The 65867-nt window shown below is 45.5% G+C and overlaps 2 protein-coding genes and 2 pseudogenes across 2 annotated transcripts; 2 read left to right on the forward strand and 2 right to left on the reverse strand.

Moving 5' to 3' along the window:
- Positions 1–6830: 6830 nt before the first annotated feature.
- On the reverse strand, positions 6831–9298 carry LOC136498382 (cytochrome P450 87A3-like). The gene is made up of 9 exons (XM_066494318.1): positions 9075–9298; positions 8634–8961; positions 8403–8549; positions 8007–8297; positions 7847–7933; positions 7541–7619; positions 7244–7350; positions 7023–7153; positions 6831–6921 (listed from the first exon to the last, which is right to left on the reverse strand). Exons 1-9 carry the CDS (start codon positions 9296–9298, stop codon positions 6831–6833), a joined length of 1485 nt encoding a protein of 494 aa, XP_066350415.1.
- Positions 9299–32101: 22803 nt separating this feature from the next.
- Positions 32102–35622, reverse strand: LOC136497075 (probable methyltransferase PMT15). The gene is made up of 6 exons (XM_066492860.1): positions 34725–35622; positions 33790–34000; positions 33404–33701; positions 32923–33315; positions 32753–32830; positions 32102–32457 (listed from the first exon to the last, which is right to left on the reverse strand). Exons 1-6 carry the CDS (start codon positions 35442–35444, stop codon positions 32235–32237), a joined length of 1923 nt encoding a protein of 640 aa, XP_066348957.1. The 5' UTR covers positions 35445–35622; the 3' UTR covers positions 32102–32234.
- Positions 35623–47883: 12261 nt separating this feature from the next.
- On the forward strand, positions 47884–50293 carry LOC136496026 (protein FAR1-RELATED SEQUENCE 5-like; annotated as a pseudogene).
- Positions 50294–55264: 4971 nt separating this feature from the next.
- LOC136497473 (E3 ubiquitin ligase BIG BROTHER-related-like) lies at positions 55265–60554 on the forward strand (annotated as a pseudogene).
- Positions 60555–65867: the final 5313 nt, after the last annotated feature.

The raw sequence follows: 65867 nt of genomic DNA on the forward strand, positions 1-65867 counted from the left end.
AAACAAAGTATATATCCGATCATGAACCAGACCACTAATCGATAATTTCTAATCTAAATTTTTACCAGTGAGGTTCGATCGGATCGATGTAGCTACGATAGTATCATTAGATTAGATCTCATTAACAAGTAAGTTTATTCAAGATTGAAACATATCTTTGAATGCATACTACGTTCGATTGGAATAGAAATAGAACATCCGATCTAGTGGAATTAAGCCATCAATCATAAAATTTAAAGCGTGACCAAACTAGAAGACGACCAATTAAGATGATATGATGTCGATCTATCTCTATCTCAATCAGGTGTTTTATTATAATTAATAAAACATTAATTATAACAAGATCGATAACTGATGAATCAAAAAAAAGTAGCAAGGAAAATCTAACTAATCTCAGTAGATACGATAACTGATGATATTGTGTTAAACAACAAAATATCTAACACAAAATCGATAACTTTGATCTATATTATGATTCATAAGAGATCAATCAACTGATGCAGCCTTACAAACTACGATACAGATCGATAACTAACTTATATTATGGCTCATAAAAGGTCAATCAGCTGATACAGCTTTACAAGCACAATACAAGTCATGACGGTACTCACAAGCAAGCTGGAGGTCGATCAGTCGATGCAGCCCTCTTTGCCAAAGAACTCGCCGAGATCTACAGTACTCCTACTCCTAATACGATGGCAAAAGCCAAAAACATTGTATTGATTGTGTGTTCATCCATTTTATAATAACCAGGGTCTAATATTTATACCCGGAACCTAAACATGAATCCTACTCAAATACGACTTATTACAATTCTTAGAATTAAAGAAAACTTCCTAACTTAATAATAACTTGGACCCTAATTTTCCTTACTCATGAAGTCCGACACGTCTCCCTAGGCGCCACTCAAGTATAGCCCATTGACGCCGTCTGCTGACGTCATCCATAAAATAGTCGATTCTGACATTACATCTAAATCAGCTGATATCGATTCTCATCCAATCGATTCCCTTGATAACACAATCCTAGAAGCTTCGAGTCCCCGCGTTCTTCTTCCTAAATTTTGGTGTAAACACCTCTTCATCTTCTGCATGTCCGGATAGCTTGTTTTCCATTTGATCCTAGTAGTGCAAGTAAAAACACATGGTTCATGAGATACAACAACAGATATTAAGGCTGAGCTTTTTTTGAAAATTAACTTACAATAGCAAGCCAGACATCTGGTGTGTAGCCTTTTTTTACTATAGTGGCACTCCTTGAACATATCCCTGTAGAATGGTCACTATTAACTAACATGTATGCAACACTTAATTCAATGTGAAAAAACAAGCAACTTGCATGAGCATGTGATCATCAATAACATGTAATACAATAAAGATCATATAGAAGCAAAGAGCCATCACATGTGGTCATCAATAACATGTAATACAGTAAAGATCATATAGAAGCAAAGATCATATAGAAGCAAAGTGCCATCACATTAACTAGGCATAATTACACATCCCATTAGTCAACAATCCAATTTGTATCCTACATTTATGCCTTTTTGTTGCAACTTACATGTGCTTCTGAAATCTTTAATACAAACCAAGTAGCATAATTCTCAAAACATATGTGCAAGATGCAGTAACTTATCAAATTTTCCAAATGCACCATGTAGTTGCGTGAGCCAGTTGTTTGATGGTACTTGACCATGCTTCGGTTGGTTTTGTTCAGTTCAGAGTTCTCCTACACCATGAACAGGATCCATGTTAAATAGGCATCTAAGTTAGCATATAGGAGGCAAACTTTTAGCACAAAACATACCATTTTTTGTAGTTGCCCATGATTCGACAAGTTCATTCCACTGTGTATCAGTCATACTTTTGAGAGGAGAAGTATTTCTTATCAAATGGAGCGGAAAAGGATTAAAGTACATCCTCTTCAGATGATAGAGATGTTGGCAAACTGCTTTCTTCATCATTTGGGCACAAGCAAATTTAACATGAGCAGAATGTATGTCGATATCAAACTTTGCCTATTTAAATCAAAGAACACAAGAGTATTAGCAAGGGAGCAGCTCTAGCTATTAATGTTAAGGGAGCAGCTCTAGCAAAGATATTTTTGGAGTAGGCTAATAGTCCATAAAAATAGGGTAGGTGTCCCCTTAGGCATTGTACATGGTGTTTCTAAAACAATTAAATGAGCTTGCTACAAAATTTGGTGGACAGATAACTATTAGTAATGTTGCAGCTATTGTAATCTTCATAGATAACTATTCAAATCAAATAACAGAATTAAATGAACTTGATCTACCAAACCTAATTTTAAATCTTCATAGATAAGTATTCAAATCAAAGAACAGATTGGTAAGGGAACATAAGAGTATTAGTAAGGTTGCAGCTATTGTAGAAGTACTTAGCTAGATAACAGTAAACAAGGAATACTATAACAATGAATCTGAATGTCTATAAATTAACAGATTAGTAGGCATTAAAGCTACAATGGCATTGGATAGGGACTTACAGCTACTTTCCCCCTAAACATTTTGTGGATCACGGTCTGATTCTTGCAGTCCTTCCATTTGGGAAACACAGGCACATGGTTCCTCACTATTATGTTGCATAAAGTTGCAAACTTTGCAGGAACAATAGGATGTACTGGCCTTATGTCCCCTTCTTTGATGACCACTGGCAGTTTCCCACGTCGAGATCGGGACATCCTTTGCAGAGCTGCTCCTTTATTATTCCCCCTGATCCATGGTTCCTCTTCTGGGTGTACATGTACAAATAATTATAACTAGTGAGCTAAAAATAAACTTGATTTGACAGTTAATAATACAATAAACTATTGAACTGAAACAATAGGGCTAAGAGGATTAGGGTGCAATAACATGCCTTCACAGTCTATGTCCATTTCAGTTTCACCTTCAAGCTGGGCATTACCATCATCTTCACTGGCCACCAGGTTGTCCCCATGAGTTTGGGCTATACCATCACCTTCGCTGGCCACCTGATTTTCCCCATGACCCTAGGCTATACCATCACCTCCACTAGCCACCTAATTGTCCCCATGACCCTAGGCTATACCATCACCTCCGCTGGCCACATGGCTGTTTTGTTCCTCCAAGCCATCACCTAGAAATAGTGATATAGTCAGAATGTGCTATCATTTAACATGAGCAAACATACAGATGGTAAGTAACAATTGAGTTGTCATAAAAACTTGCCTTCATGAAGTGGATGAGTGTGCTCGTCACAGTTGCCAACACTTTCATCAGCTGGGCCAGCACAAGGGACTTCATTTGGTGGCAAACTTTTTCTTGCCCTTGTAACGACTATACTCACTGGCGGAATTGTAGGCGCACTCTTTTTTACGTGCCTTGAACCCATCAGGAGCCATGCCAGCATGTCTTTTCTTGCTACTAAATGCTTCCTAAACGCAAATGCAAACATAGATCAATCAATAAGGCTTGGCTTGTATTATATTGCGTTAGCAAGACAATACAAGCATCATAGGATTGGTGGAATTAGCACCTTAGCATTGTTAGTAGCACACAGATCTCCATCACTGGTATCATCAAGCTCAGGATGGTAGTTAGGATCATAATTTCTGTCATTTCTATGGTCAACTGTAGCATCATGTTGCGGGAGCACTCTTTTGTTTCCAAGCGCTACGACTAATGCAGGAATTCCTAGCTCTTGCATCCTTGCACTGTTTTGCATACATTTTCTTAGCTGCAGAAGCTCACATGGATGCAATTGGGTTTCTAAAAAAAGAAGTGAAATCATTAGCTGTGTGAAACAAAAAGGGATTAAAGCAGCACATGCATAGAACCAGAACAAGGAATTATATCACAGCCGCCCTCTCCTACATAAATATACAAAACCATCACCTCATCAAGTAACAAATTTTTTCTTCTATTCATGTGAAACACGGAGGAATGGATTAAAGCACAATGACCAAAGGACAAATCCTATCAATCTAGAGTCTCGTGTCAGCATAAATCTAGAGTCTCTTGTCCGCATTCACGACACAAAAAGGGATTGAAGCCCAAGGACAAATCCTATCAATCTTGATACCCATCAACATGATCTATTTTACCTAGAAAAACTACCAAAATATGGGCGCTAATAAGAGTCGAGTGCTGGGAAGAACCCAAGTACCTGTTGTGTTGCGTTTGTTTCTTCCCTTCGTTCCACCGCCCGACGCCATCTAATCGGTGGCCGGCTTTGTTGTGTACTGCTCATCGACGATGTGTTGTAGCGGCATGGATGATAGTAGGGGACTGATGGCGGAGGCAGGGATGGCAGCAGCAGGGAGGTGGACGACGGCGATGGAGGAAAGGCCTAGGGTTTGGATGGAGTTGGTGAAGCAGATGGCGGAGGCAGGGATGGCGGAAGGGTTCAGATGGCGGCGGCAAGGAGGTGGACGATGGTGGTGGAAGGGGAGGTGGACGACTAGTGGTTGAATGGTGGCAGCAGGGAGGTGGATGACGGCGGCGGAGGAAAGGCCTAGGGTTTGGATGGAGTTGAGGAAGTGCGGCGCCAGGAGGGGAGGGGATGGGAGGGTTTGGATGGATATGGGTCCTGGCATGCGAAATTACTATGTACCCATCAGGATGTCCCTCTGTGGTACATTGTTTGGGTCATGGCAAGCGAGGGTAGAAGCGTCTTTTGCAACCGTGAAATCCTGTTGGAGGCGCGCCACCGTGCGAAACAGGCGAAATTTTGCCACCTAAACAGTACAATTGGAGTTGGGCCGGCCTCATTTTCAGGCCCAGCTAAGGATATATGTTTTTCTTTTTTCTTTTACTAGCATAAATACATTTCATTTTAAAATTTAAATCATAATAAATATGCTGTTTATGAAAAAGTCAACAACACAAAAGTTGTATGACTCGTCGAGATCTAGAACTTTTGTATTGGTCCTTTCTCCATAGGAGTTCGTTTGATGAATCAAAATTTGAATTTCACAATATGAGAACTTTCAAAATTAATTTTAGGGACAATAACTGATTTCAAATGAAAAATTCATCAACAAGGAAGTTGTAGAACTCATCGATATGTACAACTTTTTTTTGATCATTACTCTATGTGACAAAGTTTGAACAATTCAAATTTTGAATTTCAACAAATGACAACTTCAAGCAAGATTTTGTAACACTAAATGATTTCAGCTGAAAAGGTCATGAATACCAAAGTTGAATAGCTCATCAAGATCTACAACTTTTATTTTGATAATTTCTTCATTCGATAAAGTGGTAGTATACATTGTTCATGAATCATCGAATCTCTCCATCATAAATTATAAGTCATTCTAACTTTCTTAGAGAGTTAAAGCAAAGTTTGATCAAATTTATATAATAAAATAATAATATTTATGATACCAACTAAGTATCATTGGATTCTTTATTAATTATATTTTCATAGTATACTTGTTTGATGTTGTAAATCTTTGTGATTTTTAAATTTTGGTCAAACTTAAGATATTTTAACTCTCTAAGAAAATTGAAATGACTTATAATTTGGAATGGATGGAGTAGCAATTATCTATGTTACTCGTGCTTAGTGCTCATCATTTATTTAATGTCTAGGTTGTCTTATTTGGGTCTGCAAAATAAAAAATATAAAGATGCGGACGCTTAAACATTCTCCCGTATGTTAAGTACAGATCTGACCGGGCATCTTGTCACCATCCCTACCATTCATGGCGTTAATTTACATTAAGAAAATAGCGTAATAGCTCCCTACTGTAATACTAGCGTCTATAAGCTTTATATATAACTATAACTAAGAGCTATGCTATGTATTGTCTTCTTGCGCCTATGCGGAGTGTTTTTTTTTTTTTTTTTTTTTTTTTTTTTTTTTTTTTTTTTTTTTTTGCGGCGGTAAGATTAGCTCCAGAGCTTTGTCACCAGCGTAGCACCATGTCCTTCATTCATACTTGATCCCTCCGATGTCCAGCAATGTCCGGTTCCTACGATTATTGAAGACTTTGTCGTTTCGTTCTCTCCAAATTTCTAAAACTCCTCATTCTTCAATCTGAGGAACTAATCTTCATTCTTCAACGCCTCTTGCATATTTAATGTCAATGGGCAACCCACTGGACGTGGTTCAGGTCCATACATCAAAAGGAGACCGACACCAGTCCAAAACATATCTGAATCAATGAAATAATATTAGCAGTTGCATCGTTGGATACAACGTAGGATGCAGATTCATTACCTCCGATCCTTGATTTTCTCTCGCAATCATCAACAACAAGGTCGATGACCTTGAGAAACTGTCCTGGTTGGGAGTGCGCAAGAGCACCCCCTTGTAGATAATGGCCACAAATTGACTGCCTGCCGATGACGCTTGCAATGGCAATCTCGTCGTGCAATCACCGAAGTCATCGCAGGTAACAAGATCCCGACAAAAAAATATCTGATTTCGTCCGGTGGATTTATTTGGGCTAAACCCTAAACAAACTGGATGCAAAAACAACGAAAAAAAGAGATGGGTTCCCTCTCCTTACCCGGCAGGTGCACCGGAGAGGAAGGAGAGGAGCCCTAGGTAGAGGTGTGGCGACGGTGAGGACCTAGGAGCAAGGGCGGCGTTGGCGTCTTCCTATTCACCCTAGGCGCGCGGTTGCTAGGCATGGTTAGCCCCAGGCAACAATATTGCTTGTTCAACTGGATAGACATATAAGCGTTATAGTAGGGACATTTTAACCTTCACATGTTACAATAATATTGTAGTTTGACACTAGCAGTAATTGTTTCCTCCGTCCATTTCGTGGCTTGAATGCGCAACGAGATTGACTTTTTTTTTTTTGATAATTAGTAGTAGCAGAAGGTAACGCCTTGACTAATTCCAGTGTCGTATTTGAATGTGGTAGCCATCAGGGAATTCTAGCCCCGGATTTCGGACTGTCTTGCCACCTCCAAGACTTTTCCACCTGAAATATGTGAAAGAAATTAAAGGGCGCTGGGAAATGAATTTAGATTATTTTCTAACTAAATTCTGACTCCCGGAGAACTAAGCTTGTGAAAATTCTACCTGTATCTAGTGACAAGGAAATGGAGGAAAATAGACATTTGCAGCTTGCTGAAGTCTGCTCCAACGCAGGATCTGAGGCCTCCTCCGAATGCCATGAAGTGTCTTGACCCACGGTCTATCTCCGGTTTATCCTGTATGTGGACATGTCCAAAAAACAATTTTACCGGATATCACTACATGCATGTGTGTTTCCGCATACATGGACTACTGAATCCACAAACCTTGAATCTTGTAGGGTTAAAGATGAGGGGATCTGGGTAAATGACTGGGTTCAAGTGCACTGCTGGAGGACAGACCATCACTCCCCATCCTGCTGGAATTGTGAACCCTGCCAAGCAAGGGGATTAGAAAAGTATTCAGTTATTGCTCCTCAGTTTGAGCACGCATAATTTTCCAGCCGATAAGATTAGTCGTCGAAAGCACTTTAAAGTAACATCGAATAAAGCTATTGTGTTTGGTTTTAGAGTGCGATCAGTTTGCTGAAACAGATAGGACGACATGTGTAATGACAGCTTCACCTTTGAACCGTATATCTTTCAGTGCCTTTCTGAAGATGCCAGGCGCAATATTGGCTAATCGGACAGTCTCGTTGATAACCTATAAAAATAGTGTGGATCTTCCTGTTATTGTTGTATCTTAAATAATATTTTTGTACCATGTATGAAATGTTTGAGAGCAAACATATGCATGCACGCTCATAGAGTTCATAGTGCACGCAGTAGTATATAACTGAAGCCAATTGTTCCAGTTATACATGTTCTTAACACTAGCAGGTGCAGGTCAGGTGATTATTGACCAATTTTTGTCCGTAGCCGATCGACAACCTGGGACGTGAACGTCATAGACTTGTACTCCATCCATGTGATTCCATCAGATCCATGGCGCGCCTTACGAATCGTTTCATGCTCCACCTGCATGCATCAAAGCCAAAATTAAATCGTAGAGGCATCAGTGCCGATCAAAGGTTGTTTGTATGTTCCTGACCGTGAGCTCTTCCAGGACTCGAGGATGGTCTGCGAGCAGCTTGACGGCCAGAGTGAGCGCCAGCGACGTCGTGTGGAAGCTGGCGAACAGGAGCACGAACATCAGGTCGAGTGCCATTCTGTCCGTCACGACCGGCTTCTCCTTCGTGATCTCCTGGATGACGAGGTCCAAGAAGTCGCCGCCATGGCGACGTGCCGTTTCCATGGCGCCTTCTCCTGCTTCGAGCACCTGTACCGATCTCTTCCTCTCCTCTAGCACTTCCTGCAGCACCTCCATTGCGCTCTGCCGGCCCTGAAAGTGACATGACAGATAAAAAAAAGGCCAAGCTTGTGCAGAGTTAATTAATTCGATCGTGATACGGACACCATAGTGCAGCGAGTAGCAGCATGTACTCACCTTCATGCAAGAGTAGTATGCTGTTCCTGGCAAATACAGAGGGAACGAGATGAGCCCTCGAACGAAGTCGAAGAAGCTCTTCCTCAGAATCTTGGACCTCGACGGCTCCAAGTCGAGCAGCTTGTTCGCTGAAAGATCGAACACCATCTACGCGCACAGACGACACAGACATGCAGCAATCACAATTCACAACAATGGCAGCCTGGCACACAGAAACTGTTACTTGCGTACCGTGGAGACGGCCTCTTTCAGTTCGACGGCCGGCAGGGTCGACCAGGTGCAGAGGGAGCTGCTTACGGCGTGCTCGACGTCGCGGAGCATGGACGACTCCCTGAGGCTCTCCGGGCCGAAGTAGCGGAGCACCATGTTCTTGAGGTACTTGAACATGGCGCCCTGCTGCTCCCCGACGTTGTCCCTGCCGAGGATCTCCACGAAGGAGTCCGGGTACCAGCTCTGGAACAGCTGCCCCTCCTGCTGGAACACCATGTAGTTGAGCTCCTCGTCCGCGGAGACCACGACCGGGTGGCCCACCAAGCTCGTCTTGAAGATCGGGCCGTACCTAGCTTGCACTCGAACGGGACAGGTTTCAGATTCAGAATCGCGACACGAGCCCGGCCCATCATGTTCCAGCTTAATCGGGCCTCGGCCCAAGCCCAAACCGAGGCGGCGTACCTTTCCAGCCTGTGCCGGACGAAACGCGGGACGTCCAAGGAAGCCTCAGGGGAGAAGAACTGCAGCGTCTCCCCGACGAGCGGCAGGCCCATGGAGCCCGGCGGGAGGCGGCCGCTGCATCGAGGGTTCCTCCACCTGTGCACCGCATACAGCAGCAGCAGCAGCAGCATGAGGAGGAGCACGAAGGCCGCCACGCCGGAGAGCCGCATGTGGTACGCGCACATCTGCGAGATCGGGGACGGGCGATATGGGAAAACTCACGTCACGCGCCTCTGCATGTTTCGTGCATTAGGAAGCTGCCACATAGACACGGCACTCGAAATTTAAAAGACCACGGGCTTCCTCAGCTAGCACAAGTTTAGTGTGTAAAGAATATGGCCCGGCCGGACTTTGACCGTGGTCTGGTGAATATGGCAACGTAAAGGGTGTGGAGACTAGTGGTTGCTGCATCTGTTACAGTTGGTAGGTAGATTCGAGTGGTTCTTTAATATACAGCATGTTCGCTTTGGTCGTATTTGGCTTATAAGCCATGGTTTATCAGCTAATGAATAATATTTTTCTCTCACACCAAACCAGTCAACAGTACTTTCAGTCATGGCTTATAAGCCAAATCAGCCCAAACGAACAGGACGATAGACATTCGGTGGTTCTTTTACAGTTTCGAATGTTCCATCATTCAGTGGTTGAGACTTGAGAGGTCGGTTCCACAATTCTGAAAATTTGTCAGCCATGAATTGGTCTTAAAATAAACTAATTTATTTATTGTAATTATTAAGGATTTTTTAGTGATTGTGGTGATTAGAGTCTATTTATTCAGTTGTGAGCTATGAAAAAGCTGTTACAAGCTGCTATGAGCTATAAACAGGTCTTCTGGAAAAGCAATTTTAGGTTCCAACCGTTTAATTGTTCGACCCTTTAGCAGCAGAAGCACTTTTTAAAAGTTGAATCAAAACATAGCCTTTAATCACCGTCATGTCACAAAACAAGTAGAACAGGGTCGATATAATGATACTTGTTATGCATCACAAATATTAGCATTTTTTAATATATATTTGGTTACATTTTTAAATAGATTGACTCTCTGGGAAATAAGATGTGCAATTATTTTTTGGCGGATAAAGTAACCTCATAGATTAAGTAGTACAAGGTTCCATAGAGAATACTGCCTTTCATAGTTTTAAATTATCATAAATGCAAGTTTTAAAATTATCCTAAACTAAACTTAACCTTTATGGTTAGCCATATTAGCAATAGAAATAACTTTTAGATAGTTTAAATGGGTTATACTAAAATGGTTGTCCTTTACAATGTTAATTAGCCATAAATATAAGTTTTAGATGGTACGTTGTTCTTCACATATATGGATAATATTGGATATTTCACATTTAAACATTGATATGAAATTAGGTAGAGAAGAATCATAAAAATAAATTTGAAAACATCTATTTAGCATCTATATTAAAACCGAATATGAATATAAGGATACAAATGTTTGATCTTCTAGATGTTTAGACATCCAGGTCCATCCCTGGCCTCTACACCGTCGGATCAAGTGGACATTATTATGCCATTCCTTAAGTACCTCCTCTATGCGCTAGACCTGCCCAAACATGCATTATTATTACTAGCAAATATACTCATGTGTTGCAGCATGGTGTGCAATTTGTTGTGTTGTGTGCATGCCATGATAATGAGCTAGTTGTTTCTATTGAATTAGACTGAGCTTGAATCAACCTTAAATCAAATAAATTCTAAGGTCCATAATAAATGTTAGTGCACTAAAGGATTAATCTTATATGGGAAATTAATAGGAGATTGACTCAACTTAAAGAGATGACTTATATTGTATGTATTAGTTGTGAGTTTAATAAAAGTGAAAGGCGAGCCACATGTCTGCACGTACATCACAAAGCGAATGGGCTCGGACGGCCAGACCATGATATAAGTGATATGACGTCAACTAATGTTACGTGGCTCGAAACATAAAACAAGAAAGGTAAGTGTGAGCGACAACTGACTAAAGAGTGGAAAAGATACGAGTGAGCGACAACCAACCAAAGAGTTGAAGAGAAGCGTGAGACGGAAGAAAGAAAATTTGCTCTTTAGTATAGGTACAGATTATTTTCTTATAGAATAACCTTAGGGCTCGTTCGTTTGCCGTGGATTGAATGCCTGGAATGATTCCAGCTGGAATTGCTTCACAATTTGTATAGTTTTCATAAGCTGGAATTGTTTCTGGGCCAAATCCAAGGTAACCGAACCTAGCCTTAGTCTTTGGATGTCGGGTACGCCGGGATTTAGGACTGGAGGAAAGAAGCAACCTCTAAACTCCGGCAAAGGTCGGTGCCGGCGTGGAGGTCATGTGGTTGCGCTATAGCCTATAGACCGTCACATTGCGTATATTATTGGCTCAAGAATAACTCCTTATTAAAATAATAGTGTATGGTAAATGGTGCGTGTGCGGTGTGCCCTCATCACCACCCGTTGTAACTGCACTGCACGGGAAGTTATGCTGGTAAGTGGTAACCAGAATCAACGAACCATCACCGGCTCCGGCTGGATGGCTGATCCGAATGTTGTTCCGTGGGATTCTCCTGTCCTGCCTCCAATCATACCCACACGGCTAGCCTGCACTGCGTCCTGGACTCCTTGTCTTATCGGCAACCTTTCTAGGGGTCGTTGGAACAGCAGCGCACCGCCGGATGTCCCTGGCAGAAAGCTATCCGTGGTACTGGCGTCGTTGCAAAAGCTGCGTTTTCTCATCATCCATCCCCACACGAGCTTGGCCAGGGCAGTGGGCAATGACTACTAGGACTGCAGGAGCATAGGACAATCAAGCAACTGAACTTTTGTTGTCAAAAAAAAAAAAAAAAAAAAAAAACCCTGAACTTTCTCCTGCAGTCCTGCTTCGTCTCAGTCTCAGGGTATGTTTAGTGGTATCTCCAGAAGGTGGAGTACTGTCGTATCATGGTGAGAGATGAGCTTACCATGGCTGCAAAACTACAAATGGCCCTAACACACTTGAGTAGCAGAATAGCCAGCTGCATGAAACATGATTATTTTTCATGTGTATCACTAATGACTTCCTCTCTTAGATCCTTTTGGACAGCTGTCTGACAGAGATTCTTAACCACTGCTAGTACCCTAGGTACTAGATTTTGGCAATTGTTCAACCACTAACCGGTAGCTACATGCTGATCTTAGAGAGGTCATCATTCCAATCCAAAACTCCATTATGCAGCGTTAGGTGAACTTAGCACCTCAGCTAGCTACAACTCGGTACATTTCAGTGCAGTCCAGAGGGGGGGAAATCATACTAGCGGCCCGGGCTGTGAGCCTCATGCCATGTTCATGTTCATGTTCTTCTGTGTCGTGTCTCTGTCAGTTTTGATTCCGGTACATAGCCCATTGGACCGTCTGTGTTTGTCCTTTTGCTCCCCGTGTCCGAGACCAATCCGCTCTTGGGCAGTTACACTGCTTCCCTAGTGTGCATGCCAGTTGCCAGTGGAGTGTAGAGACGATAGCCCCGTCGCTATTTTTGAAAGGGTACGTGTCCTATCTCCACCCCCCCACTCTATTATTTTTGAGTCAGTCTCAGGCCATCGGCAAATTACTGTGCCCGCATTATTCATTCTGCTGACTGAGACCATAATTCAGGCACCTACTGCACTCGAAACATGATGCCAGCTCTACTAAGGTATGTTCTGCCAGAAAACATTAATCACTTGGTGATAGCTATTGAGGCCAGTAGACAAAACATGCACGGCGTGACAGTGACAATTTTGTGCTATATTTGCGCAAAAATCGCTTTCTGATGCTGATGGAAGTCAAGTGGTTCGGACTGTTTCGGCATTTTTTTTCCCAGCATATCTGACGGTACAGTCAGAATTTGTGACATTTTCCTTGGTTTGTCTTCCTCTTGTACTTTCGGCACCGACACATACGCCGGCAGAAAATAATGGGGAGACGCAACCGTTTCACAATTGATGCGTTTGGTGTGAAGCGCCAAACTTGCAACCAAATTACTGGTCAAATCAGAACGTTTAGTGCCCGTTTGGTTACCCTACTAAAATTTAGCTACTAAATTTGAGTCACTTTAGCTACTAAAATATCAAACAAACTGATCAAAAAGAGACTAAAGTAGTTTAGTCACAGTTAGTCACCCAAGAGTAGCTAAAAGTGGGCTAAAGTGCCCAGTGAACAAGGGCTGCCCTCTCATTATTGCTGGTCCCCCACCCTGATTTAGGCATTCATTAGGGGTAGTTTGGTCTTTGTTGAACTGCTTTAATGGCCTTTAGTCACTTTTAGTCAATAGAACCAAACATGGGTGTGTTATGGTGGGGAAAGTGTACCAGCGTCGTAACAAGAAGAGTGGCTGAGCAAGTCATGCTGAGGCATGCACGAGAGTGCGGTCACCAGGGTTCAGGAGTGGGAGCCAGTTTGGCTTCGCCAATTCAGTAGGAGTCAGTTATCAGGATTGCTATTTTGGTTGGAGTTTGTTAAGTCAAGTTTGTTAGCCCTTAGATTCAGGAGAGATTTGTTATTGAGTTGGTATAAGTGTCAAACATTATGAAGTAATAGATTTTTAGCCTGGATTGAGTTTTTCTCCTCTTGAGCCCCCGGGCATTACTGTTCATGTCTTCCTGTTGTCGTCGAGTTCTCAGCCAGGCGCCGAGCACGGCGCCGCCAGTTCATCGCCGGGGTTTCAAGCCCAGGCCTCCCCTCTCGCACTCCTACTCCCTCAGATCCTTAAGCTCCAACAACCTGGTATCAGCCATGTCTGGTCCTAGTTCATCAGCCGCCTGCCGTCGTTCCAACCACCGCCGCTGCCACCGCCGCCGCCACCACCTCCGCGTTCCCTGTGCTCACCACCTCTGCGCCCATCGTTGCCACCACCGTGTCGCTGCTCAGTCCGCAGTCCAGTGACCCCAGCATCTCCCACCAAGGCCTTCAACGCCTTGACGACGATCATCTACGCGATGCAACGCCAGATGGGGGACATCTCCTTGCATCTCGCTGTTGTGGAGCGTCGGCCCTCGTCTTCGGTGCAGCCGTTCTTCCAGTACGAGCTGTCGGGTTACGGCGGCATTCTGGGGCTGCCTGTGTCGGCCCTGGCCATCTCGGAGTTGCCGCTATCCTGCGCCGCCTTTCTAGGCTACACCACCTGTGCCGACCATCGGAGTCACCATCACCTGGGGCCTTGTCCCTGCCTGCCGTCGTCGCCTTCCACGAGTGTTCCCATCACCCAGATTTCCTTCCCGCACTCGCCATCGTCAGTGCCTTTGAAAGTGCATTTGCCCCCTATGTGGGTTTTGGTGTATTGATGACATCCAAATTAGGGACTAATGTGATCTTAATGAGATATGTTGTAGCTATTAGTCCCATGAAAGATTCAAAGAGTTGATAAAGATGAAATGGTATCCCTCAATTCTTGAAGTTGTAAAGGCGGACGAACTCAAAACTATCTCCAAAGGTTTTAATTTTGTTTTTGAGTTTAGGATCCGCCGCACTATAAAGAGGGATGCAAGTTTAGTTGGTCTGAGGAAGATAGAGTGCTCAAGCATTTAAATAAAATCAAAAGAGAGTCACTCTAGCACTTCACGCGCACTTAGAATAATTTTCTAGTGACTTTCGGTGTCAGAAGTCCCGACGTAAGTCGGAACTCCCGACAGTCGGAACTCCCGACCTAAGCCAGGAGTCCTGGCACCTGTGCTTCTGACTACTCGCTGTCTGTGCTCGTCGGAAGTCCCGACGAACGTCGGGAGTTCCGACCGTCGGAAGTCCCGACGTTCGCTGGGAGTTCCGACACTGACCTGACCCTTGCTAGGAGTCCCAGCATCTGCGGTGCTGGCTGTTTGTTTAACTGAGCACGTCGGAAGTCCCGATGAACATCGGGAGTTCCGACTGTCAGAAGTCCCGACATGTGTCGGGAGTTCCGACACTGACTTTCACCCGTGGACTTCTGACTCGTTGTGAACAGTGTTTTCTGTTGTAGTCGGAACTCCCAGGATCTGCGTCGGGACTTCCGACGTAGATCTGAACTGGTTGGATTTTCACTTGGAGTATAAATACTCCTCTCTTCACTTCTAACCGTTACGGACTCATTTCATAGTTGACTCACTTCATGCTGAACTGCTCCCAAGCAACAAAAGCACCCCTCTCCTTCCTCCCCTGCTCTAATCTTTGATTCCCTTAGGTTTTGAGTGAAAGGAGAGTGGATTAAGTGAGAGCATCACTTTGGAAAGCTTGAGCACTTGATTTCTTCGTCAAGCCGGTTGATTTTGCGTCTATTACTCTTGGGGCTTTGCCCCTAGCCGGCTAGGCGTTGCCCTAGAGCTTCCATCTTGTGGAAGAGCCTTGGGAAGTTTGTATCACCCTTTGATTTCTTAGTGGAAAGCTCAAGTGACCTTTGTGGTCGCTTTGAGAGAGGCAAGGAGGTGGAAAAGACTCCGACCTTAGTGGTCACCTCAACAACGAGGACGTAGGAGCTCCTTTGTGGGGTTGCCGAACCTCAGGATAAATCCTTGTGTCCCGCGTGCTTGTTGTTGTTGTTGTGATTGCTTGAGATTACTTGTATGTGTTTGTCTCTTTGTCTCCAAAATCCCCATTTTAGGGTTTGGTCTCGATCTACCGTTTGGAGGCTTTACGGCGTCAAGGGAGTGACCCAACATCTTCATCAAACCATAGGGAAGTGAGGTTGTAAGATTATTTATTCCGCAAAGTTAAATTTGGCACTAGCTTTTCTAGTTCACGTAGGCGTCGGAACTGCTGACGTTTGCGTCGGAACTTCTGACAACGTCGGGAGTTCCGACCCAAACGTCGGGACTTCCGACAGTGGCTAACAGATTTGAACTTAGCATTTGCAGTAAATTTTTAGATACGCCTATTCACCCCCCCCCTCTAGGCATTGTTAGATCCTTTCAATTGGTATCAGAGCGAGGTCTTCTCTTTGCGTTTCACCACGTGAGAAGAAACAATGTCGGAGACCGACAAGATGCAAGCCGTTGCCGTCGAAATGGCCAAGAAAATAGCTGAAGAGTTGATGAGTACTCAAGTCAAGCTCTTTCAAGATGAAATGAAAAAGATGCAAGATGAGATGAGCAAGTTGAAGGAAGAATTGAGCAAGAAGGTTGATGATGCAATAAGTGGCAAGAATGATATTAGTGACAAGAATGAAGCAAACAAAGATGCCGCTAGTGATATTGGAGCCGGTGAGCATGCTCATGGAAAAGGAATATATTCACACATGAGTTTTGACTATGGACAAATCATGAAAGGTTCAACACTACATACTTCGTCCGTCAATATTGGCAAGCCACCTCACTTTGATGGAACAAGATACACCGATTGGTCTTACAAGATGAAGATGCATCTAATAGCTGCAAGACTTTGGGAAGTTGTGGATGTTGGTGTGATGATTCCTACCGATGAAGATAGAGAGATAACTCCGGAAGAAGTGCACAACCTCCATCAAAATGCACAAGCCGTAGCTTTGCTTGTGTCAAGCCTAGCTCCGGATGAGTTTAGAAAAGTGAATGGAATGGAAAGTGCAAAGCAAATTTGGGATACTTTGAAAGTATCATTTGAAGGAGATAAAAGTGTGAGAAAAGGCAACATAGAGTTACTTCATGGTGAATTGGAAGGATTTGTATTCTTGCAAAATGAAACAACACAATCCATGTTTGATAGGCTCATGGCATTGGTCAACCGCATAAGAGCTCTTGGTAGCAACGAATGGGATGACAACAAAGTTGCTAGAAAGATGTTGAGAACCTATAGAGCCAAGAACAACATGCTAGCGTCCGTGATCATGGAAAGGCCCGGCTATGATGAGATGACACCTCAAGAAGTTCTTTCAAAGCTCAAGCATCATGAGTGTCTAGATGAAGATGCAATCAATGCTCACAATCAAAATCCTAATGCAATGGGATTCAACAAGAGTGCCGCCCTTAAAGCAACTCAACAACATGAAGGTCAAGTTTCAAGTCAAGAAAAGAAGAAGAAAGTGAAGGATGATTCCTCAAGTGGAGAAGAAGATTCGATGCGGAGGTTGCATTTGTGATTAGAAATCTTAGAAAGTTTATGAAGAAGAAAAGCAATCGCAAGACCTATGGTGATGGTAAGAGAAGGTTCAAAAAGAGATTTTGCTATGGATGTGGTCAAGTTGGCCACTTCATAGCCGATTGTCCTAATGAGAAAAGGAAGCACAAGCATGACAAGGATGAAGATAAGAAGAACAAAGACAAGAAGAGAGGTGAAGCTCATCTTGGGGAAGAATGGGAGTCAAGTGATAGTAACTCAAGTGATGATGAGAAGAAGAAGAAGGGAGCCACAAACATCGCCATCCACCACTCTTCTTCACCGACCATGATCTTCCCTGACTCAACTTCATCACCAAAGCTCTTCTCCAACCTATCTTCATCACCGAGGCTCTTCTCCAACCTCATCGACAATGACTACTACACCCCAACTTGTCTCATGGCAAAAGGGGAGAAGGTACATACTACACCCGTTTCCTCTAGTGATGAGTATGATAGTTGTGATGATAACATAGAAGAAATTGAAGCAACCATGATAAAGAAATTTGGTAAAAAGGCCTTCACTAAAATAAAAATGCTAATGAAGAAACTAGAGAAGAGGGATAGATGCTTAGAGTTGCAAGGAGATATAATTACTCAAGAGAGAGAGAAAAACCTTGCACTTGAAGCATCTATCGCCGAGGAAAAGATGAAGGTTGAGAAGTTAACCATTGAATTGTCTTTAGCCAATGACTCAATTGGGAAATTGACTAAGGAACATTCCTCGGTTAATGATCAAATAGCTAGCCTTAAGAATGAAAAGAGTATAGCTCAAGAAAGCCTCACAAGCTTGAAAGAAAAATATCAAAATCTTGAGCTAAACTATAGTACTCTTTGGGCTAGCACTTCAACTTCTCCTAAGGCAACCGAAGTCTCTAATGTCTCCACTAGTGATGGTTGTAAAAGATGCTATAAAATTGATGTAAATGCATATGCAACTAACCTTGTTGAGTTAGAGAAGAAAAACAAGGAGATTCATAGGTTGGAGATGATATTGAAGAATGGGTGTAAGTGTCAAGAGCAATCTAACAAGACTATATACAAGTCATCAAGGCACCCATCAATCAAGGAAGGCATTGGCTACAATAGGTATGATGGAAAGGCAAATGGAAGGAATATAATAAATGGTGTGCCTTGTGTGAAGTTCAACAAGGGCGTTGCTCTTGATGAGCTTATATGCAAGGCCAACAACAAGGTATACATTCCAAAGATCCAACCTACAAATACCAAGACAATCAAGACAAAGCAATCCGATGTCCTCAAGCCACAAGCACCACTTCCACGGTGCTATGCTAGTGACTATATGTGTTGTTGGGGCAAGGATGGCAAGATTGTGGTTAAGTATGTTGGTGCCCAAAAGAGAAAGGAAATTATGAGGAGTGTTTGGGTGCCCAAGTTTTATGTGACTAACCCCTTAGGACCCAAATCTTTTTGGGTACCTAAAACAAAAGCATAATTTGTTTTTGTAGGAATATTCCTCCGGTGGAACAAGTTGGGTGTTGGATAGTGGATGCACCAATCATATGACCGGAGAGAAGGACATGTTCACATCATTTCAACCAAGTCATGATCAAAGTGGAAATATTGTGTTTGGTGACAATGGAAAAGGTGAAGTACTCGGTTTGGGTAAAATTGCAATATCAAATGATAATTCCATTTCCAATGTCTTACTTGTGAATTCGTTGAGATACAATTTGTTGTCCGTTTCACAACTTTGTGAGATGGGTTACAATTGTCTCTTTACGGATAAGGGTGTGGAAGTCTATAGAAGGGAGGATTCCTCTATTGCATTTACGGGTCATTTGAAGGGGAAACTCTATCTAGTTGATTTCACATCAAATAGAGTAAATCCCGAGACTTGTTTAATGGCAAAATCTAGCATGGGTTGGTTATGGCATCGCCGACTTGCCCATGTTGGGATGAGGAACTTGGCCAAACTTCAAAAAGGCGAACACATCCTTGGATTAACAAATGTTTCTTTTGAGAAAGATAGGATTTGTAGCGCATGCCAAGCGGGAAAACAAGTTGGAGCTAAACATCCCGTCAAGAATGTTGTGACAACCGAAAGGCCATTGGAGTTGCTTCACATGGACATATTTGGACCCGTCGCTTATATAAGCATTGGTGGTAACAAATATGGCTTTGTAATTGTTGATGATTATTCTCGTTTCACTTGGGTATTCTTTTTGCGTGAAAAGAGTGAAGTCCAAGGAATCTTCAAGAAGTTTGCTAAAAGAGCCCAAAATGAGTTTGATGTCAAAATCAAGAGAGTTAGAAGTGACAACGGGACGGAGTTCAAGAACACCAACATTGAAGAGTTTCTTGATGAAGAAGGAGTCAAGCATGAGTTTTTGGTTCCATACACTCCACAACAAAATGGTGTTGTGGAGAGGAAGAACCGAACGCTCATAGAAGCCGCAAGAGCAATGTTGGATGAGTACAAGACCCCAACTAATTATTGGGCGGAAGCGGTCAACACGGCATGTCATGCCATCAACCGCTTATATCTTCACAAGATAAGAGAGAAGACCGCCTACGAACTTCTAACCGGTAAAAAGCCTAAGGTGCACTACTTTAGAGTTTTTGGATCCAAGTGTTTCATACTTAACAAGAAATCCAAAAGTTCTAAGTTTGCACCAAAGGTTGATGAAGGTTTCATGCTTGGTTATGGTACTAACGAACATGGATATCGTGTTTTCAATAAAACCACCGGTTTGATTGAAATTGCGGTAGACGTGACTTTTGATGAAACCGACGGCTCTCAAAAAGAGCAAGTCAATGTTGAGAATGTAGGTAATGAGGAAGCCCCACATGAAGCAATCAAGAAGCTTGCTATTGGTGAAGTGAAGCCCGTTGAAGACGAAGATGAAGACCATGTTGTGCGTAATGATCTTGATCCAACCATTCATCATGTTTCATCAAATGAACATGGTGAAGCCTCCGCAACAAGAAATAATCAAGATGGGAGATCAAATGAAGCACAAGGTCAATCTCATGAAGATGGTGTCAACAATGAGCGAGCTCAACCACAACTCAACAATGAAGAAAGAAGTGAAGTCAACCCTCCGCAAGCTCATGATTGTGATCTTCCAATCAATCATGACTGTGATGATGATGATGATGATGGCCCTATCCAAAGATCAACTCAAGTGCCACATCCTAGAGTGCATCAATCCATTCAACGGGATCATCCCGTTGATAACATATTGGGGAGCATTCGACGAGGGGTAACTACACGTTCCCGTTTAGCAAGTTTTTGTGAATATTACTCGTTTGTTTCTCCTTTGGAACCTCATAGGGTGGAAGAGGCACTTGATGATCCGGATTGGATGATAGCCATGCAAGAGGAGTTGAATAACTTCACTCGGAATGAAGTCTGGTCCTTGGTGGAAAGACCCAAGCAAAATGTGATTGGAACCAAGTGGGTTTTCCGCAACAAGCAAGATGAGCATGGCGTGGTAACAAGGAACAAGGCAAGGTTGGTGGCTCAAGGATTCACTCAAATTGAAGGCTTGGATTTTGGGGAGACCTATGCACCGGTGGCTAGGCTAGAATCAATTCGCATTCTACTTGCCTATGCTGCCCATCATGATTTCAAGTTATATCAAATGGACGTGAAGAGTGCATTTCTCAATGGCCCCCTATCCGAGTTGGTATATGTAGAGCAACCACCGGGCTTTGAAGACCCCAAGTATCCAAACCACGTCTACAAGCTCGACAAGGCGCTCTATGGGCTCAAACAAGCCCCTAGAGCTTGGTATGATTGTTTAAAGGATTTCCTACTCAAACAAGGTTTTGAGATAGGAAAGGCCGATGCTACTTTGTTTACTCGCAAAGTCAATAATGATATCTTTGTTTGCCAAATATATGTCGATGACATAATATTTGGTAGTACTAATGTGGCTTTTTGTGAGGAATTTAGTAGGATTATGACAAATAGGTTCGAGATGTCCATGATGGGAGAGTTGAAATTCTTTCTTGGATTTCAAATCAAGCAACTCAAGGATGGCACGTTCATAAGTCAAACCAAGTACACCAATGACATGTTGAACAAGTTTAACTTGGACAAGGCCAAGCCCATCAAGACACCCATGCCAACCAATGGACATCTTGATCTTGATCAAGGAGGAAAGGACGTCGATCAAAAGGTATATCGCTCCATGATTGGATCACTCCTTTACCTTTGTGCATCTAGACCCGATATTATGCTTAGTGTGTGCATGTGTGCAAGATTTCAAGCCAATCCGAAAGAATGTCATTTGATGGCCGTTAAGAGAATTTTTCGGTATTTAGTGCACACTCCTAATCTTGGTTTGTGGTATCCTAAGGGCTCCACTTTTGAGTTACTTGGCTATTCCGATTCGGATTATGCCGGTTGCAAAGTAACCCGAAAGAGTACTACCGGAACTTGCCAATTTATTGGTCGTTCCTTAGTGTCTTGGAGCTCTAAAAAGCAAAATTCTGTTGCTTTGTCCACTGCCGAAGCCGAGTATGTGGCGGCCGGCGCTTGTTGTGCCCAACTACTTTGGATGAAGCAAATACTAAAGGACTTTGGTTGTGAGTTAACCAAGATTCCACTTTTGTGCGACAACGAGAGTGCCATTAAGTTGGCAAACAACCCTGTAAACCACTCTCGAACAAAGCACATAGACATCCGGCATCATTTTTTGAGAGACCATGAAGCCAAAGGAGATATCGCCATTCATCATGTGAGCACCGAAAAACAATTAGCCGATATCTTCACAAAGCCCCTAGATGAGTCAAGATTTTGTGCTTTGAGGAGTGAACTAAATATCATTGATTCTCGTAACGTGGCTTGATCCCTTGCACACACACTTTTTGTTTGATTTAAGTAGGAGAAAAGAATTGTGAAAACATTGTGTGCCACTTTCAAAATCTATTTTGTAATTTTCATGAGTGACTATTGTTTTGTATTGGATGAATGAAATCTAGTCACCTGTGAAAACATTTGTGTCCATCAATTTTTTTTGCCCCACATGGTAGAGCTCGTGCAGGTTAAGGTGTTTTTCTGTTTCCCTGCGTCGGAAGTCCCGACATTCGCCGGAAGTCCCGACTGCCGGGAGTCCTGGCTCACGCCGGAAGTCCCAGCGTACGCCAGGAGTTCCGACGCAGATCTGACCAGCGCCGTCTCCTTTTTAACCGGCCCGGTCCTTTCTTTTACTGCGGTTATTTCTTCCTCCTCTCCTCCTGTCGTGCCGCCGCCGCCCTCTCTACTCCTCGCGCTGCCCCGTCGCGCCCAGCCGCCACCGCCGCTCTTCCTCGTCGGCGGCCTTGCCGGTTGCCCCAACCCCCCCTCGCCCTTGTTCTACCGCCCAAGCTTTCATTTTTCCTTCGGATCATGGTGCACTTGCGTTTGGTGTGGAGGAGAATCCTTTGGTGGTGGAGATTGTGCCCAGTGGATTTGTTCGTCGACGACTGCGTCTCATTTTTCTCCATCCCTTTCCTCGATTCAAGGTACTACTTTGGTGCCTTAACCCTAACTTCAATGTACCTAGTGTTTTGACTCCATTCTTCCTCTTTCTCTCCTCTTCTATCTCCCTTGTTTGTGTGTGTATTGTGATTTGAAGCCCCATGAATGAGGTGGTCAATTTGGGCGTCGGAGGTCCCGGCGGCCGTCGGAGGTTCTGACCGTCAGTACTCCCGACGTCAGGCCGGAACTCCCGGCAGTCGGAAGTCCCGACCTTGGCCGGAACTCCTGACCCTAGAATGCCCTCTCCATTCATGTTTCTTCACTTCTCGATGCTCATTCGCGTCTCCTTGTATTATTTCTTAGTTCCACTTTGTATTCTTCACAGTCATGGAAGGTGGAAGCAGTCCCTCGCGCCATCGGGAAAAGCGTTCAAAGAAGACTCAAGATCGTGCCGCTGTTCCCAAGCCGCCTGGCCAGCACCAAGGCGTCTTACTCGCGTGGTGGTGCTGGTGTTTCCCATGGCCGTGGCCGTGGCCAGTGGTGACCAGGGGTCATCGGCTGTCGCTCCTCCTCCTATTGCTGCCCCTCCTCCTGCTCCTGCTCCTATTGGGGCTGAGCCGTTCGTTGATGAAGAAGAGGAAGCGCTGGATCGTGCCGGACGCACCATTGCTGTTCCACCGCTTCGCACCCCGACTCATGGTCCACCGGGGACATTTCAGCTTGTTCCATTCACCGATGTGTCGCCGGTCATGAGGGAGCCCTCCATGGCTCCGAATCCGGCTGGTGGATGGACGCCTCCCCTTCTAGTGGATTATCATCACCGAGTCAAGGACATCCGGTACAATAGAGCAAGGAACCTGTATGCAGAGGATGAGAAAGATCTCCGCCTTGAGTATCATTTCTGGCACCCCTTCCATTATGATTTCTATGATTCCATCCTTTATCGGAAGTTTTTGAAGAAGAAGGAGCCACCGGTCCTTCAGATGAAGTGCATTGATGCATATTATCTTGGCAAGTACAAGGAACCCGAGCTGGAGCAGATGGTTCGAGATATACAATCAATGGGGCTGTCTTACCTGCTAGCATTTTGGAAGAATTGGAACAATGAGCTGATTTGTCAGTTTTATGCTTCTTATCATCATGAGAGAGACCAGACCGGTGCTGTGGACATTATTCACTGGACCACGGAAGGCAAGCACTATAAGGTGGACTTTATCAATTTCTCTCGCCTTCTAGGTTTGGGTCACAGCGACCGGACTGCAAATCAGTTAACTGAGTATGAGGATCTTGCTTTGGAGGAATATCAACATATGTATCTTGAGGGCCACAGGGCTGATGGACAAATTGCTTTTCTGAAGCCATATTACTATGTTCTAAACAACATCCTGAGACAGATATTGTATCCGAAGGTAGGTGACTCCACCTTTCTTCGTGATGATTCACAGAAGGTGCTTCAGCGTTTTGGAGATGAGTTTGAGAAGTTCTCCATCAGCCGCTATATATGGTATAAGATTCATGATGCTTCTGAGGATCCGGTGAAGCACCTGCCCTATGCACCGTACATCATGCATATCATAGAGCATGTATCTGGCATCCGTTTTCCCTATGACTCTGAGCATAAGGTCCTCAAGATATCCAACAAGACCTCTATCATTGCTGCTAGAGAACTAAAAGAAAAAGCTGAGGCAGCCCGTGCTACAGGGAAAGGTCCTTCGGGTTCTCATTCTCGCCGTGGTGCTGCCACCACTGCTGCTGCTGCTGTGCTCGGTCATCTAGTGACGAGCCCCTCTCTTCGTCCTCCTCCAGAAAGAAGCCCAGCAAGTTCAAGTTTCTAATGACCTACATGTTTGGACAGTGTTGTGCTAGTGCTCAGCGTGAGCACGACATGCAAGAGAGGCTATATCGATTGGAACAGCAAGCAGGAATTGTATCTTCTCCTCCTGCCACCATTTGTGCCTCCTCGTGATCCGTTGGCTTTATATGATGAGGCTTGTGCGGCGTACGACGATGATGCTTCTTCTCACCCACATGGCAAAGGGAGAGCAACTGAAGATGATGAGGAATATCAAGAGGAAGAAGATGATGAAGACGATGACGATGGTGAGGAAGGTGACCAAGGCGATGATGATGACTCCGATGATGAGTAGTTGGTTTCTCATGTGGCCTACCCCTTTTGGCACTTGTTGACAAAGGGGGAGTGTTAGGCTTTAATTTATTGTAATAAGTTAGTTGGTCTTTATGTTTTGGAACTGTAAAACCTTTAGCGTGTATGAACTATGTCGTGTGGTGGCAACCGTGTGATGGACAACTATCTATTTATATGTGTGTGATGGATGATTGTAGGATAAGTTATGTTTTAATCTATCTTATTTGCTTGTGCTTATCTCTACTTGTCATGATGAATGTTTTTTTTGTATGGCCATATGTTACTTCAAGTTTCTACTTTGAAATCTTGGCCATCATACTTCTTTTTACTTGTTGTGTGAAATAACATGTCATATTGCATCTCTTTTCACCGATACTTATTTGTTCACACATACTTGTTGCACCCCACGGATTGCAAAATTTAGGGGAAACTTTTGTCTTGGTGTATGCAATCATGTATACATGATTCCAATTGAAATTCAAATTCATGCATACATCAAGGGGGGGCTCTCCATAAATTTTGGGGTTCAAAAGTTTTAAAATCTTTCATTCTTATAAAAGCCTAAGTTGGTTGTCATCAATTACCAAAAAGGGGGAGATTGAAAGTGCATTTGCCCCCTATGTGGGTTTTGGTGTATTGATGACATCCAAATTAGGGACTAATATGATCTTAATGAGATATGTTGCAGCTATTAGTCCCATGAAAGATTCAAAGAGTTGATAAAGATGAAATGGTATCCCTCAATTCTTGAAGTTGTAAAGGCGGACGAACTCAAAACTATCTCCAAAGGATTTTAATTTTGTTTTTGAGTTTAGGATCCGCCGCACTATAAAGAGGGATGCAAGTTTAGTTGGTCTGAGGAAGATAGAGTGCTCAAGCATTTAAATAAAATCAAAAGAGAGTCACTCTAGCACTTCACGTGCACTTAGAATAATTTTCTATGACTTTCAGGTGTCGGAAGTCCCGACGTAAGTCGGAACTCCCGACAGTCAGGAAGTCCCGACCTAAGCCTAGGAGTCCCGGCACCTGTGCTTCTGACTGCTCGTTGTCTGTGCTCATCGGAAGTCCCGATGAACGTCGGGAGTTTCCGACCGTCAGGAAGTCCCGACGTTCGTCCGGGAGTTCCGACACTGACCTGACCCTTGCCGGGAGTCCCTAGCATCTACGGTGCTGGCTGTTTGTTTAACTGAGCACGTCGGAAGTCCCGACGAACAGTCGGGAGTTCCGACCAGTCGGAAGTCCTGACGTTTGCCGGGAGTTCCGACACTGACTTTCACCCGTGGACTTCTGACTCATTGTGAACAGTGTTTTCTATTGTAGTCAGGAACTCCCGGGATCTGCGTCGGGACTTCCGACGTAGATCTGAACGGTTGGATTTTCACTTGGAGTATAAATACTCCTCTCTTCACTTCTAACCAGTTACGGACTCATTTCATAGTTGACTCACTTCATGCTGAACTAGCTCCCAAGCAACAAAAGCACCCCTCTCCTTCCTCCCCTGCTCTAATCTTCGATTCCCTTAGGTTTTGAGTGAAAGGAGAGTGGATTAAGTGAGAGCATCACTTTGGAAAGCTTGAGCACTTGATTTCTTCATCAAGCCAGGTTGATTTTGCGTCTATTACTCTTGGGGCTTTGCCCCTAGCCGGCTAGGCGTTGCCCTAGAGCTTCCATCTTGTGGAAGAGCCTTGGGAAGTTTGTATCACCCTTTGATTTCTTAGTGGAAAGCTCAAGTGACCTTTGTGGTCACTTTGAGAGAGGCAAGGAGGTGGAAAAGACTCCGACCTTAGTGGTCACCTCAACAACGAGGACGTAGGAGCTCCTTTGTGGGGTTGCTGAACCTCGGGATAAATCCTTGTGTCCCACGTGCTTGTTGTTGTTGTTGTGATTGCTTGAGATTACTTGAGATTACTTGTATGTGTTTGTCTCTTTGTCTCCAAAATCCCCATTTTAGGGTTTGGTCTCGATCTACCGTTTGGAGGCTTTACGGCGTCAAGGGAGTGACCCAACATCTTCACCAAACCACAGGGAAGTGAGGTTGTAAGATTATTTATCCGCAAAGTTAAATTTGGCACTGCTTTTCTAGTTCACATAGGCGTCGGAACTGCTGACGTTTGCGTCGGAACTTCTGACAACGTCGGGAGTTCCGACCCAAATGTCGGGACTTCCGATAGTGGCTGACAGATTTGAACTTAGCATTTATAGTAAATTTTTAGATACGCCTATTCACCCCCCCCTCTAGGCATTGTTAGATCCTTTCAGCCTTCCCTGTCATCCATCATGCAAGGGCAAGGGTCGCTGCGCCACCACCTTTGGCCGCGATGCATACACCGTCGCCACTGCCTCATCTACCGCTGGAACCGGAGGGCCCTGCTGTTCCACGCTACCATAAGCTGTCCTTCCCAACCTATGATGGCAAGGCGAACCCGCTCGGCTGGTTGCTCAAGTGTGAGCAGTTTTTCCATGGCCAGTAGACTCGCCACGCTGATTGGGTCTAGCTTGCATCCTACCACCTCACCGCCATGGCTCAGATGTGGTCCACCATCCTAGAACGTGACGCTGGTAGGCCCGAGTGGGAAGGGTTCAAGCACCTTTGTCATCAGCGCTTCGGACCTCCGCTCAGTATCAATCACCTGGCAGACCTGGCACGCCTACCCTTCACGTCCTCAGTCGATGCGTTCCAAGCGCGTATGGCACACGCCGGCCACCTCTCGTCGTACCAGCAGGCGTAGCTATTCATCGGTGGCCTTTCGGACCACATCCACGTCGACGTCGAGCTCCATGACCCGTAAGATCTCCAGCGTGCCATGCGGCTGGCACGCGCGTATGAGCGATGGAATGCTCCTACCCCACTTGCCTTGCCAGCGCCACTGGCTCGACCGCCTCGACGCAACGCGAGTGCTACACCAGCACTGACCACGCCGGTGGGTTCCTAGGGGACTTCGGCATTAGCTTCATCTACGTAGACAGCCACAACACGCCCCTTCAAGCGGCTATCACCTGAGGAGATGGCCAAACGCTGCAAGCAGGGGCTCTACTATAACTGTGATTAGCAATACGTTCGCGGCCATAAGTGTGCCCGACTCTTTTATCTGGAGGCGTCTAACTACATCGTCGAGGAACCAAACGACGTCGATGATGCGCCAGAAGCACCTACAGCAGCAGACCCATCGTCGTTCAACCCCGATGCCCCCATGATCTCGCTCAACACCATTACTGGCATCCAGTACAGAAGGACACTGTGCAGCTCTACATACAGATTGACAATGAGCAGTTTGTTGCTGCTCTTGGATTCAGGGGTCCATGCACAATTTTGTGCGCGGATGATGTCGCCCGACACGTTGGCCTTCAGTTCCACCCCTGCATGGGCGCCTGGGTTCATCGTCGCCTAATGGTGACCACGTGGCCTGTCGTGGCCTCAGTGAAGGACGTCGCCATTCGCATCGCCGACGAACAGTTCTCCATCGACTGCTACTCCATCCCTGATTGATGGCTACGACATGGTCCTCGACGTCACTTTTCTGAGGATGTTGGGGCCCATCCTCTAGGCACTTCGATGACTTGTGCATGGTGTTCTCACACGGAGGCTGCCGTGTGCACTTCACCAAGATGGGCCAGGCTTTGATGGAGCTCTTACTGTAGTCCTTCGAGGACCTCTTCGCTAGGCCCCAAGGCTTGCCACGGGTCCAGTTCGTGTGATCACAGAATACATCTGCACCCCAACACGGCGCCGGTAGCAGTCCGCCCCTACCGGTATCCACAGCTACAGAAAAGAGGAGCTCGAGTCCTAATGTGTTGCTATGTTGTCCCAGGGCATCATCCGGCCAAGTACGTCGGCGTTCTTAGTGCCGGTGCTACTGGTCAAGAAGCCGGACTCCTCCTGACGCTTTTGTGTGGATTATCGCGCCCTCAACTGACCGCACAGTCAAGGACAAATTCCCCTATTCCAGTGGTAGAGGATGAACTCAAAGGCGCCAAATTTTTCATCAAGTTGGATCTCCGTTCGGGCTACCATCAAGTCCGGATGCATGCTAATGACAACGAGAAGACGACCTTCCGCAAGCATCAGGGGCACTTTGAGTTTTTGGTCATGTCGTTTGGCCTCACTAACGCATCGGTGACATTCTAGAGCCTCATGAACACGGTCCTTCAGCCATACCTACATAAGTTCATGTTGGTTTTCTTCGATGACATATTAATCTACAGCCTTTCGTGGACATCGCACCTCCAGCATGTCAAGGCCGTCCTCACAGCGTTGCGCGAACAGCAGCTACGCATCAAACGCAGCCAGTGTTCGTTCGCCATGTCCTCCGTCGCGTACCTAGGCCACATCATTTTTCGTGGATAGAGTGGCCATGGACCAGTCCAAGGTGGAAGCAGTGACGTCGTGGCCACAGCCGTGCTCAGCGCGGGGTCTCCGTGGCTTCCTTGGCTTGGCGGGCTACTACCGCCACTTCATCAAGAACTTCAGTGCCATCGCTGCACCCCTCACGCAGCTCCTACGTAAGGACTGCTTTTCTGTGGTCAGAGGAGGCTGAGGCGGCGTTCAAGGCGCTGAAAACAAGCGCTAGCTGCGGCTCCGGTTCGCCAACTGCTGGACTTCAAGCTACCCTTCACGATGGACTGCGATGCCTCCGGGTCGGGTTTTGGTGTTGTGCTGCACCAGGGCACGGGCGCCATCGCGTTCTTCAGCAGACCATTCTCGCCAAGGCAGATGAAGCTAGCTACGTACAAGCGGGAACTAATTGGTTTGGTGTAGGTTGTTCGTCACTAGGAGGCCCTATCTATGGGGGTGTCGCTTCAGTCGTGCGCACCGATCACTATGCGCTCAAGTTCCTCCTCGACCAGCGCCTCTCCACCCTGCCTCAACACCAGTGGGTCTCCAAGCTGTTCAGGCTACTGACTTCGCCGTCGAGTTTTGGCCTAGGGCGCCTCAACGTGGTTGCAGACGCGCTGTCCCGGCGTGACGAGGCTGTTGATCATCTCCACGCCCTGTCAGGACCATCCTTTGACCTCTTCGACAACCTCCGCTGCGAGCTCAATGAGGACACAGGCGCTGCGCGCGCTGTGGGACTCGGTCGCCGCTGAACACGGCGCCCCTTGGCGCGTTGTGGATGGCCTCATTCTTCACGGCGTCCGCGTCTTCAGTGTCGACGTAGTTGGCGCTGCTGCCCACCGTGCTGGATCTTGCCCACTCGGTTGGGCATGAGGGCGTTCAGAAGACCCTGCACCGTCTGCACGCCTAGTTCTACATCAAGGGCTATCGTGCACTGGTGCGCGACTTTGTGCACGCCTATGCCGTCTACCAGAAGAACAAGGTGGACTCCCTTCGGCCGGCAGGGCTGCTGCAGCCCCTGGAGGTGCCATCATAGGTGTGGTCCGACATCTCGCTCGACTTCATCGAAGGTCTGCCGTGTGTTAATGGCAAGAGCGTCATCTTGACTGTGGTGGATCGCTTCTCCAAGCACACGCACTTTATAGCGCTCAGTCATCCGTATACAGCGGCGTCGGTCGCCAAGGCATTCTTCGAGGCCATCGTTCGCCTACACGGGTTCCCCAACTCCATTGTCAGCGACAGGGATCCCGTGTTCACTGGCAATGTTTGGCGGGATCTGTTCAAGTTGGCGAGGGTCAAACTCCACCTCAGTACGGCGTTCCACCCGCAAACTGACGGCCAGTCAGAAGCAGCGAACAAGACCATTGCCATGTATTTATGTTGCATCACCGGCGACCACCCCCGTGCTTGGTTGGAGTGGCTGCCCTGGGCAGAGTACTGCTACAACACGTCCTACCACACTGCCTTGCGGACTTCGCGCATTTCAGGTTGTTTATGGAAGGCCTCCGTCTGCCCTAATTCCCTATACTGCAGGCACAGCGCGCACCGACACCGTCGATGCGCTTCTCCAGGATCGCGACGCCTTCTTGGCTGAGGTGCGCGAACACCTTCTTCAGGCCCAGGAATATGCCAAGCGCTACTACGACGGCCACCATCGCCCCCTGGAGTTTGTAGTGGGCGATTGGGTGTGGCTACGCATCCTCCATCGACCGGTGCAGTCGCTGCTGCCGGGACCGCGGGGCAAGCTGAGCCCGTAGTTCGCCGGCCCGTTCCAGGTGACAGAGCACATTGACGACGTCGCATACCGTCTGTTGTTGCCAGAAGGAGCGCGCATCCACAATGTCTTTCATGTTGGCGTCCTCAAGCCGTTCTGGGGGACTCCTCCAACAACGCTCCTGGCCCTTCCTCCACTGCGCCACGATCGTCGGCTCCAGCAGCCAGCCCGTGCTCTACGTGTCCAGCTTCGTCGGGGCACTTGGCATGTCTTGATCCAGTGGGCAGACTTACCTGAAGCCGACGCCACCTAGGAGCCGCTTGAAGAATTCCACGCTGAGTTCCCTGCCTTCTAGCTCGAGGACAAGCTGTTCGTCGAGGGGGGGGAGTGATGTTATGGTGGGAAAAGTGTACCGACGCCGTAACAAGAAGAGTGGCTGAGCAAGTCATGTGGAGGCATGCACCAGAGTGCGGTCACCAGGGTCCAGGCGTGGGAGCCACTTTGGCTTCAGCCGATTCAGTAGGAGTCAGTTATCAGTATTGCTATTTTGGTCGGAGTTTGTTAAGTCGAGTTTGTTAGCCCTTAGATTTAGGAGAGATTTGTTATTGAGTTAGTATAAGTGTCAAACATTCTGAAGTAATAGATTTTTAGCCTGGGATTGAGTTTATCTCCCCTTGGGCCCCCAGGCGTTACTGTTCACATCTTCCTGTTGTCGCCGAGTTCTCAGCCAGGCGCCTAGCACGGCGCCGCCAGTTCGTCGCCGGGGTTTCAAGCCCAGGCCTCCCCTCTCGCACTCCTACGCCCTCAGATCCTTAAGCTCCAATAGGCTGACTAAAGTTTAGTCATTGGTTTTAGTAGCTAAATTTTAGTCACCGGAAACAAACAGGGCCTTAGGTGGCATACAGTTCCATGCTTTGTTCGGGAAGAAATGCCGTGGGTGCATTCTACACAGCCGGCGAGTTTTTCATGATCAGAACATCAAGTTCAGAGTAGTTGGACGATAGACACGGGTCAGCCTGATACTGTACATTACTCGTTCGTTCAAGAGAAACTGTTGAAAGCGTTCTGAATCCCGAGGAAAGTCATGGCATGATGATTAGTCCTATCCTAGTTTAGATTTGTAAGAGGTGACATTCGAATAAAAGGGATCACATAACATCATAAGAATAACCAAACAATGTGCACCCGGAGACGAAAATGATCCCAATACTGTACTTTCTATTTACCCACTTTGCACAACGTCTGTTTTTTTATATGTCAAAATCTGTGCTGGGTTTCCCTCTTATATCTTAACAAGGAGATGACATCTCCATTATGTGAACTATCCCCCCCAAAATGAATACCCAAAAGGAAAACAGAAAATAAACTCCACCAGATTCACAGGGCAAATGGTGAGGCAGTCACAAGATTTGCCGATCATGTCAATAATCATTCTAACTCTTTTATTCCACGTTATTGCTATTGTTTGCTGTCCTCCAGAGTCCAGTATGTCTTCACAACAAGGAGGAGCTTCTCGCGGACGAGCGGACCATCTTCGTGATCCACGATCTGGCTATTCCATCTCATCCCGTCTGTGATGCTCTTTATCTTCACTAACATGTCCACGTCATCTCTGATGATGACCGTGCCCTCTGGCCTCAGAATTCTGTCCATTTCGAGCAGAATGTTCTCCGCCTCACATCTTGCAAAGCAGAGGATGAATTGTCAGTCTTTAACTGAGGTAGTAAAACGTTATCTTGAAAAATGAATTGCAGCAATGACAATTGATAGTTCCTAGATTAAAAGTTCATGGGAGATTCCTCAAAAGAAAAAGTTCGTGGGAATAGATTTACATAAAACAAATTTTGCTATTAAATTATGGCAGGACAATTTTTGCTAAAAGAGATAGAGAACAAGAGCAGAAACAACTAGCTAATTAGGACAGTCTACATTTCTGCAGTACCAGACTGAATTCTAAAGCAACAGTATGTTTTTACCTGCCATTGTACAGTGTGAACACTGAATCTGCATGAATGAGGTCGTAGGTCCGGGGATACGTGGACATGCCCTCACACCTGCAGTGAATTCAGATAGAGATTTCAGGTCAGGCAAGGACGAATGTAACCGTCTAACACGGAGGAGCCATGTTTGCAGTACGAATATGTACCAGTCCTGGTAGCTCCCAACGAGGCCACGCTCGTATATTATGCCAAGGGTTGTTGAGTTCCCCACAGTAGGGACCATGTTCATGACCCACAAGGGGTCATTAACCAATGCCGCAGCAAAGCCGCCAAACTTTGCATTCATATCGAGTAAGTTGCGGTACCGGCCTTTCTGGCCGAGTTGAGCAATCACGGACTTGTAGTGCCCAACTCTCTTCTTCCATAACTCGGTATCTTCCACAAACATCTCTGCCGTGACCCCCTCGATGCTGCCACTGGCAATCCTGGGCGGCACTGCAGTGAGCCTCTCCGGCCATTTCTTCAACGCGCCGCCGGCAACCTCCTTTAAGTCACTGACCTCTGGGAGTGGAGTTATACAAGCCTCCATCTTGTCATACCTAAAATCAATCACATGAATATGGTTAGTGATTTACCATAGAGTACCATGAGTTGAACTGAAAATGGTTAGCATGGTGCTGCACGTACCAGGCAGCATCTGGGTTTTGGTTAGAGCAGAAGGGTGGGGACTTGATAACTTTGTGGATGGCCTTGCAATGAATGTGGTTAGTAGGCTTCTGCCAGATAGCTATGTCGCCCTCCTCCTTGATCTTCTTCCAGCAGAGGCTCTTGGTAACTGACTCAATGGCTTTCTGCTCTGCATCCAGGTCTTCTTTAGTCCTGTCCCACCCCTTCCAGTGTTTCTTCCAGTTGATTGGTGGTCCAGACAAAATCCAATAACCTCCAGGCCGCAGGATACGATCAACCTCTATCAAGTAAAGCCCATCTTCACATACATGGGAGCATGAAGCGATGAGTAATCAGCTGAAGATACTGAATGCTTGTAGCATTGGGGGTATAGTAATTCAACATACCGTAAAGCTGCCACGGGACGAGGCAACGAGAGCAGTGCGCCATGTCAAAGGAACGTGCCGGATAGGTGAGCCGATTGGAGGCGAGGACTCCAATCATCGCCGGCACACCACGCTCTAGTGCAAACTGAACCTGCGCCTCGTGGGAGTCTCGTGGAGCGAAGGACATGGCAAGGATGTTGCGTGACAACAAGTAGGCTCCCCAGCTCGCCACCTGCACAGAGAAGCAAAATGAGCTTGATCATCAGTAAGAAATTCAGTTACCACACAGGTTTAGTTCCCAAATCAAGGAGCGCCATAATAGAAAAAAAATGCTATTACTGCAGGTCCTATGCATCGAACAATCAGATAAAAATGCCAAGGTCAAGTTAGCAACAATCACAACTGTTTGGTGCTGCATAAAGGGCGACCCGTTACAACGACGCCACAGGCCAGTGGCATAAACAACAGATACACCTTCCTGACGTCCAATCAAGAATTCGATGATATCGCAATTGCAAATATATGGTTGACAGCAGCATTATTGCAGAGATTTCAGATCTACTCATACGCTTCAGCAGTGATCCAGCTCAGTCTGTCACAGGAAACAGCGCGTGACAGTTCACTGCAGCTTGACTACCGTTACCAAGTGAAGGCCCGTTCGCAGACACAAAGCGTCTTATCGGGTCGGTGCACGAGGTTTTACATGGGCCAGACCCGTTTGCACGCACGAAACCTCTGACCCGAGAAGGGATTGGAAACTTCCGAGTTCCGACACCCGCAAAGCTAGCAAACGCCATTCCCCGACTCCCGAGATCTCCGATTGCTCTTCTCTAATCTCTGACTGAAATTGACCTCGAATTTGTGCGGGACCTTCACAAGGCATTGTTGCGTGCACGTGATCATTTCAAGCAAATGGAGTGTGCGTTCATGTACGATTGCGAATGGAAGTGGCTTACCCCGCAGCCGGTGTCAAGGGCGGTGCGGATGGATCCGTCGTGGAGGGGAATAAGCTTGCCGATGTCGTCGATATAGGCGCCGGCGCCGCGAGGGAACATGGTGCCGCCCCCGGGGAAGCGGAACCTGTCGCCGTCGACGCGGATCCAATTCTGCACCGCCTTCTCGACGCTGAGCTCCTTGTGCGGCACGTTGGCGAACCAGGCGACGTCGCGGCTGGCCGGCCACGGGAACGGGTTGCGGTAGCCCTTGGGCGCCGGCACGAGGCACCGGAGGCGCTCGCCGTCCGCGGGGCAGTGGCGCTCCCGGTAGACGAGGCGGTCCCGCGGAAACCGCAGGGAGCGCTCCACGTCCTCGCAGGGCGTGTACTCGGAGTACTTGGCGGGGCACGCCTCGTAGCTGCGCTGGCGGAGCGCGGCCTCCGCCTCCATCCCCTCCGCCGTGTGGTGCGCGGCGAAGTCGAGCGGCCCCGCGGGGGGAGACGAGGAGGCGGCCGTCAGGGCGGGGGTGGCGCAGGAGACGGCGGTGGCGATGGAGACCGAGGAGGAGACGTCGCCACCGGCGGCGGGGCCCGCGGAGAAGCCGCCGTGGTGCCAGATGCCGAGGAGGTAGGACACCGAGCAGAGGACGGCGACGGCCGCGAGGTGGAGCAGCGAGGGGCGGCGCGCGGCCGCGGCCGCCGACGAGAGGTGCAGCTTCGTGGCGGTCGCGCCCACCGCCATGGCGTCGGCCGTTGGCGGCCCTGCTGCTGCTGCTCCTTCTCTCCGCCTCCCCTGGCTGCCTGCTTTTCGTGTGGTGCGCTCACTTAAAGCGCACGGCAGGCGCCTCGGATTGGGGTGCCCGGGTCGGTATTAGGTGGAGGCGGAGACGGAGGGAGGCCGTGAAAGGGAGGCGCACCGCATGTGCGTTCGATTTGATTACCACGGGAAGAGGTGGAGAGGTGTGCGTTTTATTATGTGGAGTAAGCCAGGAAGCAAGCGGCTGCTGGTTGTAATTTTTGGCATGCAAACGGTCGCGCCTTGGGAACACCTGGCCTGGTCCCGTGATCTCCTGGAGCGTGACAGTTGTGATGTGATGGGTTTTGGTAAAGCATTGACTCGCTGGAGTTACTGTCGGATCTTTTTTGTTGACCACATCGTATAATGGCAATCATTGAGTACTCTCCTTCGCCTTCGGGCCAGTTTGGTTGTCAAAAAATTTGGTAAAACGTTACTGTAGCATTTTCGTTGTTATTTGATAATTAGTGTCTAATAATAATCTAATTAGGCTTAAAAGATTCGTCTCGTGGATTTCGTCTAAACTGTGTAATTAGTTTTATTTTTTATTTATATTTAATGCTTCATGCATACGTCCAAAGATTCGATGTGACGGAGAATCTTGAAAAATTTGACGTTTTGGAGAGGAACTAAACAGGCCCTTCGGCTTCATCACTGGATCGACATCACAGTGCTTGAACTGTGCCTAGCCATGGTAAAGGTGCCTTGATGGTAATCACGGGGAAGTGAAAAAGATTTGTGGAGATAAAGGATTCATACCCTATCATGATTCTCCCGTTAATAAGAAAATAAGAAGCTTCGGAAAGGGTGGATATTGGATCTTGTACGATTAATGGGCCTGTTCGGTTGGTTGGTTCGTATTGTTGCTGGTTCGTTTATGTGAGAGAGAAGTACTGCTGGCTGGTTCGCGTAAATAGTAGCAATGTGAGGGGCTGGCCAGCCAGCCCAGCCAGCCCCAGCCCAGCGATCAGGCGGAATGTGGTCAGTTACCAAGACTAGGGGCCCGTTTAGTCTCTTTTAGGTGTTGTTTGGTTTAGAAATTGTAACGCAAACGTCAATAGAATCAGAAAGCAGTGCTAACGGTAACAATGTAACAAATCACTGGCTTTGTTTGATTTTTGCACTGTAACGTAAATGAAAAATAAGAAGCTGCCCGGCAGCCGACAAGTTGCCGGTGCGAGAGCTCCTAGATCCATGCGGCTGTGTTTGCGCCGCCACCGCGCTGTAAGAACGTCAGCAGACCCATCACCGCGCTGCTAGCCTTGGGTCGAGATGCACTTGTGTTCGCGCCACCACTGCCCTAAGCCCACCGGGCGCCGCAGATCCATCCTTGGGGGTGAACGGGGCAGTAGAGCCTCGTCCGTCGTCGTCCTTGCCGGGTGCGTGTGCTTCCTCTATGCGCTCGCGGGTGGCGACGAAGGCGGGGCGGGGTGGGGGTGGAGGCGGGTCTGCGGCGCTACGGAGGAGAGTCGCCATGAAACGCCGAGCTGAGGAGAAACGAGTCACGATCGGGAGTCGAAGACGATGGGTGTCGTGCTGCGTGGTCCCGTGCTATCCGATTACGTAGGGAATGGGAGGGGTATCAATTTTGTACACCACGGTATCTGATTACACGGGATTTGATTTGCGGTGGAGGCGGAAACAAACACTGATTTAACGTAAACACTTACCATCGCAAAGGGATTACGTTACATTGAAGCGAACCAAATGGTATCTTAGTCCCTTTTAACCAAATAGGAGGGACTACTAGAGGGACTTTTAGTCTCTAGTCCACTAGTCCCTTGGAAGAGGCTTTTTAGAACTAATGGACCACCTTTACAAGCCCTTATCCCTCCCTCTCTCTCCTCCCTCACCTCTGTCTAAAGGAAGAAGAAGGATATTTCAGTCTTTGTTCAGCCCTTTAGTCTCTTTTAGTCCCTGAAACCAAACATGTTATTTAGTCCCTCTTTTAGTCTTTAGTCTCTAGTCCCTAGAACCAAATATGGCCTAAAACTACACAGATTAATGTCTCAGTCTGTCAGTGATTTTGCATTTGCTACACTTTGATCTGAGCCCTGGTTAATGGAGATACCATAGTAGAGATACTAGTATGGACGTGGCTAGCGTCTGGATGTCCGGATGCATGCGCCGCTACCCCCCGTCCTGTGTCCTTAACCGGCCCGTCCACGTCTCGCCTGTTGCGTCCATCCGCAAGCATGTGGGGCCCACCCGCACTAGTGGAGACCGTCTCCGCCTTCCCATGCCTGACACTGAGTTAATACAACAGAAAGGCGAGGAGGAAGATACGACATACGATCTAGTTTTTAAATATCCAGGTGCAACAAATGCAACATACGTCTGAAAACAAATAAACATTTAAAACATGAGTCTTAAACACTAGCAAAAACACCTGAAAAACAATTGAAACCATTGTAAACATACGCAATATCTAGATAAAACACTTGCATCATATGTGTGAAAAACATATGCAACATCCAGATAAACACACTTGCTACATACATTGGAAAAAAATAGATAAAACATTGAGAACAAAAGATTGTAACATACGTGTAACCACTTCAACATGTGTAAAAGGATCAAGATGTCCAAGAGGGGGGGGGGGTGAATTGGGCTAATTCTATTTTTTTCAATAATTAGGTTGTACACTTAGCCCATTTCATCCCTTGTGTCTAAAATATGTTTCTATTGTTCTCCCATACAAAAGTTTTGCACCCTAGGTTCCAATCATATTGTAGCATGACAATTCTAGGAATGTAAAGACATGAAATGAATTGCTCAAATATAAATGCTCAAAGTAAAGAGAGGGAAAGGAACATGGCGATATTTTTCCCGAGGTATCGGAGAGTCGTCACTCCTCACTAGTCCTCGTTGGAGCACACGCGCATGGGTGTAGCTCCCCCTTGATCCACGCAAGGATCAACTACTCTCTACGGGCTGATTCTTTGACACTTCATCACAATGAATCGCCCACAACCGCTCACAAAGTGACTTGGGTCATCCACACGCTCCACCGGATGATCACTAAGCTCCCATTCACCACTGAGTCGTCTAGGTGATGACGATCACCAAGAGTAACAAACATAAACTCTCACTTGACCAAGAAGAGCCTAATGAATATGGTGGATGCACACTTGCTACTCCCTATGCACTAATGAGATCATTAATCTTAGATTATCAAATCTCAATCACCCCTACTAGGCTCTTGCTCTACCTTGCACTCAAAAGGTGTTTCTCAGCTGAACAAATGGGCAAGAGGCCTCAAATGGACGAGTGGGATATGTATTTATACCCTCCCATTCAAAACATAACGGTTGAGGTCCAACTCAGCAAGTATCAGGGATGACCGGATGCTCCGATCAAGGTGACCGGACGCACCGGTCAGTGTAATACATCAGCGTGTCAGAAAGAGCCGTTTGCTTTGACCAGACTCTGGCCTACGTCCGGTTAGCATCCACCGGATGCGTCTAGTCATCAAAAACCCTCTCTAGAACCTTACTAATGTTGACCGGACGCTGGCATCCAGAGTCCGGTCACTTCTCTATTCAGCGTCCAATTCCATGGTCAACAACCTGTCCACGCTGCTACAGATACGGCTAGCGTCGCATCCGATGAGCATTGGTGTCCAGCGTCCGATCGCACTCTGATAGCTGCTTGCCTGATCAAATGAACTGACCGGACTCTTCAAGCTGCGTCCGATCACAACCAAACCAACGTCCGATTAGTCATTTGACTCTTCATTCACTTCTAATTCGAAATTCTTTGTGAATAAAGTTGACTTCTATCGATCTTAGGGCTATTCCTGAGCTACCTAGTGCTAAGTTTGACTAAGTGTTCACCACACCTAATTCATTAGACTCACCTAGGTTAAGCTACTAGTCCATACCCTTCTTAATAGTACGGTCAAAGGAAAAACAAAGTCCTAAAGTACTCTAAGTGTCTCTCCAACACCTAACGACACTTAAAACTAGTCCGTTCTTAACCTTGTTCGTCCATCCTTTGAAAACCGAAAATGATTTCCATCGACAGGGGCATGACTAACCATGATTGCCCAATCAATTTCCATTACCATGACCTAACTCAAATTGCCTCTACAAAACACAAGTTAGTCATAGTAATCTCGTGTCATCATTAATCACTGAAACCCAACTGGCGGCCTAGATGCTTTCAATGTGCAATATTTCGATCTACTTTTGCAGCATCCAGTATGAAAACACTTAAAACGTACCTCTAGGAAAACTTGAAGCATACGCTTGCAACATGTAGTTTCAGCGCAAACATCTCTTGCTACTTGGGAGAATGGAGCTCGTCGGCCTATGGAGTTCGCCAGAGACAGCGGACCGGCGGTGGTTGTTGGCAGTGACTCGATGGTGGCTTTGCGATAGGGCAGGGAGGCAGCGGTCCTCACGCCGGACCATGGCAGGGCCGATAGCTAAGTGCCACTACTTGCAGGCGGCTGCACACTTGGCAGGCCTAGCAACTGCACCACCGAGACTCGCAGGCAGCCGCGCGCTGAAAGCAGGAGAGGGCAGCAACACGCCGAAACCAAAAGAGGGCAGTCGTGCGCCGCATCTGGTAGGGCTGGCAGTCGAGCGCCACATGCGAGAGTGGAGCCGAGAGTTTCGTATGGATGGAACTCTCTTGACTCAGTTTCTAATTCCAGATGAGTCATAAAATTAAATGTTTATGAAACATCGCTTGGAGGAATTCTGGAGGAATCTGGAGGAATTTGTGAGAGGAAAACACGGTTCCGGATGAAAAAAGAAGCGAATCAAGCCGGGTTTAAGGGCACGCGAACGGGGCTGCCCCGTTCGCATGCCCTTAAACCCGGCTTGACCCGCTTCTTTTTTCATCCGGAACCGTGTTTTCCTCTCACAAATTTCTCTAGATTCCTCCTAGAATTCCTCCAAGCGAACGGGGCCAAAATAATGAAACCATGCATTGAGAGTGATTATGTTCACATTTCATTTCATTCTAAGTTCTTGAAAACAACAGTTAAGAAGCTCTCCACTGAAAATGGCCTCGTGCTGCACCCATCCAAGCATCACGATGGCTGGCCACACTTGCTGAGTGGTGCAGTTGACCCGCCCCTCTGCAACATCGGCTCACTAGTCACTGCACTACCTTGGAGAAGCTCATCGCCCTTTTGTGCGTGCCTCGACAACATGCAACTTGGCGATGACAACGACTCCAGACTGCCTCTTCTACAACCCTACAAACTCTCGTTTAGAGCCTCTCCCCGCCTCGAGCGCTACTCTTACCACGGATCCCCTTCGTGGCTCCGTGAAGAGTCCTTCCCCTGTATATGGTTAGGGAAGATGGGATGAAAAAAAAGAGAACACACGCCGCTGACCGAAGAGTCTCACTTATCATAAAAAAGTAGATCCTCAAAATTGAGGACTGCTGTTGAAGTAGCATATATTGAGATCTAGGAATGTAAAATAGCCCATTAATTTCTAAATAGAGCTCTAGATCTAGATACTATTGTTGGAGATGCTCAGTCCCAACTGAGAGTTTCATTCTCATTGATTAAGGTGACACATCATAAAAATGATGATGCGTCATAGAAATTATAAGGAGAGAGAGGAGGTGAGTTTCGTCCGGATGAAACCCGACATGCACTATTAGTGACGCATTGAAAAATAAATGAAACTCTGCTAAAAGTGTTTTGTTTTATTCGCACGTATTGGACGGGGTGAAACTCCACTGGGAGCACTCCATTTCATAACATCATGCATCATTTAAATATTTGAACCTATGAAACTGTGATACGAATATGTGCAATATATATTTTTATTCATTTATCTACCTCACTTTATTTGAAAACAACATAATGAAACCTAACACTAGAAATGGCCTGAGGGGCTGGAAATAAGGCGGAGTGGGATGATTATAACTATGTTTTAGTTTTATTCCTTTGTTTGGTCGAAGTTAACTATTCTTATTCTGTGTTTGCTCCGAGGATATTGAAAAATAGAATAGAATTGGGTTTTTTTATTAGAAAATAAAATTAATTTTGGTGTAGTGGAATAGCGCCACGTCCTAGGAGGGCAGCGGAACTGAATTTTACTGCATGATCTTGCCCCAGAAGCCAAGTGCAGTGCTGACGGTGACTGCTGGGTCGCGAGCGGATGGCCGTCTCAGCAATCGGTGCACGCGTGGCGGCTCCGGGGGAGACACTTGTAAGTGTCTAGCCGCACTCGCAGGATCAACGTCGCCGGGCGCGAGACAGGTGCAGCCGCTGACGGCTGACGCGCGTGCCACGCGAAAGGATAAGGATGCGATCCTTCCCCCGGGGGAATGCGGCTGGCCAGGGCGGCCGCAGCACCCGGCAAGGCGGCAAACAAGGATGAACCTGTAGCACAAGCTCCGGACCGCGCGCGAGCGCGAGCAACGGAGCAAGTAGCCTGGATTTTTTCGTGACAGCACAGTCGTCGTTGCTCGTTGGTGACCACCGTGAATCCTTGCTGCTACTACTCCTCCAAAAGCTGTGGTGCCCGCAAGCTTACAACTGCCGTGTCGCCAGTTTGAGGTACAGTCAGTCCCCTACCGCTACTACCTGCTGGCAGGGATACGGTTGATGCCCAAGGTTCGCAGTAACAGTAACTAACTGGGACACCATGGGCCCTGGCGAGAACGATGTTAACAGCTTCAAGTACACACCTGCGTCTGACTTGATCTCATCTGCGCTGCCGAACGTGACTATCGCCACCCTTCAACTGCACGCTAAAAGCAAGCTCAAAAGAAACAGCCAAGAGCCTGTTCTTTTGGCTATGGCTTATCGTAAATGATCATAAATTTCTAGCCGAAACAGTATTTTTCTCTCACACAAACCAGTCAACAGTACTTCTTCACGAATCAATAACGAAACGAATCGGCCAACCGAACATGCTCTAGGTGAAGTACCGTGCCGTGCCAAAGCACGGTAGGACATGCCAGCCCTGGCACCTGGCGCTGGCAGGTTGTTGAGTAAAAACGGAGGATCCGAAAAAAGCTGGCACGGGCGCATGGCCCCGCGGGAGACCACAGGAAATAGATACACGCTAGTACTGTAATCCGTTCCTGACTGCTGTATGCGGCTTCTGATAATCCATCCATCCCGCGTCCGGCGTCTCTATCCATTCTCTGTATCTCGCCGACTATTCCACTGCTGGGTGTACTCTTTCCGTCCCTAAATAATTATCAGTCGTGGTATACGTACCGTAAATTTGACTCGATTTATAAAAAATACATGCAACATCTATGTCTCTAAATAGATTTATTAAAAAATTAGATTCAAAAATATTTCCAATGATACTAATTATGTATCATAAATATTAATATTTTAAATATATATTAAGTTAAAGTTGTTTTTCAAGAAGCGAAAACGATAGATATTTGTTGTGAGCCGGCTGATAAACCGGCTGAAGCTGTTTTGTTGTGAGAGAAAAATACTGTAGATTATAGCTGATAAGCCGATTGATAAGTTTAAACGAACAGGCAGTCATCATCTTTGTGTGAGACTGAAGCAAGCTATGTAAAATGAGGTTCAGGACTTAGGGATAATTAAGCAACAATTCCGTTACGAAAATCAAATTTACGAGGTGCAGAGAAACTTTACTGTATGCACGAGTACTGTCTCTTCTCTTAGAGCAACCATAATGTTACAAAAAGTACTCCATAGATATTAGAATATTGTCTATCAACTAGTTGAAACATTGTAGAGGTAGTCCATAGAGTAGTTTATAAATAAAGGTATCCACAGTTCTATGGATTGTCCATAAGAAATAAACGAATAATTTTTCTCTCCGCGGGCTCTCTCATATGTACTACCTAATCTATATACATTGTGGCAAAAACAATAACTATAGCCCACGGGCACAAAAGCTGCCTATATGAACTGTCCAATCTATATACATTGTGGTTGCTTTTCTACGTATACGGCGTTTAGAGTGATCTACTAGCTCATATAGCTTGATTTCTGATTTCTACCAACATGGAGGTTAGGTAAGAAAAATCAGGGGAAAAAATAGCATGCTAGGGATCCGATGGCATCGATGAGACCCATCCTCTTCCTCTCTAGTCCTTTTGTCTACAGAGGAATAAAACTTCCATCTCCTCCATGCTTTCTTTTGTTTTGTTTCGCAGCCTGCAATCTTGTATTTACGGCTTATTTTGGAGACTCGTCCTTAGGGCACCCCTAGTGTATTACGGTATTGAACTGGAGGCTGGGAGTTTGCCAACATTGCTATCATATATATATGACCATAACGTTAAATCGTTCCTTGCGTCACATAACCTCTGCTGCGCTCCCGATGCGTGCATTGCTGACTCCCGTCTTGCAAACGTCCTCCTCTCTTTTCGCGGCACAAATTACTCTCGTCTCCCCTAGTGTGTGATTTCACCGGCATCCATCAATTTTAAAGTTTTTTCTTGGACGACAACGGGCGAGGTCATTTGTGCTTCAAAACATGGGCATGCCTCGTCAGTTTACTTAATAGGCCGTGGCCTACTGCCAACATAACAGTAGGAGTACTAACAGTACTCTTAAAAGGATGCCACGTGAACATGATACAACTACCAAATCACACTGCGTACTACTGCTAGTCTGCTACTGCTTACTGGTGGGCAATCAGAGAGGTCGAGAGCACATGGCTGGTCAGGTTGGTCAGGGACACTCACCGGCCGGAGCCAGTACACTCCCCTCTTCATTCTTGCGTCTCGTTCACTGCTGTCTGGTGTCTGCTGAAGCCTGCTATGCATTTGGACTTTGCATATACTCCCCTCTTCATTCTTGCGTCTCGTTCACTGCTGTCTGGTGTCTGCTGAAGCCTGCAGGCAGCATTTGGACTTTGCATACTGTTCGGCTTTATGTTTCAGCTAGAGTTTATCCGTCAACCAACATTATATTTCTCTCGCAACGAACCAGCTTGAGCCGGTCTTATCAGCCGAACAGGCCGTCGGAGTCAAGTCTGGGGCTACCGCGAGAGCGTCGGGCACCCACTCCCGGCCCCGGGTAAAGCAGACCTTTTCACCGGAAAAGAGAGACGAAGGAAACTAGTACGGAACAAGGGAGGGAGCTCAGCAAACGCTGCGGTTGTTTTGACCTTTTCAGTGTCGCCTTTGGGTGCAGAAGCGACTGTCACCCTGCAGCCTGTTCGGGAGACCGTATCGTATCGTGGATTATTTACTGCTGGTTAGTTTGGTGTGAGAGAAAAACACTATTCCCGGCTGGAAATTTACGATCGTTTACGAGCAAGCGAACATGCTCATGGTCTTTTCCGGTACTGATTGTGCACACCAGTTACCAAAGTCTTCGTTCAGCAGCGTTCTAGTAAGATACTCCCTCAGTTCCTAAAAGAATAGATTTCTAACAAGTTTATAGGACAAATTAACAAACAAGAGAAAAGTTCTTGCTACCTCTTATTAATCTTCTTAACTTTAACTATATTCACCACCTACCGAGAAGTTGAAATAATAAGCTTTAGTGTTTCCAATAATATATTAAATATTGTTGCACCTACTACATCAACTATTGGAGCATCAAGGATAAATGAGTACGTTGATCGCTGGAAACTCCGAGAAAATAAATGGATCTGATGGGTGATGACTGATGAGGGCTTAGAAGTTGATTTATTCATAGACAAATTTTCAGTCTAAAAATATATTCTTTCAGGGTTGTAGGGAGTACTCATTGATTCGATGCTCATGATGACCATGCCACCACAGGGCAATGAGATGAAACACGGTTGTTACTGCATCTTGGTCCTGTGAAAGAAAGCACGTGCACGCCTCCCATCTAACTACTAGCACAAGACGCGTTTAGTAAACAAGGTAAGTCATAAAAAATCCCATATATAGGAATAAAAAACATCCGATCTTTAATTTAGTGGACTCTAATCATTATCACTAATAAAAACCATCAAATCTACTCTATTTTTTAAACAATACTCATCTCTATTATGAAAGATAATTTAAAATACTCACATATATCTATATCTATATCTATATCTATATCTATATCTATATCTATATTGTACCTGAGCAAATTGAGCCCGACCCGAGCCCGGCGGGTTTTAGCCCGCCCACGAACCATACTGGACAGGGCCTGGGCATAGGTCCCGCTGCACAGAAAAAATTTTCTTGGCCTGAACCTAGCCCAAAACACTATTTTTTTTTGCTATTTTACATTGTAAAATGCGCGGGTGGCCCGCCCGGGCCTAGCCCGAGCCCGACCCGAAAAATTAGGCCCGACCTGTTGCCTTTTTCGGTCATGGTGGGATTTTTTTGGCCCGAAATAACCGGCCTTTTTTCGGCCTAGCCCAAACCTAGCCTGACCCACAAAATGCTCAGATCTGATATATATTTATATCTATAACTAATATTAAAGAGCCAAAATTTCTCTCCACCCATTATTCGCCACCTCCTTCTAACTAACTGGTAGTGGAGAGTTGAGAAAACTCGCGTCTAGCCATTAGAAATACAAGGTCCGATTCCGATACGTATTGAGTTGCGGCCTACATATCTCGTATGTGACCCAGACTCATTACCCGCGCTCATACAAGCTAGAACAACTCGCATCTAGCGATGATTACAGAGTTTGAATGTTTGATTCATATATGTATTGGGGTTTCGTTGTAACGTACGGACACGTTTGCTAATTTATATATAAATAGTCATATTTGATGTTATATGAAAAAGAATAATTTAAAGTAATTCTTTAAGTTTGCATCTAAATTATTTAATCGGAGCTATTGACAAAGTGTACTCCCTCCATCCCATAAGTGTCATTCTCGCTTCTCAAGTGGTCAAACACTTTCAAATAACCCCATGAAACTATCCTCCGACTAACCTAATCATTATCTGTAATAGTAACCATTAAATCTACTATATTTTTTAAACAATACTCATCTCTATCATTATGAAAGATAATTTCAAATAACCCCTAAAATTACATTTAAATTACCTATCTCTATCATTAATTTATTATGAAAGATAATTTAAAATACCCACCTAAATTTATATATAAATAGCCATATTTGGTATTACTTCTTAAGTTTATATCTAAATTTAAAGTATATGAAAGATAAAATTTAAGGTAACTTCTTAAGTTTGCATCTAAGTTATCCAATTGGAACATGAAGTCTGTCTATTGACAAAGTGCATACTACCTCCATTTTCTTTTATAAGGCGCATGTGCATATCAAGATCCAAACATTAAAAATCTTTGACCAATAATTTTGCCAATAATTTTTAGTTATTATAACACAAACTTGATATGGTTAGATTTGTAATTAAATCTACTATCAAGTTATCAGAAGTTTATAAATATAAATAATATAAAATAAAATAAATAGGTGATCAAAGTACGTGTAATTTAAAGAGCATGTCATGTCAAGCCGTGTCTTATAGAAGAGAATGGAGTATTAATTTTACCCTTTTCGCTGCCTAGCTCATCCGGCACGAGGCAAGAACGACGAGCAGCCATTTTTGCTGCTGCTGCTGCGGTGCACAACTGCCTGATTGCGTCTCCCGGTCCCATGATGCCGTGTGACCGATAGTGGCAGTGCAGGCCGGCAGATTGGAGCATGGAGCTCTCGGAAATTGGAATCCTTGCTGTGCTACGGTGCTCCTATTGTGGAAAAAAATTGGGTGCACCCCGGGCACACCGAGCTGCTCGTGCTCTCCCCAGCCAGATACACGCCACGTGCACAGGCCTTGCATCGTACGGCATCGCGAAATAACGCTCCGACGGCGGCTAAAACAGAAACGCAACTCGGCTCGTCTACCTTATCCGGCTCAGCTGGAATACAAAACGCAGCGATTGATGTGCCTGTAACCCTAGACCGTGCGGCGGTTGCACGCCATCGCCGTCAAGACGCCCCAATTGATCGTGCCTTGATCCCTAGACCAGTGCGGCGGTTCCACGTCACCACCGTCGTTGCCGATTCCATGGATGAACCAGCAGCCACCATGGCAAGCGTTGGAGCCCTAGAAGACCTGATGCCATCTTCTTCAGTCATGGAGGATTCACGTGCACTAGGAATTGATGCTATTGGTGGTGGTCATCTTGAAGAAGAACAACGACTATCACAGGTCAGTTATCTGATTAGATCTTTGTGCCTTTTCTTCTATGTTGTTTGATTTCTGACATATAGTGTCCATATTTCACAGAACACCATGTCAATTGCCATGGAAGTAGAGACCATCGGCACCATTTCACAAACATCTGGATCAGTGGAGATTGAAGGACCTCATGAGGTACAAAAATAATTAATAAAGTTACATAATATATATGTACAGGATATATGATATTTTGTTTATTTTTAGTACACCTTTAATTGAAAATCTATATGTATAGGAGGTGGTTCATAGAGCTGGGCAAAATTTCATCGCTCCTGTAGTTGGAATGACATTTGAATCTGAGGAAAAGGCTTATGACATGTACAACACCTATGCCGGCAAGGTTGGGTTTAGTGTTAGAAAAAGCAAGATGAAGCGTCGCCAAGATGGTAGTATAAGTCAGAAATACATAGTTTGCAGTAGCGAAGGACATCGAAAAAATGAGTCATCAGAAAAGGACATTACAAGGACGGGTTGTGAAGCTCGTGTTCAGTTTAGTATCTCCAAAGATGGGATTTGGACGGTGCAAAAGGTCGTAGAACAGCACAATCATTATCTTGCTAGTCCAAATAAGGCACACAAGCTGAGGTCCCAACGACAGGTTATAGAGGCCGACAGGAAATTAATTGGGCAAATCCGGGAAGCTGGAATGAAGCCAGCACAAGTTTATGAGTTCATGAAGGAGTTTTATGGAGGGGAAGAGAATGTACCATTTGCTAAGATGGATTGCAATAATGAGATTGGTCGCGAGCGCACACAGTACTTAGAAGCCAATGATGCACAAACACTATCTGAATATCTGAGAAATAAACAGTTAGAGGATCCTACATTTTTTTATGCATTTCAGGTAGACAAGGAAGATGGTCGTATAGCAAATTTCTTTTGGGCAGATGGTCAGTCTATCATGGATTACAAATGCTTTGGTGATGCTGTGACATTTGACACCACCTTTAAAACTAATAAGTTTGAAATGCCTTTTGCTCCGATTCTTGGCTGCAACCATCACAAGCAAACAATAATTTTTGGGTGTGCACTTCTATTTAATGAAACTATTGAATCATTTGTTTGGCTTTTTGAAACCTTTCTAACGGCAATGTCAGGACAGCACCCTAGCACAATTTTTACAGATCAAGACGCGGCTATGGCAGGGGCGCTTGCTTATGTATTCTCAAATACAAGCCACCGTCTTTGTTTATGGCATATTTGCTTAAATGCTGCTAAACATCTTAGTCATGTAATTCATGAGTCGGATAAGAAAGGTAACAAGTTACTAACAGATTTCAAAAATTGTGTGTACGAAGACAGGTCAGAGGCTTACTTCATAGAGAAATGGCATGAATTGTTGGCTAAATACAATCTTGGGAATAACTCTTGGATGGCAAACCTGTATGATTTGAGGGCAAAATGGGCTGCAGTATATCGTGACTCTTTTACAGCAGACATGAACTCGACCCAGAGGAGTGAAGGTATGAATAATGTTTTCAAGAAACGATTTCGTAGGAGACTTGGTCTTTCGGAACTCCTTGTAGAATGTGAGAAGGTTGCGGTTAGTCTCCGTGCAAATGAGTTGGATGCTGATTTTCAGTCACGCCGAAAGAGCCCAGTTACATACAGTCCAAATCTGCCTATGTTGATTACTGCATCTGATTCATATACTAGGAGAATATATTCGGAGTTTGAGGAAGAATTTAAGAGGCAGTTTACATTGTCTTGTGATTTCCTGGAAGCTGCGGGGACAAACAAAACATTCTTTGTTAAGTATATGCAGTCTGACCGTGGAGCAACAGTAGTATTGAACACTGAAGATTCCACCATTAGATGCTCTTGTCGGAGGTTTGAATCCATAGGTATGTATACTATTTACATTTCAATTTATACATTGTAAGCTGTAATATGGGTTGTTTAAATTGGAAACTACCATACATCGTACAGGTTTATTGTGTAAGCATGCTCTTAGAGTCTTCAATACAAATGGAGTATACAATTTGCCATCGCAATATATCCTGCCTAGATGGACCAACTATGCCAAAAGTGGATTTTATATTGAGAAACAAGTAACTAAGACTGAGAGATTTGAAAACACATGCAGCACTTATATCTCGACAGGCCACATCTCTTGCATTGAAGTGTTCTCGGTCAAAAGAACTTCTTGATAAATTGCAGAAAGCCATACATAACTTGAACCTGGAAGCAGATACTTATCTAAGTGAGATGCATGAAAAATCTAATGAGGTTCCTCCAATTCCAAATGAAAATGTCAAGCAACCATTAAATGGAGTAATATCTTTTAGAATTCCTGAAGTAATAAAGGGACCAAAGAATACACGTTTTAAAAATGCTGTTGAAAAGAAGGCAGGGAAGAAGAAGAAGGGTGGTCAGAAAAAAGGTACTTGATCTGCCCACTGTTTTAAATATTGTATTATCATATTGTATTATCATATATATGCTTCATTGTAGGTGAAAATCTGGAAAATAACGATGTAGAAGAAGGGCCATCTTCAGCCATGGATGCTCCTTTCGTGCAAGCTGGATATGCTACTTCCACAATGCCACAATTCAGTTTACTTGCTGATCCTTCTGCAATGGCTGCTCCATACATACTAGGAGGATACACATGTCTCTTAATCGGAGTTGATCAAGATGCTACACTGCAAACAACTGTTAGGAAGTTACATTTTGATGGAGTGCAAGAATAATAAATCTATGTAACTTTGCTCTTTTGCTGTTAGGAAGTCTCTTTTGCTCAGATAGGAGCCTTACACACTTTGCTCTCAATAGGAGCCTGTTTACAACAATGCATTTCAGAGAATCTATGAGATTATTAAGACATCCATTCTACTGCTGATTTCAAAACATCCAAATATATTTCAGATAAAAATCACATTTTACATTTTACAAGTATCAATGAACTATATACTGATACAATTGTTGACAATCTGTCGGTCCTATCCAAACATCTACATTCATCTACATTCAAAGCCCTAGGGATATATTAGTACTAAATCGACGCACAGACCACTTTTTGTATGAGTACAATCGATCTGAGCTAGTGAGAACTTCAGCTTGAGAGAACTTCAGCTTGAGTGGCTGTTCAGAGCCTGATGCATCGATTCAGTGCACAGGCTTCTTGTCCCAGCCATGGACTTGCTCCAAGCTGCAAATACAGTGGCCAAAACGTCTTTAAGAAATAAATTCTTCAACCATTTGTCAAATGTATCACGCTGCAGCACCTACATGAACTGCACGCCTATCAACAAGTTATTTTCTACCTAGCGAATGCTCCCCACATCACTTTCTCATCCATCTTTTACATTTTTTTAGACTATAGCGTGTAGCTAGTAGACATCATCAGGTAGACATGACCTCAGGAGCCTTCAGGACTTGGACAATGGTTCCCCGGCCAAGAACGACGGGAACATCCTGAATGCTCTGCTGTGCTGAAACAATGACACCCATATCAATCAATCAAGTATAATCTGCCCATTTCAGATTCAGATTCTTCAGCTTACCTGAACACCCATATCCTCAGCCGGCAGAGGCTCAGGCGACGGCAAGAGCGCCGGAATAGGCGAAGGCGACGGCGACGACGGATCTGCGCACGTAGAAGGCGCCGGTCAGGTCGCAGGCGGAAGGCAAGCACGCTCTAGGAACGAAGGACTCAGCCGTGTACGGGCGGGCAACGACGGATGGCGAGGTCGCTTGCAGCGCTGGCCGTGAGTACGGGCGACGTCGGCATCTGCGGGAGAGCGCCCCTGAGCTGGCCGCACCACGAGGGAGAGCGCCCCTGTGCTGGCCGCGCCGCCGAGGAGCTCTGCCCTTGTGTTGGCCACGCCACTGGGGAGCGTGCCCATGGGTTGGCCGCGCCACCCCAGGATTGGGAATTGGGATGGGAACGAACAAGCTGAGCCGATGAGGTTCCATGAGCCGAGCCGTCATGTTGTTTGGCTGCCGTCGGAGGATTATTTCGCGTTGCCGTACGATGAAGGAGCTGTGCACGTGGCGTGTATCTGGCTGGGGAGAGCACGAGCAGCTCGGTGTGCCCGGGGTGCACCCAATTTTTTTCCCCTATTGTGGTCACGTTTTGACTTGCGAATGACGAGGCAACCAACTCTGCACATTGATTACGCCGGCCTTCCTCTCTTCTCTAGAGGACACATTTCGTGCATCAAGGCAAGCGCGAAGCTCCCCAAGTCTGACCAGAGGGAAAACGCACGAATGCTCAGCGAGGATCGCCACTGACGCGCCCAGCCCGGCGCACGTCGCACAAAGCTGAGTATGGAGATTAAGTGAGATTATACTTTAGAAAAATACTGAGATGTTGTTTATTTGCTCGTGTGAATGGATGCATGTAATCCGTCTAGCGTATGCGAATGACTATAGACCTTGTACTCCATCCTGTAGTTACTGGGCAGGGCCTGGCTGACGAATAAAGCTTAAACCAGGCATATAATAAATAAGGCAGATACAGTGAAACCGGTCGTCCAAATACGCTTCTTCAAAAGTTTATATGCACCTCCAATCTGAAAGGCTAGCGGACATTTCTTGCCCGCTTACGACGGAACGGAGCTTGCACGTAGCTTCAGGGCCCCGCAAAGAACAAAAATCCACAAAGAGGACATTTCGGCCCAATTGGCTATTAGCCTATTACCCAGATTGCTCCGCCGCATGCGGCCGACCGTCGACGGCCAACGTGTGCCTTTCCCGGCCCCCCCTCTTCTCTTGTTCCGTGATTGCGAATGAGTGCTCTGGAAACTGGAATGTCTGAATCTGTATCTGATACGGTTAAGGGAGCGACGTAGCTGCGGGCGAGCTCGGCAGCCCATTACTTGCGTACGCTACTAATTGCGGGCTGGGCTGTCTGCTGCATTCCGTAATGACCCCGCATGCATGGCCTGCGAACAGAGATGCACTAGGCCGAATACGTATGGGCCGAACAGAGATGCACCATGGCTCTTGCATTTGCTGTTTTTCATCAAGAAGGAAACAAACAGAGAAGAAGGGCAGCCGAGCAAGCTCGTAAATGCCTCACGTTTACTTCAAACTCTCTTTCATTTTTCTTCAAAAATATAAGATTTTAGAATGTGCGTGTATAGTTTAGTGGTAGGAGCTCGACTTCACATAAAAGCAGTGACAAAGCCAGAAAAAAATTTAGGAGGAGCTGAACAAAAGAATAGGGGCTTTTTTTTATCTTCTCTTAACCTTAGCCCCTCCTACCTAATACATATATGCATAAAATTTTAAAGGAGGACTTAGGGGGGCTCCACGTGCTCAGGATTGGTAGGGGGGCTAGAGCCCCCTAGCCCCACCGCTGCCTCCGTTGCTGTATAAAAGCCACTCCTTTTACTATTTAATAGTTAAGGTTTATGGTTTTTTGTTGACATTATTGTTGAGACTTCTTTTAACGATGGAATATGAAATATTTCGCTGTAGACTTTTTCCTAGGTCGGCTTATTTGGCCTAGCGAAGATCATGCCTTTTTAAAAGCACGAGCACCGAGTAGTCAAATATCGAAATTGCTCGGTTGCTTCGCCCCTTTCTCGTCTGTGCTAGCGAAGGAAATCCTTGCTTTCACGGGTAACAAAGCAATCAACGAGTGATCCAAACACCGTTCACTATTCTAGCTTCTTGTCGGGCTAGGCAAGGGGAGGGCCGGCAAGGATCCAAGCACACAGGTTCTTACCTTACCGGGCCATGCAAGGATCCACAAAATATTCAAATGTCCTTCAAGTCACCTTAGGCTCCTTATTGTCGCCGAGCACATCGTGTAGCCTTAAAATAATAATTAACGGAAAATATTATGCAAGCATCCGTGCAAAGCTGGGTGGACAGGCTTTATCACAAAGTAAGTGAGATAAGCTTTTTTCCCCCTATGTTTTATGTTTTCTCTTTTGTTATTTCATTTTTGGGGACTCAAATAAAAGTGTGTTTTTTGTGAGAAAAGAAAAGTGTACTTTTAGAGATATCATTTCACCTCATTGCATAAAAACAAGATTAACCAACGTCCATTTATTAATGCACCGGCATGACGCCTCGTATGGCTGTGGGAACGTCCGGCGTCCGGACGTCGGACAGAGGTAGCCTTCAGACGTCCACGCTTCGTATGGGGTCCGTGTCGCTTCACGCCTCGCGCCCACACCGTGGTGCCCCTCCACACCAACGCGCATGTTAGACGAGCCCAATAACTGCAGCAGACGGCTGCTGTAGATGGGTTCCACTGCATCATGTGCAACACTAAGATCTATTTTGCAATATCTAGATGAAACACTTACAATATATGTCCGAAACAATTAAAGCACTTGCAACATACGTATGAAATACCAGAAAAATATGTTTGCAGTCATTGCAAAACATATGCAACATCTAGATAAAACACTTGCAACATACGTATGAAACACATGAAACACTTAAAACATACGCTTGCAACATGCATGCATATGCAACATCCAGATCTACTTTTGCAACATCCAAATGAAATACTTGCAACATACGTCTGAAACAGATGAACATTTGGGACATAGACTTGAAAACACCATTGCAACATGTGCAACATCTCGATCTACTTTTGCAACATCGATATAAAACACTTGCAACATACCTCTGAAACATTTAAAACACTTGAAATAGATGCTTGCAACATGTAGTATTAGCGCAATATGTTCTTGCTGCTTGGGAGAATGGATCCTCGTCAGTGTGTGGAGTTCTATCCTGGCCGCCGCAGGCTACACGCGGGCGAGTTTCGCCCTGACCATGGCGGACTAGGTAGGCGGGTGCGAGCGAGATGTGCATGGACGAGCTTCGCGTGGGCTGCCGTGAGCTACACGTGGACGAGCTTCACACCCGGCCACAGCGAGCTAGGCAGGTGGAGGCAGAGGTCTTCTTGGCCGTCGACCAAGCGTCTAGCCCCCGTGGTGGAAGCGGTAGCGGTCTCCTTCACCATGGGCGGGCGCGCGCAGCGCGACCAGTGGAGCTTGTGCGTACGCGGCTAGCGACGACGCTCAACACTGGGTGCATATGTGGACGGCGGCGACGCTCGTCTGGACGCGGGCGCTAGCAGAGCTCGTTCCTACTCGACCGAAGGATGGGCGGTGCGGTGGAGCCGATGCAAATGGAAAGATAAGATGTCGCTCTCTTTTAATTTTTTTTTAAGAAACTGTGTATGTCGATGAGGGGAGAAGGCTGGTGGGCCGATCTACAGCCTAGCTAGCCACGTCCGGATTAACTGACGCAGAACGAATGCCCGTGGTGGAGCATTAGCGCTATCCAAATCATCATAGATAGTGGTAGGAATACTAACAGATTTACCTATAAGTCCAAAAAAAGATCTAATTTTTGAAGTGTTACATACAGTAATTCACAAAACTAGGCTTATTTATAGGTCTGCGGGTAAACTCGCTCGCATGTCCGCATGCCATCCAGCCAGATTCGAGCATCTGCATAGAGACGCCTTCGTATCACTATCACCACCGTCTGGGCCGGCACAAAAAGGCGCAACGTGGCGGACATCACCCATCTGGGCCATCGGCCGGCCGGCGACGACACCAACGCTCTGACAGGTGGGTCTAGGCTACTCATTACCGTGGGCCCGGCGCCCGCACGCCACCACTGGGCTGACGCTGGGTGGGGACGGTCCACCAAGACCGTGATTACGCGACGGCAATGGTGGCGAGGCGGCCATTCCAATTTCCAGGCAAAGCGGTGGCCGCGCTTCCTTCCTCAGTCCTCACTCGCCCCCTTCTGGCTTTCCAGCTTCGCCAAATCTATCCGATCTGCGCAGCGATCTCCCCGGCCTGCGCACGAGGTTAGCTTCCTCCTCCGCTTCCTAAGTTCCGGCAGATTCGTTTATTCAATATGTCTGCGCTCAAAATGTGCCGGGAATGAGATGGGTGCGAGGCTGGGAGCTGCTTTATCTATGGCTTGTAGCGACTCGGGAGGTTTTCTGGTGTGCATCAGAGGAATTGGGGCATAGATTGCTGGAAGTGATCAGTCTGTTTTTTTTATGACAGGAAGAGGTTGATCTGTTTTTTCATGGGAGATGAATCTGTATGTTAGCGTAGGATAATCATGTTTAGTGTTGGTCCTTTGGGCCCCTGATTGGAGGATTGGAAAAGGATCTTGATTAGTTGTGGCCTTAGCAGCTTAGCTCATCAGTTGTGTGCTCATAGTCTGAAATTGACATTGTGTGTTATTGTAGTTGTAGTGTGGTGCATTTACATGGAACCTGATGAAGTGATATTCTGTGAACTTCCTTTTTAGGTGCTTGTGAGCATGTATCTGCTAGGCAACAAAACTGGAAAGAAGAAAGTGTATGTTGGTTATATGAGTGCCCCTCTACCGTATGCCATTGAAGAGAATTACGGTGGGTGCTTCTTTGATGACGACGACGATCTTGCCCAAGTTCTTCAAGATCAGGTTGGGTACCGTTTCCTGTGGTCTTTTTAATAGGTTGTGCAATGGCCATGTGTTCCCCATATGTGCGCTTCTGATACGGTGGGAAGACTAAAGAAACTTAGTCAAAATTGTTCATTAATGTTTTTTTTGAGGAATTGATCCTAAGCACTGATTACATTGGTACGGTATTGAGTCCTAGATCCATAATGGGCTGGTTGAGAAGTTATAAAATAATTATTACTGTTTTGCTGATAATATTTATTCACACAGCTTTGTCATGTGTAAGATAGACAATTCATAAATTTCTGTTTCACTAGGGCGGTATGCTTGGAAATTTGAGTTCTGGGCTAAAAATTAGAATCTACAGAATACCATTTTCATGAAATTCATGACAGTGTATTCTTACCTTTTGCTATGTGCTGCTTATGACCATTGTTATCCTTTGTACTGCAACCGTTCAGCATCATTTTGACAAATATGACCTTAAATTAACTTGCCTGTTCATCCACCCTCTTCAGGAAATATTGTATCAATTAATTCAAGGAAGTAATGGTAGCGGTTCATCTAGAACTCATTCGACTCCAAGTTGTAGCTATGGCCAGTGATCGGACATCAAATGAACAAAAATCATCTGGGGATGTAAACTATGAGTTGCAACTAGCAGTTGATGAAGCTTTAGCTAGAGAGTTGCAAGAAATGGAGGGCAAACTAGCCAACACTTCACTTAATGACAATAATGGTTAGTTGCATACTCTATATTCTTTGGTGTCGGAGTCAATTTGTTTCCCAGATTAAGTGCTAATCTGTTGTCTCAAATACCTTTACAGGAAGAAAGCCAACATCATCTTCAGCGTTTGATAGAGGCAATAATTCTGCAAGTAGACCTCCTCAGGTATACATTTCTGGCAAGTATTTTGGACAATCAATACACACTTCCATTTATTGCCAATTACCAATGTACAGGTAGTGGAGGAGGATGGGATTGATCCAGATACTATGACTTATGAGGTGTGTTTGTTTTGTCTCCTCCCCTCTTTTTTTTTTTTTTTTTTTTTTTTTTGTTAGCTATGCTTCTATAAGTGGCATGTGCCAGGTAGCTTTTGGTTCTGATAACCGATATGTTTTGTTAGGAGCATATTCTATTTTATTGCCACCTTGTGGCTATCGGCATTATAGAGATATGTGTTGCCGAGTATTAAAGAAATGGGATTTTCTTTTCATTTATTTCATTTGATTTCAGGAACTGCAACAGTTAGGGGAAGCCATTGGTACCGAAAGCAAAGGGCTGCCTGAAAGTGTCATAGCACTCTTGCCAACTTCAACTTACAAAATTGGAATATTCTCAAGAAAGGAAAAACATGACTGAGTACGTTTTTAAGCTGATTAGGATATTTAATTTTCCATTTTCTTGCTCAACATTTTTTATGTTTGGAAGTGCAGTGGCAATACTGATTAGTTATAAGGTTTGAAGAATATGTTTTCTAGTTGTTTGTTGCATCCTATGACACTGCTACCAGGTGTTTATCTATGTTTGTACTGTATTAACTTATGCTTTTAAGTAACAAACCATTTTGCCACTCACTCTTTTGTACTTATGCAGATGTGTGATCTGCTGTATGGCATACAAGAACCGAGATAGGCTTACTAAATTGCCCTGTGGACATCAGTACCATCAAGCTTGTGTCGCTAAATGGTTACAGATCAATAAGGTAAGTTACCTAGACACCTAGTCTTTAGCTTTTTTTTAGTATGTCTCCCTCCGTTCCAAACTATAGGTCGTTTTGGCTTCTCTAGATACATAGCGTATATATAAATGCATAACAAAAGCTATGTATCTAGAACAACCAAAATGACCTATAATTTGGGATAAAGGGAGTAGTACATAGGTTGGTGGTACAACTTCCATCCTTCTAGGAATTGTTGTAGTTCCTGTGGTTCCTGATCAGTTTACTTGTGTTGGAATTATTTATTAGGATGAGGGCAGATTTGGTGCCCTCGTTAGCTAAAATACTATGTTGCAATGTTTCAAAAAACATCACAAAAATCATGTATTTGTAGTTGTGTACACATAAAGTTTAGTATAGCCGCAACAATTCAGTTTGAAATTCGTCCTAGATGTCAAGAAACAAAATAGACAAGCAGTCAACCTGGCACTGTTCATCATGTGCTGACAGTGACACTTCTGTTTTTTTTTTAATCTCAACATCAAAGATGAATTTTAAACTAGTAAATTGTTGTGGCTACACTTAACTTTAGGTGTACTACATAAATGATTTTTGAAACATTGCAACATGGCATTTTAACTAACGAGGGCACCATATAACTTTCCTATTAGGATTTAGGAGTATGAAAGCTACCGTGTCTCGTAACATGTCATCGTTTTTGTATTGCACATCAAATTTGCTTGCCAACTGTAGTATATATCTTGAGCAATCACCCGAGGTTAAACGTGATGTAGAAATCTTACAAGTTACACCTTCGTTTCACAGTATTTGAACGGTCCACATACCAAAGACTAAGAGGCATAATAGCTAAGTAATCTTTTTTACAGAATCAGATTTTGTCATTCGTCTAATGGAGGGCCCAGAAGGGGGGCCAAGCTGTCTAGGTCTGGGCTGACCACGCCACCAGGACGGGGGCGCGACCAGCGGAGGGGCGGCCTCCCGCCACGCCGCCGACATCCAGATCCGGGAGGATAGGATCTGCTTGCTTGGAGGACAAGATTAGATTGCTTAGAGGCTAAGTCTCCCAGGAGTATAAATACAAGGGCGATGTAACCTTTCAATCTTAAGCAAGAGTAGAATAGGCCAAGGGCCTTCTATCCCCTCCTCTCCCTTCTAAGCCTTGGTCCTCTTCCCCTGCGCCTCTCTCTCTCTCCCCTGTGCCGACGACTCTAGTCCCCCAAACCCTAGCTGCCACAGCCTAGAGCCCCTTCCCCTGCCGGGCTCTGACACTGGTATCCGGAGACCAGATCAATCCGATGGCCACCACCGCCAAGATCATCGACATAGACACTATCTGGAACAATGCCCACAACATCATAATCAATTGGCGAAACTGGGCGACAAGTTCTTCGCCGGCAACACCAGCAGCAGCCTGCTGCTGCCCGACGCCGTCGCACCCTTGTTGCCCGCTGCACCCCGCAGCGACCATGCAACAAGCAGCGTCGCCGCTAGCCTTCCCTGCAGCGGCCTCGCCACCAAGTTGATGGACAACGACGCTCGCCTGAGCAACAACGAGCATGCACGTTCCAAGGAGGACCTTGACATCCACAACATGACCAATCGTTGGAAGACGATGTTTGACGAGTTCTTCGCTCGCACCGACAATTCTCAGCCAATAGCAGATCCACCTCAACCAGAGATCCCCACTCCGGAGATCACGTACAAAGGAGTTGGAGCAGCCGTCTTCCTCAAGCCTTATCAACGATCAAGCAAAGCCGCAGCGCGAGGACGCGCTGCCAGGAGAAGGGGGAAGAGATGTCATACGTCTAATGGAGGGCCCAGGAGAGGGCCCAGAAGGGGGCCCAGGCTGTCTAGGTCTGGGCTGACTGCGCCACCCGGAGGGGGGCGCGACCAGCGGAGGGGCGGCCTCCCGCTGCGCCGCCGACATCCAGATCCGGGAGGATAGGATCTACTTGCTTGGAGGACAAGATTAGATTGCTTAGGGGCTAAGTCTCCCAGGACTATAAATACAAGGGCGATGTAACCTTTCAATCTTAAGCAAGAGTAGAATAGGGCAAGGGCCTTCTATCCCCTCCTCTCCCTTCTAAGCCTCGGTCCTCTTCCCCTGTGCCTCTCTCTCTCCCCCCTGTGCTGACGACTCTAGTCCCCCAAACCCTAGCTGCCGATGCCTAGAGCCCGTTCCCCTGCTAGGCTCTGACAGATTTTCATGAGGGTAGGTGCGCATACGTACATTCATAGGGGTGAGTGTCGCAACTATATTAGGCATTTAGGCGTTCTTTATGGCTATATAGGTTGATCATTTGGTAATTTTTTCAATTGAAACTCAGCACCTCAAACCCCTGGCATTTTCAGACCAAATGTTTCTGCTTCTGCATTTTCAAATTTGCAACCATGTTAATAATTTTTCACTTCTTATCCTGAGAAAGCATGGTCTCTGCTAAGCCTTCAGTGGCATGCATGACGCTGCAGGTATGCCCTGTTTGCAATAAGGAGGTTTTCAGCTAGTAAAATCAAACAGTGCAGATTCGTTTGATGGCCAGCTCCAGAAACTGTCTGAAGTACTGCGTAGATGTGCATTATTTGTATAAGCATGCTGCACTGTTGCTGGCAGGTAATGCACTAATGCACCGCATTGCTCAAGGATCATAGCACGACCAAATTAGTGATATCTCGAGCAAATGCAATAAGATCTCTGCTTTTTTAACTTTGGGACATTCAGACTTGGTGCCACACACTAGTCCTTTTTATCATCTCCTATATCATGTATATTGGTCGTTCATTTCAGTACTTGGCTCCAGTTCTTTTAGCATACTGTCTGGAATGTTGCAACTTGTATTAAAACAGTGACAAATATGGAAATTTAGGCACTGATGGTTTTTAAAAATGTAGCAGCCATTGTGTTTAGCAAATGGTCAGAATGTTGGAATGGTCTGATTTCCTCACAGCCAACCATTTTGGACTATGTTATGGCTGCAGTAGCAATTTATCTTCTTCAGTAAGATCGGTCGTTCCACAATAGGATGGTTTCAGGTTCATGGATGGAATTCAAACTTATGGGTCAGTATATGATTTGAAAATGATGGTGTTCCATGAGCAAGCAGCCCATGCATGGACAAACTTGTGTGTTTCTACGCTACGTTACAAGGCAATGCTTCTTTTATAATACTTCAGGAGACAGAAAGCACGCCACGAAACCACGCGCGTCACGCTCATCTGAAAGTTGGTGCAACGAACCTAATGACGTAACTGACGCCTTACCATGCACAACGGAAATTGAGCCAAGTACGAAGCTTATTGTAGTTAGCTTTGTTTGGTCGTCAGTTTATTGAGACAATCCTGACGCTGCTCTTGACAAACTGTCATGGCGACTGCTGGATTGTAGATAGACTCTCGAGTCATTGTCCAAGTGTGGCCCTCAGATCCTGCTAATTTCATCATTCATGTGCAGCCAATATTGTTTCTAAGGAATGCTAGTAGTAGGTGGCGTATGGAAGTTTAAGTGGTGACTGATAGCAAGATTTTGTGAAACTTGGGTTTGCTTAACAAACTAGACTAACAGGTGATGATGGATCAAGATCCAAATCCAAATAGAGAAGCCCAATTAAAAATCTAGAGAAAAAAAAAAAGAAATCCAACTTAGGTTCGAGGATGAGTACTCGTTTTATCACAAGGATATCGCATGGATTTTGATACGATCATCGAATCACACTACTTATCTATTCTGTTTAAGAGGATTAGAGAGGTGACGGATAAAATCATTTCATTTCTTAAGCCGTAAAAATTGTTCTAGTTTAGAGCTAAAAATAGAATTAGCCATGACTATCCAACTAACCAACACCTCCAACCGAAGTCCATTTGAATGGTCGGGCAGAGGGAATGTTAAATATAATGAAGCCATGACCCGGAAGTGGACACTGGACAGGGCTGCCACAGGCCCAAAGGGGACGGGTCCCCTGGTGCTGACTCGGATCCACGCCCACGGGCCTAGGCTGCGTGGTCACACATGATTGGTGAGACCAGCATATGGGGCCCTGTGGTATCGTCGATGCGAAACGTGGAGGGGAGGAAGAGAGAGATGCCTTTCTCAAATTCTCTGCCTAAACACTCGCACTTGCATTCCTTTCCAAGCATAAGAATTAGCTGCCCAAAAATGCTTATATATACAATAATAACTAAATGACGGGATGACAATGGGCAGAGCATCTCCAGGAGTTTGATATAATTTTATTTGCTAAACTAATCAATTTAGCAAGTTAACAAAAGAAATAACAATCTTAATTTCTGTCCTTCTCCAACCGTCTCTGCTTATAACTTTCTAAAAATTATAGTAGGACCCACATTTAATTATTCTTTGGTTTATTGTGTTGTTCATAAAGAAAATTGCATCTACTCTCAGCACCGCCCTGACGCGAGCACCGATTCGATCCCAACGTTTGGCTCGGCCAGCTGCGTACGGCCGGCAAGACGTGGCCAGCGCCATGCCTTCCGGCCAAGTGGTGAGCACACGTGAAGATAGCAGGCCATGCACACGTGGAAGGCAGCAGGCCATGCCTTCCAACCAGGGATCAATAAACACCGGCGGAGGCAAGCACTGGGCGGCGGCGATGGAGGTAGGTACATACCAGTGGCGGCCGGACCAAAGGGCAGGAGGAGGAACACATCACACCAACAATATATCTCGCGGCAAAAACAAACTCTCGCGCGAGAAAGTACCAGTGAAAACAGGTTCACGGGAGGGATAGGAAGTTCTCTTGACCTTTGAAAATCTCTAAGCTGAGGAGGATATTTGACAAGTTTTTATTTTAAGGAAGCTCTTTTAATAAACTGTTGGAGAAGACTTTTTTCTTTTTGCTAAAAAAATTAAGATAGGAAGTTGTTTTATCAAATTCCTGGAGATGCTCTGATAAAACATGGCCATTTTCTGATTAAACATGAACTCAATAGCACAAAAATGAGCCGAGACTTATCCGAAAGATAAGAAAACTCAGTTCGAAGAGAAGTTGGCACCAAACATTTGTATGCATGGCAGCCGGTCGACGGACGCATGCGGCCGCACACGAACGCGTGTACGCTGCTCCATCCTCATCACTTATCAGCTCAACTCCCGTGGCGATGACCGACAGTGTCGTCGTGATCCGGTGGAGAACAAGCCACTTGCCGCATGTGGCGTGCCACCGCCCTGACTAGCCCCTTAGTGCCCGCGCTTCGCGGCGGATGACGTACTTATGACTATATTTATACGAACAAATTTGTCATACCCACACTTCGCTGTGGACTTATGGCATATTTTATTCAATTAGTTTTTTTTCTATGAACAAATTTGTCTCTCTTACCATCATTGTATGGGTAAAAAATTATCTATATCTAGGTGCAACAGACACTTCACTCTATTGCAATTGCTGGGTGCAAGAAGCTCATTAATGCCTAGCAGTCTCAACTACTCCCTCCATACTAAAAAAAATAAAGTTGTTTTTGACAGCGACACGGTCTCCAAAGTATTACTTTGACTCCTTGTTTTTATAAAAAATATTTATCAAAAAGTGATATATGTATATTTCTATGAAAGTATTTTTCAAGACAAATCTATTTATATGGCTTTCACATTTCTAAACTCAACAACTTAAAAGTTATTCATGATTTATATTCCCAGACCCCTATACTTGTTCCAAAACGACTTTATTTTTGAGTACCGAGGAGGGAGTACTCACTTCGCTGCAATAATGAGCATCTGTTTTCAGCAGGCGTGCATGCATGCTGCATGCACATGCACATGCGACTGCATGCATATGCACACTCTCACTCAAGTATGCATGCATGCCTTTAATCACTGCGGCCATACAAATGAGGTTTGGTTAATTAAGTTAACCAAGCGTACAACAGTCCAAAACATCATGTATTAACGCAAAGAACGAAATCAATAACATGCCTTATACAAGGAGCAAGTAAGATTAATCTGCTAAATAGACTTCGTTGGCATTGAATCAACTAATCCAAATTCCTAATGCACTGGTTATACTAAAGTACAGTAACTACCTTTCAAAAAAGGTAAAGTGACTACGCTAAAAAAACGGTAGAGTAACTACACCATACACTAAAAAAGGTAGAGTATCTATACTAATGGACCAATCACCCATACACATTACCGTAACTATCATAACAAATAATGAGAGCTAGAGTTAACTTAATTGGGCACACATGGTTTAACACATACGGAGTATTACTTATTATCATGTATGTCGATGCAGCCATCGAAATTACTACTCAAATGACACAAGCCACACATGAGATATTACTCGAAAGATAAAGACATGAGCGTAGTGGGAATTAAATGTATGTGCTAATGCTGTAATGCATGCATGCGTGTGTGCCTGTTTCAAGTTTGCATGCGTCCAAGTATAGTGTCAATACTTTCTTGGTTGGTAGAATAAATGCCTTGAGTAGAATAAATCATATATGGAGGAGATAATAGAGGCTACGTGATAGAGCATGCTTGCCAGACTCTTGAGGTGGACGATATGTGTGGCGCTAAGCTAGGGGAGCTGTCATCTGGACTGCTAGAAATAAATCATATATGGAGGAGATAATAAAGGCTACGTGGACACTCTCTGAGGCCGTCTTGACGGAGTGCCTTCATATTTATGGCCATAGCTACTGATTCCTCGTATATGAACTATAAGGAAGACACATGGAGACACTGGGAGGGCTGGAAGGGGTGCGATGAAGCAATGGATAGCACATGTTTATATAGGCAAGCGTTCGAGAAAGAACGAACGCCTCTGCATGCATGGGTGCAGATGCAAGTATGGTAGCCATATTAATGGTGACCTAACCTCAATCACCGACCACCTCAGGAGCAACGTGCACACAACCTAAGCCGTCTCTTAGATGCATGGATGCATGTGTAAGTACAAATGTTCATGCATGGTCGGTGAATTATTTTTATCTAATGGTAAGGAGGAGAGACATTAAATCTGTCCACCTGCCCGACTTGTTTTTATCTGATGGTAGCATGGAGGAGAGACATTAAATGTGTCCAACTGCTTTCGACCCACCCTGCGCAGGTGAAGATGTCCAGATATTTCAAATTTACTGAGTGAATTTCTGGATAGTTTAAGAAGGCACTCGTGCATGCATGGAAATTTACTGTCTAATATCTATTGATAGTAAATTCATTAATGTAAAAGGAGAAGGCGTATCTGACGTAAATTCCTCCTGTCATAGTAACCTTTTTATGTAAAGGACACGTGAAAGCACAGTGATGTAAATCCCCCTACCGTAGTAACTTTTTACATGCGAAGTACACCTTACAGTTTATACAGCCTGTTCGTTTGGCTGTGGCTTGTCGTAAACGATCGTAAATTTTTAGCTGGAACAGTATTTTTCTCTCACACAAACCAACCAGCGTAGTACTTCTTTACGAACCAGCAACGATACGAACCAGCCAACAGAACAGGCTATATATTGTCCTTGCATGTATGGTCATTTAATTTTTTATCTACTTTATTAAATACATTCACTTCATAGAAAAAAGCTAATTATAATCCGCTTCATCTGAGTCATAAATTTCTAACGCACTGACTCAATAGAACATATATGGACGCCCGAGCGAGCAGAGCAGAGGCGCCTCGCTGACTGGATCGGAGCCGATCCTTCCAGATTCAAAACCCCTGGACTGGACCTCGTCGCTAATCTGCAGTGCTGCTCCTGCAGATGAATCGAAACGCGCAACATCTCCTCTGTGTGTTGTTGAACTGTTGATAACGACGCGAGCAGTGATATTTTAGAATCCAATCTCGGGCAATCAGGGGCGTCTCGCTTTCGGGCTCTTCTTTCTCTGACGGACGAGATCTTGGGTGGTTTTGGCCCCTCTGATTGCAAAAGGGCAGCTTTGCTGTTGAAAGAAAGTGCAGTTGATGAGTTATCCTGGCAGACATGCCGATCGACGTGGATACCTTGGTCCTATCCAGGAATTTCCATTACTGTGACTTTTGTTATGCGTTAAACTATGAAACGACAGTGTTGTGATGCTACATGCCCATCGACAGTAGGTACTATAATATTTTTTTGTTAGTCTCAAAATCTGTTAACTTATAATCCGTGCTAAGGCCCTGTTTGTCTTATGGCTCGATTTTTTTAGCCTTTAAAAGCGTTTATTTATAGAAGTAGTTTTTGTGCCCGCGTTTTTGAGTTTTGGGTA

The sequence above is a fragment of the Miscanthus floridulus genome, chromosome 12 (assembly GCF_019320115.1).
Source record: "Miscanthus floridulus cultivar M001 chromosome 12, ASM1932011v1, whole genome shotgun sequence".
NCBI lineage: Eukaryota > Viridiplantae > Streptophyta > Magnoliopsida > Poales > Poaceae > Miscanthus > Miscanthus floridulus.

Excerpts from the sequence above, each read along its gene's own strand:
- LOC136498382 (XM_066494318.1), bottom strand. The coding sequence starts at position 9,298 with ATGTGCGCGTACCACATGCGGCTCTCCGGCGTGGCGGCCTTCGTGCTC. Across the intron at positions 8,962-9,074 it reads GTCCGGCACAGGCTGGAAAG|GTACGGCCCGATCTTCAAGA; the intron begins GTACGCCGCCTC and ends AGTGCAAGCTAG. Across the intron at positions 7,620-7,846 it reads CTATGACGTTCACGTCCCAG|GTTATCAACGAGACTGTCCG; the intron begins GTTGTCGATCGG and ends CTATTTTTATAG.
- LOC136497075 (XM_066492860.1), bottom strand. The coding sequence starts at position 35,444 with ATGGCGGTGGGCGCGACCGCCACGAAGCTGCACCTCTCGTCGGCGGCC. Across the intron at positions 34,001-34,724 it reads CCCTTGACACCGGCTGCGGG|GTGGCGAGCTGGGGAGCCTA; the intron begins GTAAGCCACTTC and ends TTCTCTGTGCAG. Across the intron at positions 33,702-33,789 it reads CGTCCCGTGGCAGCTTTACG|ATGGGCTTTACTTGATAGAG; the intron begins GTATGTTGAATT and ends ATGTATGTGAAG.